We start from the raw sequence: 72,089 nt of genomic DNA, 5'->3' as shown, positions 1-72,089 counted from the left end.
GTTGTGTTGTGCAGGTTCCACGTTGGCGCCGGAATCCCTGGTGTTGCGCCGCACTACATCCCGCCGCCATCAACCTTCAACGTGCTTCTTGGCTCCTCCTGGTTCGATAAACCTTGGTTTCTTACTGAGGGAAAACTTGCCGCTGTACGCATCACACCTTCCTCTTGGGGTTCCCAACGGACGCGTGCTGTACGCGTATCAATTCATTGACAATTTGCTGTGGTGACATAGGTTGTAAGTTGATTTTCTTGCCCTTGAACTCCAAGTGATATGTATTGGAACGACCATTGTGTTGCACAGAACGGTCATAGAGCCATGGCCCACCCAATAATAGGTGACACACCGTCATAGGAACCACATCAAAATCAATGGAATCCTTATACGGTCCAATCGCAAACTCAACACGCACCATGTGGTTCACCTTCATCTCCCCATTATCGCTCAACCACTGAATATAGTATGGATGCGGATGCGGTAGATACTTCAACTTCAGCTTGGTACACAGCTCCTTGCTTGCTAAATTGCGGCAACTCCCGCCATCAATAATAACCTTGCAAGCCTTGTCAGGACCAACCAAAGCCTTTGTTTGAAACAAATTGCAGCGCTGAGTAGATGCACTTGGCAACACATTAAGAGCACGCTGAGACACAATAATAGTGCGAGCTTCAGACGGATAAGCATCTACACCATCACTGTCATAGTCATCATCTTCTGGAGCATATGGATCAACATCATCTCCAGTCTCATACTCATTGTCCTCATTAATAATCATGACTTTACGGTTAGGACAATCTCTCTTGAAGTGACCCTTGCCACCACATGTATGGCAATTCATATCGCGGTTGCGCGCAGTAGACATGCTAGAACCACTCGTACTTGCAGCAGATTTGGACTTCTTTGTGTTAGACACATTGGTGACCGGCTTGCTAGACGGAGTAGAATAAGGTGCGGAGCACGTAGATGGCGCCGGAGATGGGGGCTCCCTAGGCGTGAAGCGCCCAGCTCCCGTAGCACGATCTTTAACTTTTGATTCTTCAGCCAACTGTGATTCAGCTTCTCTTGCATGATGTAGCAACTCATTCATAGTGGTATAACTGTAATGACGAACAATGCCTTTGATATCATACTTCAAACCATTAAGAAAATGCTGCATTGTCATCTCAAGTGACTCACGGACATGGCCACGCTGCATTAGCATCTCCATCTCCATGTAATATTCATCAACAGTCTTCACACCTTGTCTCAATAGGGTCAACTTATCATATATAGTTCGCAAATAATTAGTGGGCACAAAATGATCGTGCATTGCCGCCTTCATAGCACGCCATGTGATAATAGGCGGCTCACCATCTTCTTCACGAGCACGCACAAGTCCATCCCACCAACGCAATGCATAACCATCAAATTCGGAACAAGCAAGCTTGATCTTCCTATCTTCAGTGTAATTATGTAAGCGCCATAACTTCTCAATCTTCAGCTCCCAAGAGAGGTATTCTTCAACATCAACACCTCCTTCAAACTTGGGTATGGAGAACTTGGGCTTACCCAATCCATCTTCTTCCTCAAACCCACGACCTTGACGTCGGAGTTCAACAATCCCACGAGCGTGGTTACCACGCCCAACACCACGATTAGCATTAGGTGCTTCATCAACAGCTAGTTGCAAAACTTGAAGACTGCGCTGAATATCCGTCATTTGATCTTTCATTGTAGTGACGGTCGCACTAGTAGCATCCAGCTTCTGGGAGATTCCCTGAAGAGTCCCCCTAAGTTCATCGTCTTGAGTGCGGAATTCACGTCGCATCTCATTACGAAGAGCTTCATACTCCCTCCATGTCATCACATCAGCGGCATCCTTTTTTGTCTGGTTAACAATTTTCTCATCACTAGAAGAAATGGTTAGTAGATTAGTGCACTAAAACAAATATATATAGTGGTACTCTGACAACTCACTCAAAACTGATAAGAAAAGGAAATCTTACCGCTCCAAAGTGAATTAGTATTGCTTACCACTTGTAGCGATGACTAGTGCACGGATGTAGCGAAGCGAATATCAAGGGTATAAGAACAATCACACGACAAAGCAGGGTATACGTGGGGTTGTAGGTGGCTACCTATTTGCACCAATAACAACCTCTAGCGCTGACCGTAGACAACCAATGATACTCACACAAGGCGATAAATGTGGCAATGCAACTATATGGATGAAAAGGTTGCAATACACTCGAGAGACGCTCGCAAAGCTCAACGGGACAGGCACAAGATTGCTCAACTACGGGTGCAGTTAAAGAAAACTTAAGGCCTTCACTTGATTCTACTAGCACTTCACTTTTCTTTTTGGAATTTTCTTTTTATCACACGCAGCTATGTAGCTCTTTTTGCTTCTTTTCAATTTTTTTTGATTTTATGACTCAACTCCTTGATAACACGGCCAACAGATAATGCAAAGCACTAAAACCCTAATGAGCAGCCTGTCGAGCGGTAAAACTAGTCTCTTCTGGGAAAGTTCCTAGTCACTTATATCGAAAGGCTGTGGCTATGGTTTGGACAAACACACTGTATGTTATGTGGACTCGGAGCAACAAAAACGGACTCTAGATGAAAGCGGAAACACAAACCCTAACAATACTAGATGGAAGAAAAGATACGCAAAAACAACTACGAAAAGCAACTAAAACTCGAAATTAGTGCAATCTAAGGCTATGGCAAACCCTAACCCTAATTTTTTTTTGGCTTTTTCTGGATAGGAAAACACTCACAACTCAACTATGAGGTGGATTGTGGATGGCTTACCGAGGAAACACTGAAATCTGATACCAAGATGATACGGGGTGGCCCGATCTTCTCAGTAAGCAACGGTGGTGATGATGGTCACGGGATGAACACAGTAGAGATAACTTGATGAAGTGGATGATAACTTGTATGATGGAACGAGATCTCTCGATTGGTCCCTGTCGCCAATGCAACAGCTCTCAACTCTGCAAGATATTCGCAACTCCACACACTTGCGCACATAGCCGCCGACCACGAAGCGGTAAGTTGCAACCTTCTAATTCCCAATGGAACAGCAGATCACACAAGACTTTCAGAATTACACCAAATCAATGCAATATGGTGTAGGGATTCAATAGAGTTGCAAAGCAATCAACTATGAACTAGGGTTTATCTTAAACGTGGTCTAAAGCTACTTTGGGGGTGTACTGGGCACTTATATAGGGGTTCAGGACAACCTCAGGTCGAAAAAGTACGAAAATAACCGACCCAGAATAGATCTGGTCGAGACAGACTCGGACTCGGCCGGCATGGGAGCCGGTCGACTGGGCCTGGGACCGGCCGGTCCGGTTTGGACCGGGCCAGGGACCGGGTGGCAACCGGGCGGGGCATCCAGGCTTACTGGATAGTGCCCGGTTGGCACAGGTGGAAAATCCGGTTTGGACCGGACGGATCCGGCGTGGAAGCCGGTCGGACCGGGCCTGGGCCGGGTGGCCCGGCGGCACGGCCGGTTGACCGGGCTTGGCACCGGCCTGAACATCTCCTCCTCTCGCGCATGCCTCCCGCTCCTCCCTCGCGCGTCCATGGGATGTCTTCATGTCCAGCTCCATGTCCACCTTCACGTCTAGCTTCTTGTCCAGCTGCTCCTCTCCTCCTCGTGCGATGCTTGCTCCCTCCTCATACCTGATCATACATAAGTAATAGGACTTAGGCAGTATAAAGTTCTCATCGATCAAAGTATCACTTAGGAACAAATTCACCTGTTGTTTAAGTAGCTTCGCACGAGCTCGTGTCATTGGTCCAATCCTGACTTCATTGGACTTGAGCTTCACAGCAGCATTGTCTTCATCTTGCAATGACGGAGGTAGTAGTGTGGTAGGGATGTCCTCATCATAGTCCCTTTAGTAACAAAATTATTTATCCATTGGCACCATTTAGGATGGAACCCTTTCATGCGCAACACTTGTTGTAAAAATGGCCACCTTACTTTATCATAAGCATTTTCAAAATCTAGTTTTAGAAGAACCCATCCATTTTCTTCCTATGAAGTTCATGGATAGTCTCATGAAGAACTAACACTCCTTCCAGAATATTTCTACCCGGCAAAAACGCCGTTTGCGTTGGTCGGATCACAATATGTGCCACCTTGGTGACCCTATTCGTGCCAACCTTGGTGAAAAGTTTAAAGGTCACATTCAATAAGCAAATCGGTCTACAATTGAGATGAAATAGCGGTAACTCACCCCGCTGAAAACTCACAAACAAAGCCATAAGGTTTTTTTTAATGATTTCCCAGATAGTTTGATAGAACTCCACGGGAAAGCTATCTGGTCCCGGGGCCTTATTCTTTTTCATTTGCATCACCGCCTCAAACACCTCCTTCTCCTCGAAGTCGGCAACCAGGATGTTATTTTCCTCAGCGGAAATATGGGGGATATCATTCACTTGCGACTCATCTAGAGAGAAGTGATTGTCATCCGGAGGCCCAAACAATCTTTTATAAAATTCATAAATAAAATGTTTGATGTTATCATGACCAATGATCGTTCCCTCGTCTTGTTCGAGTTGAAATATCTGTTTACGCCGATGTTTTCCATTAGCAACTAAATGGAAATACTTGGTGTTATTACCCCCCCCTCTTGGATATGCTTCACTTTAGCCCTTTGTGCCCATTTAGACTCTTTGTCACGGCGCAACCTGGCTATCTTTTCATTTACCTCTTTTAAAGTTTCCCTCTCTGAACTATTAAGAGGAATGTTTTCAGCTTTCAGGTCAAGGCCATCAATGATCTTGAGCAACCGCTGCTTTCATTTCTAGCCCAACCTCTAAGAAAATTACGGAGGTGATGGACCTTATTCTGCCACACTTCCATAGGGGTCTTTCCGCAATGAATGGCATTCTACTGATGGGCCACCATATCATAGAAGCCATCTCGCTTTAGCCAAGATAGTTTAAAATAAAATCCCTCCTTATTTCCATGGTGATCTTGTTCACCTGAATCCAATAAAAGTGGTGTGTGGTCCGACCTAGATCTTGTTAGGGCTCTCACACTGACAAGAGGGAATTTCTGTTCCCAAGACACACTAGCAAGCACTATGTCAAGCTTTTCGTATGTAGGAATATCCCTCCCACTGGCCCATGTGAATTGCCTACCCGAGAGCACTAACTCTCTTAAATCAAGACTCTCAATAATGGCATTAAAAATAAAAGGCCAGCGGGCATCAAAATTGCTATTGTTCTTCTCTTCCTATCTACGAATGATATTAAAATCGCCCCCACTAATTTAGGCCGAACATCATCATCACAAAACCGCACTAACTCAGCCAAGAATTCTCCCTTTTTAGCATCTTGAACTGCACCATAAACCACAACTAGATCCCACTCAAAATTGTCCGCCCTTGAAGAAATATGAAACTTAACACATCTTTCCCCGGCTTCAAACGAATTAACCTTAATAGACTGAGAATTAAACTCCACTAGAATACCCCCAGAATGACCAAAAGGTGGGAGACAGTACCAAACAAAGTCTAGATCACCAGATAAATGCTGCAAAAAAGGCACAACAAAACTATCTCTCCCTGTTTCTATAACAGCGAAGAAATCGAGCTTATGCTCCCTTATAGTATCCCGAACAACAGAATGTTTTGCCGGACCTCTAAAACCGTCACTATTCCAAAAACTACCCTTCATTAATTAATTTTTAGATCTCGGCCTAGCACTAGCACGTATTGCTACAGACACCTCAACTTTCTTTTTCTTATAAACACGCTTAGGCTTGGATAAGGGGAGTGCATGATCCTTATGATCTGCCGAGCCTTGTTGCTCCTCATCCCTAAGATCTTTAGAAAGGTGAAAAGCTCTATCCAGAACCAAATTAGGGCTCCTTTGATTCAAAGGATTTGCATAGGAATTGTGTAGGATTTAGTTCCTACGGGAAAATTTCCTATACATGTTGTTTGATTCATAGGAACATATCCTATAGGAAAAATTCCTATAGGAATCTTGTAGTGTAACTCCTATAGGAAAAAAGCATTAGCTCATACCTCATGAAAAAATTCCTTTGCTACAATCAAACAAACTTCAACTTCCTATAGGATTCAAGTAGACATGCCATTCCAATCCTATACCTTTCCTATTCCTATGTTTTTCCTATCCTTCAAATCATAGGAGCCCTTATTCACTACAGAAACGTCAGCCTTAACCTTTTCTTCATTTCTATGTAACATTACTAGCGTTCTTTGCAAGTCAACATCTTTTAGTTTCTTAATAGAAGTCAAAACCTGAGATGGAGAAACACCTAGTGAAACCCCTAACATAGACGCCCTAGTCTTAACCACATCATCAGGTATAGATGCAATAGAAAATTTAGCACATAAATTTGTACCTGAATCCAATGCGTGATCGCGCTGCTGTGCTAGAAGCTATGCTCTCTCAAGCTGAGTCGAATCAGCACTGGGTTGAGCCCCATTTTTGCAGATATGTGCAATTTTGCAAAGTAGAGATTGTTGGTTTGCCACACATAAATGTCTTATTTATTTTTATTAGTGGCCAAAGGGTCAAAATAGGTGTTTTTTTATTCGTTAATGTGTGCAATGTGCATACACACTGCGACAAATCTAAAATTCACGGGTAGGTCGCACGTGGTAGGATCGCCATTTCGAAGGTTTGTCAAATTTACTTAGCATGAAACCATATACTGGATTGTTTTTAATCCATTTAAGTTCAAATTTGAATGGTGATCGCCACAGGCAAACTAATTACAAATAAAAAAATGAGAAAAAATTGGGTGTGCCTTGAAGATGTTGAATCCCACAACAATGGTCAACAAAAATATGCGTTGCATCCAAGCCAAATGTGATTCGAACATATTCAAAAAATGGCAAAGAAAGCATGCATGAAGTCACCATTTTTGTTGTACTGCATCTGTCTAGACAAATAACAAACGTCATGGCATACCAATATTGTTGAGAGAAGAATCCTTCTTTATATATTTTGGAACAATGTATATTGGACATCGCCTTGCTTCGATCTTGCCACATGTGAGCTTGGTTACCACAAGAACTATGCATGACGAACTTTTGAATCATGGCCCATTTTTTAAGAGATGCACAACTTCTAATTGCCAGCCACTTTACCAACTAGAGTTTGTTTGGTTTGTCACACAAAAAAAGTGTTTCTATTGTTATTGGCCAAATTAAGGAGCCAAAATAGGTTGTTGTTTTCGTGAAGCGGCTACCACTTGTATTGTGCACACTCCCACTACTAGTACAAAACGGAGAGTTACAGACGCCCGCTAGAGCCGTTTTATCCAAAACAAAATAAAAACTGTCTCATGACACATACCTGTGCCATAATTTTTCTTTTGACTCTAATACTTTCAAAGTCGGTTTTATAACTGGCCCGTCTCGGCTTGTTGTTGTCTCAGTCGGACAATAAAATCAAACGTCTCCAAAAAGTGGATACAGCCGCCCATGCCCTTATCCCTTATACTGAATTATTTTTCATCATGGAGAATAACATAACTGTGATGGCATTTTTTACCAGGTCATAAATATCCTTAAGAATGGTGGATTGTCATAGTCACATAATCTGCAATGGTCATCGACCACGAGACTATCATATCCTTCGCCATGTCCTTTCTGCCGACCAAAATGAATAAAGTAGTTAATTTTGTGAAAAGGTCCAGATGTCATATAAGGTGATATATCTGGATTGTCTTCCCATCCTTCCCCGATAACAACTCTTCAAGTCCTCCCCTGCCACCCGCGGGCATAAAATCGACATGGTCAGGTCACCGTTTCTATAGCATAAGATGATGTAGCAGGGTTTCTCATCTCATGTAAGTTAAGGTCAAAACTTATTTTATTTATTTCGAGTTTCAAAATGTCATAAGTTAACCTTGCAAAAAATCTAATTACTAAAAAGGACATGTTGGCACAACAACCTTGTACAAACACAATGACAAAAGTATCATTGAATACTTTACCATAGAAACTTTGATATCAAATAGTCTGAACTTAGTATTGATAATTGTTGCAATTATACGACATAGCTCTAAATCTTTTGCGATGTTAATATCTAGAAATGGACCACAAGAGTGTAAAAATAACTCATCATTTGTAATATTACTTTAGTATTTCCTCTATAGTCTCGAGTAAATCATCTGTAGTATTATTTCAGCATTCTCTTTCTGCAAATCTATATCTATATCTAATAATCTATCTAATAATAAAGGAAAAAAATGTTTCTGTGGTTTGGTTTGGTACTTCCATCGTTCGTTGCTCCTGCGTGCAATGAAAACTATCTAAGCGAGGCGGTACTAAAGAAATTCCCACGTCCAACGTGCCATATGTTTCCTAGGTCTGTTGGTATACGTGTTGGACAGGGTATATGTATGACCTTCAAACACCCGGCTACATACGCCACATGAGCTGATCGATTTAGTTGGGTGCCTTGAAAGCTGAAAAACACAGTAATGCAGAAAAGCTTGAAAAGCTTTCTCTTACGGTTTTGTTAGGATGCACAAAGTGATACTACTTCTATATTCTATTGTGCCTTGCTACTTTCTCACTACAGGAACTCGTGAAGAAAGCCCTTCCACGAAGACACGTAAAAAGATATTTAGGCCTTCTAATTCATGGGATATAAAAAATATAGAAATAGAAAAAAAACAAAGGATTAAGATGCCTAACCTACTTAAATCTTATGGGAAGGTGAACTGTGCAATTGTAGCAAACGAAATTTTCGTAAGGTATGGCTTGATCTCATAAGATTTACACTATAAGATATTAAGATTTCTATAAGATTATTTCTATGGGATATCTTTCTTTGAGTCAAATAAGTTGTGTAGATTTTTTTTTTCATGAGATCCAAATTCTACACAAGTCCTATTAAAGTCCTATTAATAAACGGAGCCAACCTGTAGCAACGCAATGGAAGTCATTAATTGATGATTTGAGGAACAAATATTACTCTAATGATATAATTTTTATATTATATAAATGATATTATATTGGCTAAATTGACAACCTAGGCATACGCGCAAGCCTTGTGAACTGGGACGGAGGGAGTAAATAATAATCACTCGTAGCAACTCACAGACTTTTGTCAAATTAAATGGAAGTCATTAATTGATGATTTGAGTATAATTGCAACATAGGGCTTGCGCGTGTTCCTAGGTCGTAAATTTGATAATGATAATACAAGATATATATTATAAAATATATATCATTAGAAAGCTCACATGTTCTACTTTCTAGTGATATAATTTTTATGTTGTATAATTAATATTATGTTGACTAAATTGAGAACCTAGGAATACGCGTAAGCTATATGAACTGGGATGGAGGTAGTAAATTTTTTTTAAGTCAAACCAAAATTAAAGTTTGGCCAAATTTTTGTTGTTGTTGTGTGAATTAGAGGCTGAGTGACGATATATTTAACTCACGTGCCTACGAACAGAATCGGGGCGGCACAACATGCGCACCACCTCGACGGCGGCGCGAGCGTGACTCCGGCGCTCTTGGCGGCAACGGGGTCATGCTGGTCGCACGCGGGTTCCGGCGTGCCACGGTTCCCCGCCTCGAGCGCTGCGGCATGTGTGGCGCGGCAGCTCGACCTGCCGCGACCTCGGGTTTGGCGGTCCCGGGAGCCGACGCGAGGTTCCACGACTACGACGCCGCCGTCACGGCGTGCGTCGAGAGGCGGGCGCTCAGGGAGGGCAGGCAGGTGCACGCGCGCATGGTCGTGGCGAGGTACCGCCCGCCGGTGTACCTGGCGACGCGGCTGGTCATCATGTACGTGAGGTGCGGCGCGCTGGACGACGCGCGCAACGTGCTCGACGGGATGCCTGAGCGGAATGTGGTCTCGTGGACGGCCATGATCTCGGGGTATTCGCAGAGCGGCCGGCACGCCGAGGCCTTGGAGCTGTTCGTCCGAATGCTTAGAGCTGGTAAACCATTTCAATCTTTCCATGTTCCGATGTATCTTTGTTATCTCTGTTATCATTTGTCCTGCACCACAGTCCTTTAACAAAACTTAGCAATCTTTTTGCACCACGGTTACCAACAACCTGCTATGTAACTCTTGATTAACTCTTCATGATGACATTCACTCATTCCTCCAGTTTGTATGTTTGTTTCCAAGCACCCGAAAATCTGAACCGATAGGATATGTATTTGATTACCTGCAAGGAGCAACCTACACACATTATGTCAAACGTGTAATCCAACCCTTGTACTTTTAACTTGCAGGATGCAAGCCTAATGAGTTCACTTTGGCAACTGTTCTTAGATCATGTTCTGGCCCTCAAAGCATACACCAGGTCAAGCAAGTCCATTCTCTCGCTGCCAAGACAAATTTCGAGTCACACATCTTTGTTGGAAGCTCCCTTCTTGACATGTATGCCAAGTCAGGGAATATCCAAGAAGCTCGGAGGGTTTTCGACATGCTTCCGGAAAGAGACACTGTTTCCTGTACAGCCATTATATCTGGCTATGCTCAGCTGGGCCTTGATGATGAAGCCTTGGACTTGTTCAGGCAGTTATACAGTGCAGGGATGCAATGCAATTATGTTACTTTCACGACCCTTCTCACTTCATTGTCTGGTCTGGCCTCCCTGGATTATGGAAAGCAAGTTCATGGGCTAATACTTCGTAAAGAGTTACCATTTTTCGTTGTTCTGCAGAATTCTTTGATAGATATGTACTCCAAATGCGGAAAGCTGTTATACTCAAGGAGAGTATTTGACCATATGCCTCAGAGATCAGCCATCAGTTGGAATGCGATGCTTATGGGATATGGTAGACATGGCATAGGGCATGAAGTCGTTCAGCTCTTCAGAACTATGACGGAAGAAGTGAAGCCTGACAGTGTTACTCTATTGGCTGTGTTATCTGGTTGTAGTCATGGCGGGCTGGTTGATGAGGGCCTTGATATATTCGATCTCATAGTTAAAGAACAAAATGCAATGCTCACCATTGGACACTATGGGTGTGTTATTGACCTTCTTGGCCGTGCTGGACGACTACAGAAAGCTTTGGATTTGATAGAAAAAATGCCATTTGATCCAACTCCAGCAATTTGGGGTTCATTGCTTGGTGCTTGCAGAGTTCATGTTAACGTATCTGTTGGTGAGGTTGTTGCTCAGAAGCTTCTGGACATGGAGCCAGGAAATGCTGGCAACTATGTGATTCTTTCTAATATTTATGCTGCTGCTGGAATGTGGAAAGATGTTTTCAGAGTGAGGAAGTTAATGCTGGAGAAGGCAGTGTCCAAAGAACAAGGGCAGAGCTGGATAATTCTTGACAAGGTTATCCACACCTTCCGCTCAAGTGAACGTTTCCATCCCAGCAAGAAAGATATAGATGCTAAGATAAAAGAGCTATATATCGATCTTAAAGCAGCTGGCTTTGTTCCCGACCTGAGCTGTGTCCTGCATGATGTTGATGATGAGCAGAAAGAACGAATGCTTCTTGGTCACAGTGAGAAGCTGGCGATAACTTTTGGGCTGATGAACACTCCTCCAGGCTTGACTATCCGGATTATGAAGAATCTTCGCATCTGTGTCGACTGCCATAATTTTGCAAAGTTTGTTTCAAAAGTTTATGGAAGGGAGATATCTCTCCGGGACAAAAATCGGTTTCATCTACTTGCAGATGGAGCTTGCACCTGTGGAGATTACTGGTGAAAACCGTCGCCACATTCATATAGCTTTGCTGATAGGCGGAGCTGTTTTTATGCAGATAATACATCTAACAGAATAAGCAACGGGATGTTGAATATGAGAGGATTGAATATCTTATGCCCTGCTCATTCTGAGTTCAGATATCAAGCGAGATCAGTGAAGGTTTGCTGCAAAGAACCGCAATTAGTTATTCTTAATACTCCATACTTGTAAGTTTGTGGCTGCTAAACATGTCTTTTTTTTCAATCCGCTTTAGCTCATTCATATGTTAAGATGAAATAATGTGCTTGTCCAAAATTATATTGTAACTTATTGCTCTTGTAAGCAGCTTACGTGAAAAATGTATCCTCTAGTTCTCTAGGAATAACTTCACATGCTGCTACACTTGCAGACTTCCGGGTTATCTGGGGTGTTTTGGAGCTGTACATTTAAATTGCCATAGTGTCCTAAACAATGTGGTGCATCACCTATTACATGCTTGAGGTAAACACTTACGTTATTACAAACATTTCCCTTCATTTCATAAAAAGGAGAAGTGTAAAAATATTTCCGGCATTGACCGATTTAGCTGGACTGAGGAGCTAGTAGAAATCTGGAGACAGTACATATACACATACACCATCATTGCAGAATTGCAGCTGATGCTGTGATCCAGCTATTAATGATCTTTCCAAATTTTACTGTGCACACATAGTTTCAGGCTATCTCCAGTTGCTGCTTACTGTAGTTTCCACAGTGATTACCTTGTTGACAAATGACAAAAAAAGTGAGTCTTTTAGATTATGTTCTTTCTGTAGTGGAAAAGTAAACCAGAATTTCCCTCTTGGACATATTTACAATGTTTAGCGTAGACAGGGCAGTGAAAGATGTATGTGGCTAAGATCTAAATCAGACAGCTAAACCTAACCTGTTCTCTCCAGAGTTTCTATGTGTGTGAATAAACCTTGTTCTCTTGCTCACCATGATGGACATATTTTGTGTTGCCATTTTGGTTACAGGAAGCTTGTGCTCTCTGTCTCTCTCGATCACCATTTGTAGCTCGCCGCGCCAAGCGAGATTCAGGGCTTTAGTCTGTGTGATGTGCTCATGGAAGGCCCCATAAAACATACCAAAGTGAGCAGCTGCTACAACTGAAGCTATTATTCGTGCAACTGCATGGTTCCTCGAATTGTCAGGTATTCAGATCTGGCACTATCAATTGTGGAAACTTGTTTGCTTGTAGCTATAATTGATTCCTATTGTTTGTCCGATCATGAAACTATAATGCTGACAAGATCATGGTTGGCATTAGCTATTGTGGAAGCTTTTGTTGCATGTCTCTATAAAAATTATCATCCTTAGTCAGCTGTCATGGAAGCTTTTGTCCCTGTAGCTACAACTGTTTCCTTATCTTGTCTCAGTGTACTAAAACTGCCGAGGTTTTCAAAATAGGTACCTTAGTTACATAGTATAGAGGACCTTGGACAGTAGTGGGCATTGATTGTTGGTGTTTGTTCATGAACTAGCAAAAAGCCAAATTTTGAGAAAGGCTGACATTAGCTATCATGGTATGTATTGCACATGTACTACCTGAATGAGCAGGTTGGTTTCATCCCTGCAAATCTGGTAAGTTCAACAGCGCAAAAAAAGACAAGATCTGGAAGGTAAGTTGGGATTATCTTAACTTTGAGGACCTATTTTGGTATTTAGTATTGTAATAAGAAGAGATTGCATATTATTAGGATCCTCATTTTAATGTTTTTTTTGTCTAATTAGGAGCTTCATTGTAATGGTCATGTAAGTCGTCCAGTATTTACTAGTAGCCTACAAATAATTCCATGCAAGTCATTTTTTGCGCAAACAGACAAGATCTAGAAGATAACTTGGGAATGCCTTAACTTTGAGGAATTATTTTGGGATTCGGTCTTGTCCGGAGAGATTGTGTACTATTTGAAGCTTCAGTTTAATGGCCATGTAAGTGATCCAGCATACTAATTGTTTCATGATGCCCATTCCACCTAACAGTTTAACACCGAGACAAATGCCACAAATAATCATGTTATTACATTCTAATCAAATATATGTAATTTAGTCCATGATAGGAGATCCTAAACTGTCAAATAAAAAGTGGATTGTGCAGGGTTGAACTCAGGCTTTACGTGTGCTGAAAATTTTATTGCGAAGAATGGGCCGATTGACACTATGTCAGTCCTTGTCCTATTCATTCACTCAGTCGTTGGAGGCAGTGTGTTACAGTTACACAAACAGTCTAATTTTGTGGATGTTTCATTTGTCAATTTTTTCGGTTGTTCAAGCTAAAAAAAAAATCATTTCTTAACACCTCACTTTGCGATTACTTCTGTGTACTGTGTTTTCAGTTACCACACGTCAATGATATTCTGACTGAGAGCTCCCGAGCTCTTCTTGATCTCTGTATGCCTATATATACGCCTTTCCCTTTCCCTTGTGACCTGTGCAAGTGCAAATCACCTGTGGTCTGTGGAGTGTAGGCTCGTAGTAATCAATGGCATGAAGCATGATACCACTGCTGCTGCTGCGCATGGCGTTCTTGGAGGGCGCCACCGCGCTGCACCTGTGCGTGGACAGGCTGTTCAACGACACACAGGGCAGGCACAACGACGGTCTGCCCCACTTGAACCCGACGGAGGAGGCGACATGGATGACTCTCCTTCCACGCAAGCTCAGCTCCAAGGCGGAGTTCGACTGGCTGGTGCTCTACCGGAGCCTCACTCGTAGTGGCAATGACCATGCCCCCGAGGAGTTCCTGTCCCAGGCGTCCCTGCACGATGTTCGCCTCGACCCAGGCTCCATGTACTGGCAGGGCCAGCAGACCAACCTTGAGTACCTTCTGTACCTCGACGCCGACCGCCTCACCTGGAGCTTCCGGCAGCAGGCAGGCCTACCCACCACTGGCGAGCACTACGGCGGCTGGGAGGCGCCAGACGGCCAACTCCGTGGGCATTTCGTAGGTCAGTTCTTGTCCCTTCTGGTCGTCTCATCTCTCCCCTTCAATGAATTTTCTCCAATTGAGCGAGGGAAAAACACTGTTTGTATGTGTTCGGTCGCAGGGCACTACTTGAGCGCGAGCGCGCACATGTGGGCAAGCACGCACAACGACACCCTCAGGGAGAAGATGACCAGGGTGGTAGACATCCTCGACCACTGCCAGAAGAAGATGAACACAGGGTACCTCTCAGCTTATCCCGAGAAGATGTTCGACATGTACGAGGAGCTTTTCGAGGCCTGGTCACCATATTACACCATTCACAAGGTTTGCACAAGAACAGAATTCCATCCAACTTGTTGTGTTGATTTGGAACGTTCACCTGGTGAAGTCACGTCGTGTACGATATCTTTGTTGTTGTAAGCTATACATGTCACTCTACTGTTTTGACAGATTATGCAAGGCCTTCTGGATCAGTACACATTAGCTGGAAATCCAAAAGGTCTTAAGATGGTGGTGTGGATGACCGATTACTTCAGTGAACGTGTGAAGAATTTGATTCTGAAGTATTCTATTCAGAGGCACTGGGAAGCAATGAACGAGGAGACCGGTGGATTAAACGATGTGATGTATCAGCTGTATACTATAACGGTAATATCAGTGCTGTACTGCTGTTACATTTAGTACTGTTTAGTAATCTTGGCTTCAGATTGTGGTATATATATGGTATTCTTAGAATTGTTTCTGAACTCTTTGCAGAAAGACCAGAAGCACCTAACTATGGCCCATCTTTTCGACAAACCATGCTTCCTCGGACCACTCAGCCTTCATGTTGGAACTCTGGGTTTCATCTTGATTCATTATGTTTGAGATTTCAGACTTTTTAAGAAACATTCGGTGATGTGAACCTTCTCTTTTCAGGATGATGATATAGCAGGGTTGCATGTTAATACTCATGTTCCTGTCCTAATCGGTGCACAAAAGAGATATGAAGTTGTCAGTGACCATCTTTACAAGGTAAACGGAAAGTTGTTTTAGATTGTTATAACAAAGACATCTACCTTGATGGGCAATGTTATAAGTTTGAACTTGTAAGTGTGCACTATTATGTCGGATTGTTTTTCAGGCAGCAAATAGAAATTACGCGAGTTTTCTTCATCCATTTTTCATAACATGACTGAAATGAATACTAAACTAACCCATGGCACAGGAGATTGCAACATTCTTCTTTGACGTTGTAAACTCTTCTCACACATTTGCAACAGGAGCCACATCTACCATGGAACACTGGTGAGTGATAATAATTATCGATCACTATATTCTTGTCTTAGGACTTCTCCCTACTGAACTTCTTTTTACATGCCAGGCATGGCCCGAAGCGACTAGTTGATGAGATCAAAATCAGTTCGAACGAGGAAACTTGTGCCACCTACAACTTGCTTAAGGTGAACTATTGTTTTCTATGCCTCTCATCACAAGCATTATATTCTTCAGAATGTAATTTCTGAACTGCGTTGCAGGTCTCCCGAAACCTGTTCAGGTGGACAAAGGAAGTCAAGTATGCTGACTACTATGAGAGATTGCTCATCAATGGGATCATGGGCAACCAGAGGGGAACGGAGCCTGGCGTCATGATCTATTTTCTTCCCATGGGTCCTGGGAGATCCAAGAGCATCAGTGGCGCGCCCCCTTCTGGCTTTCCCCCAAGATGCCGGGGGGATGGGGAGGTCCCAATGACACATTCTGGTGCTGCTACGGGACAGGTATGTGTTGAGTACCTGAGGAAGTGATCGTGTTGCTGATGCTACTTTTGTTTCTGAAATCGAGATTACATTGACAATTTGACAGGGATAGAGTCATTCTCCAAGTTAGGAGATACCATATACTTCCTGGAGGAGGGCGAAATACCAGGGCTGTACATTGTTCAGCACATACCGAGCACCTTCGACTGGAAGGCGGCAGGCCTTACTGTGTTGCAGCAGGCCAAGCCACTGTTCTCAACCGATTCTCACTTTGAAGTTACAATCTCCATTTCTCCAAAGGCAACTTCTGAATAACGACCTTCTGCCATTGTGCCCTGGCCAGCTTGTTTGATACTTGGATCAAAGAATCAGAAAAAAAGAAATCATTTATTTTGCATCCTCATAAATGCAGGGAGATCCCCAAGCAGCAAAGGTTAGCGTGAGGGTCCCATCATGGACATCTACAGACGGTGCCACGGCAACTTAGAATGGCCAAATACTCAACTTGACATCATCAGGTAACTTCACTAATGAGATGATACTGATATTTCAGATGAGAGTTCCCCTGCTTCATGCTTGTCGTCCTCTTACAGGTGATTTCCTCACGTTGACCAAACTCTGGGGTGATGATACCTTGCTGCTCCGATTTCCCATTAACTTAAGAACCGAGGCAATTAAAGGTATGAAATCTCAGACAATGTCTAAATCGTTCTGCGCAGAACATAAGGTGTCTGTACACTCTGGATTTGAAGATTCTGAAAGAGTCTGAATTTTCTTTTTCAGATGACCGGCCAGAGTACTCATCCATCCAAGCAGTTCTGTTCGGGGCACACCTCCTGGCTGGCCTGACACACGGCAACAAGATCGTGAACGCCAGCGAGCACTCCAATGACGGCCTGACTCCAGGGATGTGGGAAGTCGACGCCAGGAACGCCACCTCCATCAACCACTGGATTGTCCCAGTCCCTCAGTCGCTCAACTTGTATCTCATCAGTCTGACGCAGCGTTCAGGCAAACAGACCTTCGTCCTGTCGGTGTCCGCTACCGATGGCACGCTGACAATGGATGAGATGCCCGTGGCTGGCAGCGACGCCTGCGTGCACGCCACCTTCTTCGTCAACAGAATCCTGGCCCTCGATGCTGGCGGCTTTCTGCTGCTGCAAGAGCCGAACGTGACGATCGCTCCATTCGACAAGCTGGGCATGGGGATCACCAACAGCCTTAATCTCACCATGCTGCAAGTGCAGGGACTGGACGCCGCCCTCTTCAACGCCCTGCCCGGGCTGGATGGGCTCCCTGGCTCGGTGTCCTTGGAGCTCGGCACCAGGCCAGGGTGCTTCGTGATGGGCCCCCGGGGGCGGCGCGGTCGGCTTCAGCCCTGGCGACAAGGCCCAGGTCAGCTGCCTGACGAGCGGCGATGACACCGTGTTCCAGAAGGCGGCCAGCTTCACGCTGGCGCCGCCTCTGCGCACCTACCACCCGCTGAGCTTCGTGGCGGGCGGCACAGAGAGGAACTTCCTGCTGGAGCCGCTGCAGAGCCTCCAGGAAGAGTTCTACACGGTGTACTTCAACCTAGTTACTGCTACCGCTGACAGCTGAAATGTGCCGTTACAGTCTTGCTTGATCCATGTCAGACTGAGAGGACGACAGAGTAGAGTTTCAGAAGAAGAAGACAGACACATGTGCTGCACAATTACTATGTGTGCTGCTGCAGTATCCCCCATGACCAATAATGCTCTGAATCTTGCTTCAGAAAAACAATGCCCTTGCATCTTGTGGATGTAAAATAAAAGCAGCATGTGTGAGTGTGTTGAGATTTCTGGAGGTTGGTTAAGATCTTGATCCGTGCACCTCGCATACATGCGCCGCGTGAACATAAATGTCGTCCAGTTAGGCGCATGTTTATGCTATTATTGTCATCATGGTACAGTCCTTGCGAGTATGGTGTAATGTTCGCAATGTGGTCAAAGCCTAGCCTTGGGTCGCCACGGTTGCTCTTACCCAAGAATCTTTAATTCGTAACCGCAGAGAACATATGCAAGGGCAAGGCTGTGAAGATATATGCCACCTCATGTTTACGTGTAAACGTGCAAAGGAGGTTAGTGTTGAAAGATTTGGCTCCGTCATCCTCGAAGAAATTCTGAGAAACCTGAGAAGAAACTCGCATGTTCTTGGTCAGTTGGGGCTCCAAGAAACAATCGTGGTGGCTTCTTGGTATATTTTGGTGGCAGCTGAGAGAATTTGTAAAGTGGGAACGAGTGTCTAATCCAGAAAGTTCGGCCTTCTCTATCAATGCACTGAGCCTGAGCTATAAGAACATGCGGACGATCCCAAAAACATCATCATGGAGTAAGGCTCGCCACAATAAACTGAATGTTGATGCGACTTATTTCTCGAGTGGAGCAGGTGCAGCACGAGCTACTATTCAAAATGATCGGGAAGAGGCCATTGCGGGTGGTGCAGAGCCTATGTCGAATTTGCTCGATTCACAAACAATGCAGAAGCAGTGGCGCTGAAGTATGGCCTGCAGATCCTGGAGAATAGTGGTTGTTCTCTGGCTTGGTGGAGTCAGGCTGCGTGGAGCTGATTAATGCATGTACTGGAGTAATCAAATTTTGGAGTCCATATACTGCTATTCTTGTTAAGCAGGATAGAAAATATATCTTTCTTCATTGTCCTAGGGAGGCAAATAAGGCGACGCGTAATCTTGCTAGAATTAGTTTTGAATCAAATAGTGTGTTTATTTGGGATGGTGATCCACCACCATCTGTTCTGAAAGATGTACCAAATGATGTATTTATTTTGGGAGGTTAAATAAAGTGCGCCCTTTGTGTTCAAAAAAATTAAGAGATCTAGGTAGATATTGATATTGATTGTAGAAAAAGAAAGCTAAGCTAGCTAGTGCCTGCGGGTCTGCTACTTCTCTCACGGGAACGCACCGGGACAAAGAAGACGCAACGTGACAAGCAGTGGACGCCGTGTCGCGAGCGCGGCACGTGATCGAGCATTGCCGATAAGCCAAGCTCGTGTTTACTACTCTCTTCTCGACCGTGCCGCGCGCGCCTGTCGTTCCTTCCTGCGCTCGCTCTCTCGCTCGTAGACAGTCAATAAAATTTCTCGAGACTTGTTAATTAGACGCTGTCTTTTTGCTGTGCTCACGTAGTACTCCTACAGCACAGCCATTGAGGCGTTAAAAGCTTTTGGGATTACTTGAGATTCTTGCCCATAAAAGCTCGGGTGGTAGTTGCACTAGAGAAGACTAGTGGCCGCCACACTGAGCTAGTGAGCAGTGTGTCCCATCTTGGAGAGCAATGGCGTCGGGGCCGTCTTTGGTGGTGGTGGTGGCGCTGGCAATGGTGGCGGCGGCGGTGGTGACGGCGAAGGAGTGCACGAACGTGCCGACGCAGCTGTCGTCCCACACGGTGCGGGCGCGGCTGCAGGCGACGCCGGGGGCGGAAGAGTGGCGGCTGCGTGAGCTCTTCCACGAGCACGTCAACCCCACCGAGGAGTCGACGTGGATGGACCTACGCCCCCTCGCCACAGCCGGCGCCGCGGCGACGGAGGAGCTCGACTGGGCGATGCTGTACCGTGCGCTCAAGGGCGGCGCCGTGGGCTCGTCGTCGGCGGAGGGGCTGCAGCAGCAGAGGCCGCCGGTGCTAGTGGAGGCGTCGCTGCACGACGTGCGGCTGGACGCCGGCGACGAGGTGTACGGGCGCGCGCAGCAGACGAACCTGGAGTACCTGCTGCTCCTGGACGTGGACAGGCTGGTGTGGAGCTTCCGGAAGCAGGCCGGGCTGCCGACGCCGGGGGCGCCCTACGGCGGCTGGGAGGCCGCCGACGGCGAGCTCCGGGGCCACTTCGTCGGTACGTACGCCATCTTAGTTGTCAGTTTGTCACTTACTCTCGTGCCAGTTACCACTCGTACGTGGTCGCTCTCGACTATGGAGCATCCAAATATCCAATCACTTTCCTATAACCGTGGAGATAGCCATCATTACATTACGCTATTTTTTTTTTTTGACCTGGACATTACGCTATATGCAGAGTTAGACTGACATGGCGGTAGATTACTGTGAAATTCAGATGAGATTCCTGCGCTCTCGTTCTCGTTAAGCAGATGGGAATTCCCGTAAGATGCTCCCTCTACCCACCGTACATGGGCCCTCCTCCCTGGCGCCCGCACGCCCTGGTGCCTCCGTTTCGCTGAAGGATCCCTTGTGGCGAGAGGCCCATTTAGCAGACCGAGGCCCAACTTCAAGTTAACGCATTGATGCAAGGCTGCGGGAGTGCGCGGCGATCGATCAACCACCGGATGATGTTGTACGAGAGGCTGGGGTATATAAGTTGGTTCTCCTCTCTCTCGGGAAGCGAGGTGGGACTAAAAAAACGTCCAGACATGCATCAGTTGTTGAAGGGAACGCTGCTGCTGTGCGCGTGGTAGGAACGTACATGCATCTACCGCGGACAGCTGTGCGCACTTGCCCCGGTGTGGCACGCATGTATTTAATTCCTTCTCTACAAGGTCTGCATGCATGTATTTACTTCCATGCTTGGCAAAGCAGTTCGCCGACGTTTGTCTGCTATACGTTTCCTTTCAATCCCTACGCGTCTGAATTCTCAAAAAAAAAAAAAAAACTCCACACATCTGCTACATAAATATTAAATGAGCAGGAACTTAATCAAGATGAAAAAACAGGTATTTACGTAACAGATCATATTGGAAAAATTATTTACACTAGGAGCTCATAGAGATTTAGCCTACAGAAAGAAAATAGGCGGAACCAAATTTTAACTTGAAGTGAACAAAATTAGTGTGCTTAGGAAAATACAATTTAAACAAGAAGGGACAAAATTCAAGTAACCGTGGGAAAAAATAGCGGCCGGGAAACAAAAATCATCTGCACATGGAACACAAAATCTGGTGGGAATAAAACATAGGGTCTAAGAGCATCTCCAACATGCGCGTCAAAATGCGCGCGCTTAAAAAAACCAGCCGAAGTACAGAGCGGGAGCGGGCGCGTGAAGCTCCAGAAGGCGCGCCGCTAAATTTTTTTCCGCGCGCGGGCTTCTACGCCATCCTGCGCGCCAAAGATGACGCGCCGCTTCCAGCGCGCGCTAAAAAAGAGGCGCACGCGCCCAACATCCAAGAAGTTTCAGCCGCGTGTCGCTTCGCCACCGCTCCATCTCACCTCGCGCGTCGCTCCACCTCCGTCGTGAAGCCTCCCCGCAGCCGCTCGAGCTCCGGCTACCGCGGGTGCGCACACGTCCGAACGAGACATTCTACACCGAGATCCAGAGCGGCGAGGAGCGCATTGGGCTCGGCACGTTCGAGACGGCGCACGAGGCGGCGCGCGCGTACGACGCGGTCGCCTGGTGCCTCGGCCACTCTCGTAGGTCCATGAACTTCTCCCAAGTCTGGACGCGGCAGCAGGGGGAAGCCCTCACGCCGCCGCCACCGACCGTCATGCGGGAGGCAAGGCAGCAGCAGCGTGAGCTCGAACAGCGCCTCGTCAGCAAACCATAATACAGGCTGGAGGGTTGGACGGGGTGTTGATGGTTCCAGCGCAATTCGGCCCGGAAAGAAGAATTTCGAGAGCAAGCTTTGGGCTGTGATTTCAGCCCATAAACAAGTTAGATGGACTGGCTTATCTATATCTATATCTATACTCCTATATAGTGTGCAAGTTTTGAATTGAACTTGGAGCATCAATCCTAACCGTTGGAGTGGTAAATCGAATGGCTGACTGCAGCCGGATTCGTCATGAACAGTGTTGCTACATCACAGCTGGCAGCTGCCTCCACACTACTCTAGAACAATCGTGCCACCCTTCTGTTAAACCAAAGCTCATCAATGTGTGCTGCCCCGTGGGCCATGTTGCAGAATGAGCGAAAATATGTGTTGAGCTCAAGAGATGGCATGGGGGAGAGAATTAGAATGAAAGTATACCCTCAAAAACAATTAGAGAATGTACAGTAGGAGTAGACAACTAAATATGTGGGTCTCACTGATAAAAAAGTTATTGTATTTTTTCTGAGTTTGTCGAAGTGTGAACAATGAATATGTACATAAATTCTGCAGTGTGCATTAAAAAGTACTCCCTCGGTTCCTAAAAAAGGTTCGCAACTTTCTCTACATACATACTGATGAATTTATAGTTAAAACATATCTATATACCTTCGTATCTAGACAAAGTTAAACCTTTGTATGAACGGAGAGAGTACTGCTTTGACTTGCGTCTACCGTGGTCTGTGTTTTTTTCCTTTTACTAAAATTAGTCAGCGATTTTAAGACGTGCATTGCACGTGTCTACATACTAGTCTTAGTCGATACTCAGTCTATTGGGCTATAAGTCCAGGTTTCAAATTTGAAACTGAACATGAGTTCAAAAATGTGTTTGAAACTGAACAGATAAAGTTTAAAACTGAAAAGACGATGGAACCAAAATGGAGCAGCACCTCACCTCGCACATGGCAAACTGGCAATGCAGGGCACTACATGAGCGCGGCGGCCAAGATGTGGGCGAGCACGCACAACGGCACGCTCGCCGGCAAGATGTCGGCCGTGGTGGACGCCCTCCACGCGTGCCAGCAGGCGGCGCCCAACGGCGGCAAGGGCTACCTCTCCGCCTTCCCCGCCGAGTTCTTCGACCGCTTCGAGGCCATCCAGCCAGTCTGGGCGCCCTACTACACCATCCACAAGGTACCCTCCTGGCCGGCGCCGGCCTCCTCTTCCAAACTATACTATCTGAACAACTCTGTTGTGCTGCAACACTGAACTTTTCTTTGCGGTGGAATGACAGATCATGCAGGGGCTACTCGACCAGTACACGGTGGCCGGCAACAGCAAGGCTCTGGAGATGGTGGTCGCCATGGCCGGCTACTTCGGCGACCGCGTCAGGAGCGTGATCCAGCGGCACACCATCGAGCGGCACTGGACCTCCCTCAACGAGGAGACCGGGGGGATGAACGACGTCCTCTACCAGCTCTACGCCATCACGGTAAACCAATCACTAATTCGTTTCCTAGCATTGCTATGCGTGTTCATGCCGTGTCTGATGCTGATTCTGAACTAAGCTGATATGCTTCGTTTCTTTCACCAGAATGATCAGAGGCACTTGGTGCTCGCCCATCTCTTCGACAAGCCGTGCTTCCTGGGATTGCTTGCAGCTCAGGTCTGAAGAGAGCTTCTTCCTACGCTGCCCTGTGTTTCTTCCATTTTATCTTTCTTCCATTTTATGAACAACGATGTGCGACGATGTCTTTCTTCCGTTTTATCTTTCAGGCTGACAGTCTTTCTGGCTTCCACACCAATACGCATATTCCTATTGTAGTCGGCGGGCAAATGAGATATGAAGTTACTGGTGATCCTCTCTACAAGGTGAAAGTTTCTTTCAGTTATTCATTCCTGGAGTTTTAAGTTGTGATCGAGGTGAGACTGACGATAACATACATGGAACAGGACATTGCAACATTCTTTCTGGACGTTGTAAATTCTTCCCACACCTATGCAACCGGTGGCACATCTGTCAGTGAATTCTGGTAAGGAATTCTAGAATGATGGCACAAGTTTTTGCAACTGCAATGTGTCAAAATTTTCATGTTTGAAATGATGTTGTCAGGTACAACCCAAAACGTTTGGCAGAGACTCTGACCACTGAGAATGAGGAGTCCTGCACTACCTACAACATGCTCAAGGTGATTGATTTAGCTCTTCATGACCGTCAAACTGAACTTTTATTTCAAGAACCGTTGTGCTAAAGAATGTATGCAGGTTTCTCGCCACCTGTTTAGGTGGACAAAGGAAATCACATACATCGACTACTACGAGCGTGCCCTCATAAACGGTGTCCTGAGCATTCAGAGAGGGAGGGATCCTGGTGTCATGATCTACATGCTGCCCCAGGGCCCCGGAAAATCAAAGGCAGAGAGCTACCATGGTTGGGGGACGAAGTATGATTCATTTTGGTGCTGCTACGGGACAGGTAAGTAGACGGTTGTGAAGATTCAGAACCTGCAAATGGAAATGTAAAGGTTCTCAACTGTTTCATCTATTATCCGCAGGGATAGAATCCTTCTCAAAGCTTGGGGACTCGATCTATTTTGAGGAGAAAGGCAGCAAGCCGGCGCTATACATTGTACAGTACATACCGAACACGTTCAACTGGAAATCTGCAGGTCTTACTGTTACTCAGCAAGTGAAACCCCTCAGCTCGTCTGATCAGAATCTTCAAGTTTCACTCTCCATATCTGCAAAGGTAAACCAAAAACTTCTTCAACGATGAAATGTTTGTGAAAGATCGGTATTTAGTCAGCTTGCTTTATGGTGCGCAGACGAACGGTCAGTACGCGACGGTGAATGTGAGAATACCTTCCTGGACATCTGTGAATGGGGCAAAAGCAACTTTGAATGGCAAAGATTTGCAACTAGCATCTCCAGGTAGGCTCACAAGAATGCAAGAAAGACTGGATTTTCCATGTACTGAATGTTTGATGAACCCCAGAGATGATTGTTCTCACTCAATCTTGATTTTTACCAGGGTCTTTCCTCTCGGTCACCAAGCACTGGGTTAGCGGCGATGATCTGGAAATCCAGTTACCTATTAACCTGAGAACAGAAGCAATAAAAGGTTTGAGTTTTTCATTTTTTTTATTATGCGTTGATAAACTTCACCTTGAATTAACCTAAGAATATAAGTAAAGGTCTGAAATTTACAGATTTTTTTTTCTGTGCATCAAACTTCAGCTTGACTTGATATACTGCTAACCTAGTCCACTGAAATAAAAACTTCATGTAACATCCTCACGTTAAGTGATATATGTGTCCAGATGACCGGCCAGCGTACGCAGCTCTGCAAGCAGTTCTGTTCGGCCCCTTCCTCCTCGCCGGCCTCACCACCGGAGACTGGGACGCGAAGACCGGAGCCGCCATCTCAGACTGGATCACCCCTGTCCCTTCGTCGTACAACTCCCAGCTGGTGACGCTCACGCAAGAATCCGGCGGCAGCACATTCGTCCTCTCGACCACCATCGCCACCTCCCTGACGATGCAGCCGCGGCCCGAAGGAGGCGGCACCGACGACGCCGTTCACGCCACGTTCCGGTTGGTTCCCGCAACGACGAAGGAGCCTAGCTCGGCGATGATCGAGCCGTTCGGCCTGCCGGGAATGGTGATCACCAATGGCCTGACGGTGTCGTCAGAGAAGGGCCCGGGATCTTTGTTCAACGCCGTACTGGGGATCGACGGGCAGCCGGGGTCGGTGTCTCTGGAGCTCGGGACCAGGCCGGGGTGCTTCGTGTTGACCGCAGGCGCCAAGGTTCAGGTCGGCTGCCGCAGCGGCAGCGGTGGCGGTGAAGCGGGGTTCCTGAAGGCGGCGAGCTTCAAGCGGGCCGAGCCGCTGCGGCGGTACCACCCGATCAGCTTCGCCGCCAGGGGGACGAGGAGGGGGTTCCTCCTGGAGCCGTTGTTCACGTTGAGAGATGAATTTTACACCGTCTACTTCAACCTTGGAGCCTGACAGTCTTCTCTCCGAGGCTAGACTAGAAGTAGAAAAAGAAAATAATTCTTGTGGAATGTTTGGAGGTGGAAGAGAATTACATTGTGGGTTGATTCTTCCGTTCTTTTGTCTGAATGAAGTTTTGGCAGACGGGAAATAGTGAGGATCGTGCCGAATTATTGCAGGGAAGCGTCACTGTCACTGGACACTGGAACATGCACAAAAACAGAGGGTCGGGAACTCGAAGATACACATATGAACTTAGGAAATTTGTTTATTTGGAGTGTACATCGACACAAGATCCAAGATCCAAGTGTTGCTGGTGACAGCGAGGGAGGAGCCCGTCGAAACATTCAATGGCAGATCCATCCAGGGGAGCGTGCCGCCAACGGAGAATCAAAAAACAATGGGATACAAGAGTGAACACATTCGTAGATAACCAAGGAAGGCATGATCGTCAAAGCCAAGCACAAGGGACGATCGCGCCTAGAAAGTAGAAAGAAACCCATCCCATCAGCCAAACATAGAGAGTAATTCCACACTGCCTGACGTTTCGATCATCTTCCAACCTAGTCGGACCAAGCTTCTACATAAGACGAGCACAACGTGCCATAGTTCTCTAGATATCAGGCCACCTCACAACATGCCATAAGGTAGGGGAAGACTGCACCAACCAACCTCCCAGCAGCATTCCACCAACATCTCACCTGACACTGAACTTTTATCTTCTGGTGGAGATAGCAAAGATACCTGATGATGCCAATTTTATCAGCAATTTTGCGGTCTCAAGATCAGAAAGCACCAGATGCGAAGATGATCATGGCGGCCACCATTACAACAGACATCGACGATTACTGGTTTTACTATTACCGGTTACAACCGTAAGACAGCAGGACACGATACAGTACATTACAGGATGCTAGCTAAATGCAAAGCCACGATACAGTCCGCCGCCTCGCAAAGACGACCATAGAATAAAAGCTTACACAACATAGCCAACATGGAGACCGTTCGTACTGGCCAGAGAGTGAGAGAACCCTTGAAGCTTGCCGAGGCGTGCCATGCATCAGGATGCCCAACAACTAGATTGTAACATGAAAGGATAATGCAGCAAAGACGCACGTACGATGATGAGGTAGCACAGATTGGGACCTTCGTTTCGTGGAGCTTTTCAGACACACCTAGATCTTGTCGAGCTTCTCGGCCTTCACCACCGGGTTGGCCTTTGCGATGGCGTCCATGGCCGCCGCCCGGTAGTCGAACTTGCACTCGTGCTTGTCGGAGTAGCGGTGCATCGCGCAGTACAGGTTCCCGCATCGGCAGTTGAATCCGGTGAGGCCGACCCTCTTTCTACAGGTGCTGCAACGGCTTGGGCCTTTGGGGGCTGGCTCGCTGGGACCAGCAACAACGGCAGGCTGCGCAATGACTGTCGTCTTCAGATCGACATGAGCAACGGCTACCGCCGACGTGTTGGCAGCAAGAAGATGTTCTTTCGTGGCATCGGCTCCGTTGACGATGCTGTCGAAAGAGGAGGCGGCCAGCTTGGCCTGCTCCTCCTTGAGCGTCATCTCCTTGTGGCACTTGGAGCACATGTTCATGGTCGCGGCGCTGCCGAAGAAGCCGCAGTTATTGACGCAGAGGATGGGGCCCTCCCGGGACTGGCAGCCGGTCTCCTTGTGCTCCATGGCTTGGTTTACTGGAAATCAGATATAGCATCACTGTTAACAGAAGAAGTCTGCAAGCGTAAACAGCACAGGCGCACATGTGTATCAAGCAATCACCGCACAGTTCATAATTAGCCATTTCAAGGCAAAAATGTTTGACAGGTAATCTTCAGACATGTAGAAGCAAAATGAATCCTACCCCAGAAAAGTAAACTTACTCTACCAAGCATCTTTTAAAAAAAAAGGTAACAGCTTGATGGTCAAATAGCAAACTGAAGGTAGTACTAAAAGATGCAACCTGCCTGCCTTACAATTAGCCAACAGCAGCCTAACAATCACCTAACACTAGCATCAGACGAGAACAGAGCAGGGGGGGAATTAATTGTAAAGAAAGGCCCCAACTTTACGCCGCTTTACGCAACGGGGCAGCAAATCCGTAAAGTAGCAAGCCATATCTGCGCACTAACTTTGGCGAAAGAAAGAAAGAAAGCACCCGCCGCCCGCATCAACTACGCTAGCTGCAACAAACGCACACCGAACGGGATACGTGTAAAGGAGGGCGCGCGGCGCCTGTGCATCCGAGCACCGAATTCGCTCTCGGTTCGTCGCAGTGATACAGAATTGAACAAATCGGGGCTGGTCTGCGGGTTCTACGCAACCAGGGCAATCACCGCCAAGAAAAATTGGAACTTTTGACCATGGAAGGCACGGAGACTACCGACAGAGCATACCAAGACAGACAGATAATTATCACCGGAGACAGAAGAATTGGCGAGGGACGAACCTGGTACAAGAAAGCCCTCGTCGCGATTCCTCTCCGGCGATCCCTGCACAGAGACAACAGAACAAGAATCAGCACAGAAAAATTCCGGCCCGGATCGACCGAGCGCGGCCGAGCCGGGGGGCTGAAATCTGGAGATCGATCCGGTACGAACCCTAGGATGGGGAGGAGTCGGAGGCGAGGGGAGAGGAATCGCGAGCGAGCGAGCAATTCGGTGGGCTTGGAAATGGGGGCGAAACGTGGGGAGGTGGGGAGAGAGATAAAAGGGAGGAGGAAGAGGCGCTGGGAATGGAAATGACGGGAATGCCCCTCCAGGGGCCCCGCGCCGATTTTTTTTTTTGCTGTGGCGGTCCCTGCCGTTGGATTGGATTGCCGCCTAGCGCTTTTCTAATCGTACTTGGTTTCTGAGAAGAAAAAATTCTCTTCGAGACAGGTAGTAGCACACTGATTTCTGCATTGTTTTCTTCAGACCTGTTTTTTTAAGAGCTTCACTGGGATTTGACCATGAACTTGTCACTAGGTAAGGAAGAAACGAGTGATGGATGTAGGATCATATACACTTTCAACAGAAGAATATGTGGTGAAGGACTCAACACTATTAAGAACAAAATTGTCAGAGTCGCGATTTTGAATTACGGAGTAGATACGAACGTATGGTAGGATCACAAACCGTGGAATCATAAATGTCAAGATCAAGAAAATTAGATTCTACTTATTAAAATCGTATAGTATAAGTCTACTCAATTTTGGTTGTTTGTAGTATCGCATAACAAAATTGTGGTAATAATAACATATGATATGAATCTTCGTTTCCCTCTGATTTGATACGTTGGATTCGTATTAAATTAAATTCTCATTCTATTATGGAGTAAAATTAAAATCCACACAAAAATATGTACATGGATTTTTTTGAGGGAAAAATATGTACATGACTTACTTGTTTTTTCTCTTTTTTGCACGGGGAACGGTTCCGAAAGGCATGGAAACTTCATTAGTAATGCAGTGCCTACAGATTTACATCAAGAATCATAGAGAAAAGGGAAATAACAAGCCAGTCCTTAGACTTATCAAAATGAACGATAAACATAAAACACGATTGGGTCTTTCGTCTTCATCGCGGGTAGTCGTACACATCAAGGCCCGGACACCAGCACCACCGGCAGGGCCTAAACCACTTGGGGTGGCACCGGCGTTGACTTCCACGCCGAGATCTATGATCATCCACATCTAGGGGATGAGGGAGTTCGGCAACAACTGAGCGTGTAATGCATGTAAAATGCATATATTAACTTTGCACTTTATTTTCACATATTTGCAACATATATGATGTTATTTTCATGTCTTATATTGATTTATGTGGATTTACCAATTGTCGTTGCCTACTCGACGGTACCCCGGAGGAGGGATCCTCACGGAGGGGGAAGAAGTAGGGGCCATAGGGCGGAGAGTACTCGGGATGGTGGTACGCCATTTACCTAGCTTCGGAACACCTGCTCGAGGACAGGGCCTACTGCTGCTTGTCTAAAATTATCTGGGCGCTTTCGCATTGTTACAATGAGTTGTGGTTGTGCCTCTAGGGCTTCCAGGATCCGGCTTATTTAAGCGCCAGGATCTAGGGTTTACACGGAGAATCCTAGCCGAAATACAAGATGCCTAACTATGGAATATATATTGTCGTGCACGTCAAGGATCCACCTAGATCTAATCTTGCCGTCATGGATCCGGATACTTCATGGGCCTCCATGGATCCGCCTACTTGCATAGGTCGGTTGGGATCCGGCTCCTTTTCCTGGGCTGGACTTCATCTATCTTCTATCAACAACAACTGGGCCGCCCGGTAGGCCATATGCCACAACACCATATGTGGGTTACCCGGGCTTGCCGGATCTTGACCATGTCATTGGCATACCCATAAAGTATACCCACAACACCAATGAGCCTCTTTATTTGGCTTATAACTCTGTAGAACAGGAAAACTCTATTTTGCGTATTTTTCACTTTTAAGGACCTATATGGAGTCAAATTGAGCTATAATTTTGGGGACGTCAATATTTTATCACGATAAGCAGCTGGAGCACCTGGACCTCACGAGGAAGGGCATGAGGCTCAAAATAGACCTGGTGGCGCGCCCAGCAAGGGGGACGCGCCACCACCAATCTTTTCGCCATCGACCGTCCGATTCACTTCTTGCGCCAACCGACTTCGTTTGACCTAAAACACCTCTATATATATGATCCCCCCAGGGTTTCCTCGAGGGAGCGCCGCAGAAATAGCAAACACGAAAATGGAGGTTGCAACAGAGAAGATTGGATGGGAAAACTCCGTCGGAGCAACCGCCGGAGGGATCTCCACCTTCTCCAATGTCTTCCACATCAACACCACGATGAAGGCGGAGTAGTCCACCTTTGGACTATGAGTTTGTGGCAGTAGCTTGATCTATTTTTATTATGTTCTTCATAGATCTTAGTACCATATGAGCTGTCCAACATGATTATGGTCATATATGTAATTCATATTTGGTGGATCTTTATTCTATGATATTGTTATATGAGATTGGAACCTATTATGTGCAAGATGTATTGATACATGCATATTATGTACTTCATTCTTAAGTATTGGTTATGATCCCACTTGTATGCAAAACATGTGTTAGGAGATGTGTGTATTAGATGGAGTAGCATGGTTTTAGTGATTGAATAATGACAACAAATTCTTGATCTATTATGTTTTTGCCTTTTCCTTTGCTACCTCACTAGGCATATTTGATATTCAAACATCATGTCAAAGTACTTTTAACTATGCTCTGTTAATTCTTAATCCAAGATTGTTGAGAATTTTCTCTTTATCGTGGAGTGTAAGAGAAATGTGTTGCATAATCTCTATGTTAGGATGTGATGCTCATATGAATGCTTATCAACCACGAACTGAAGTTCCACCAATATTATCTCATTGATGAATTGTTATTATGCACTACAACTTTAAAAAAAAGGAGTAGACAAGTGAACCCATGAACCCTGGTCCGATTTTAATCATAAGAAACATCTTTCCATTGCATTTATCTTAATTTTTACTTGCAGCAATATTTTAATCCGAAAATACAAAAATACTTAGTTTACTTAATCACACACAAAACTCAAAAACAACTATATCTCTAGTGCATTTACTTTGTTTACTTTGTTTATTTATTTTGATTTACTTTTACTATATATTTTATTTACAATTTCTAATACGAAATCTTGTGCTTGACAACCACACGGTGGAGTTGGGGACACATGGAAAATTTCTTTACTTTGCAGGGTTGCTAGAAAAAGAGGAAAAAAGATAACTCTGCTCCAATTTCTCGAGAGTTCGATATAAACCATTGAGTCACCTTCGTGGGAAAAATTCTTTGCTGACTACAACACTCTACTTTGGAGTCCCAACGTCATCAAGGCAATCCATTGTGAATTTCCATCAACGTGGAGTGGTGTCGCATGCAATGGATGGCGTCGGTGACTATGCATGCCTTCGCTTGGGAATTCCACAACACGCAACTTCCAAAGGGCGCCGTCACCCTTGCCTTCTCGCAGAGCTCTAGATGAAGCATAAGAAGCAACCCTTGGTCCAGCCTCACACCGCCAAAATGGCAGCTTGGAAGAAGAGAAAAACTTGAACCTGCAAGATATGAAGCTCTGCACCGACAGCCCTCACCATAGGAGGGCAGAACCAACACCTTATCGATGTAGAGGTTACCATGTCGTTTCTCGACTACCCCTTGCCACCATGGTCGGCAGGAGTAACTTCACTTCACATCACAGCTCATCGCAAAGCCTCTAAACCATGCCTCCATGGCTGGCCATGAGTGGCTTCACCACATTCATCACAAGGTCGCCAACAAGCAGAAATTCATTCAAGGGGACGGTGGCCCTTCTCTCCACCCCCAGCTCTGACTAGAGGAGCACCAAGGCGAGTAGGAGGAACCCTAGAACGCTGCAAGTTTGGGTTCCAAGATCCAAAACTCCTCTCCATCTATTGGGAAAAAGCCCTCTACTGGCAAACCGTCGAACCTACTCGACGTATCTACTTTGGCGCCTACCCTACTCCATCTCCGGTTGGCTATTCCTGTAGAGAGGACATTGATCGATCAGGTATTCCTAGGTGGCCTCTCAAGTTACTATAGCGCTAGGAGAGGGGTCGAGGAGGGAAATGAACTTCATTACTTGTGGTGGTGCATTGAATCCCCTTTCATGCTAATTCATTTAGGTTTCCAACCAAATAGGGTAGATATTTATAATTCTATTATGTAATTTTCCACTCATTAATTCCAGACATCTTTTGAATTAAGCGTATGATAAGAATCAAACCGGAGCGAATACTATCAACACCTCTCTTGGCCGAGATGAGATATGTTCTCTTATATGATGTATTGGCTATAAAATAGAGAATCCTTAAAATTTCATAATTTCATGAATATATAGATAAAATACTCACTTTGAACTACAAGGGTGGTTTTTGTCTGTTGCTAGCTCTAATCAAATGCAGACTTTTTTTTTATGTTCTGCTCCCTCCGTTGTGCAACAAGTAAATCGGGGAAGTGCTTAGAACAAAGGCAGCCTACTTTTATATCTTATAATCGAGAGAAAGTTGTCTATTATAAAACAACCAATGTTACATATCTGAATATCAAGTTTACCAAGATTTTGTTTGTCGTCGCCAGAACATAGCTTAGCTCGTTCCTTGACGGCTTGATTCTATAGCTAGTGATTGTTGCCTTGCTGGCATGTTGGTCATATAGAAAAGGGGACGTTCTTTCTTATATCTCTCAATCTTGGGCAGCAATTAACCGGAAAGATTGACATCACGCGCGACTACCCAAAGTTAGCTGTTGGGTATACCAATCCACTCTTTACACGAAAGAAGAAACGGCGGAGATAGATCAATCAAGTGTTACGCCGAAATTCCATCAATTTGGCAAATTTGTTCCTCTGGCAAAACTAATGTCTCATCAGATCCTTGGTGAAACCATTTCAAAATCTAACCCCTGCTTTTGACGTCAAACATCTTCAAGATGGGCGCCACAGGATTTTGGCACCAAAAGGAGGTGGACAACGTGCTCTTTGGCGCCGAACTAGAGAAACCATCTCATATCAAATTTCTTTGGCGCCTTCATGCACAACTTCGGCTCCATCATCTATGACGCCGAACTCAGAGGTTAGATTCTAAAATAGTTTCAGATCAGATGATACGGAGTACATTAGTTTTGCACAATCTCAGATTTGTCAAAATAAATTTTGCCCGGAATTCATCGCTGGCCAGTGTCCCTGTTGCGCCGTCCGATGTCTGGCAGGTAAAACGAGGCACGGGCGACGCGCTGCTTTTGGCCGTGGCCGCAGGTCGGCACATACGCGCTGGTGCGTTCCTGCTATGCTAGCTCGCTCATTCGGCAGGTGGTCAGCGTCTCAGTTGGGTCCGGCCCCGCCGTTCGCCGCAGCGAGCCGAGCCGTACGTGGTTCCCACGCGGCAGTGTTTATCCTACTTGCGTGGCTGGATCGCAGTTTCGTCCGTACGGATGGAGCTCTGGTGTTGTCCACGTGGTCATGATCAGGAAGGCTAGGTGTGTTCCGCCGATGCTTTTCCTTTCGGCTGTGCAACACGACCACGCGCGCAAGCCTGATTGCACCTTGAGTAAGTGCGAATTTTTTTTCTTCTGAAGCTGAATCATGCGATTGCGAGCGACGATCCGCTGTCCGTGTGTACAAGTTTTGGAGGGCATCACATCATTTCAACAATCCGGTACCAATTTGCCTCACCTCATCGTTTCTTACGAAGTATGTTTCTTTCCTGGCTTCCGGCGCTCGGAGTCGATCTCAGTCAAGATAGAGCCTACCCGCAAAAATGAAAAAATGAAGACCGAGCTAAGTTGCTTGTTTTACTACCTGACAAATTCGGGTTCCTAATGATTCGCGTTCAGATTCGATCATGACCAAATAGTTTGGTCGATGTTGTCAACACTCAACACAAAGCTCATGCATTTTCCGTAAAATCAGGAGCACTCGAGTGGCATTTCAAGCATTTTTTCAACGCATATATTCTTATCAATTGGCAAGAATAAACATTCAACAGTACTAAACAAAAGCCAAACCATGCTATAGCAGTTTGATCGATATACAAGTACAACGATACCAAACGAAAGCAAAACCATGCTATACCAGTTTGATCGACATACAACAATAACACAATTGATGCACGCCACACGGTTCTAGAGATTGGAGCGGTCTCACATAACGATCGGTCTATTCGGTCACTGGGAACTAAATGATCGAATTGACTAAACTAAATTTGGTCCATAAAATTTTCCACCAGTATTTTGATTTCTCTTTTTGGTTTCGATCTCGGTCTTTTCGGTTTCGGTTTTTGGTCATTGGTTTTTTGTGCCCACCTCTAGCCGGCACTATTTCCTTTTCGCAAAATAAAACTTAACGGATTTACCAATCATCAACAGTAGTACACTTAAAAAAACCAACACACTAGAGTGGCAACCATCATCAATAACGAGAAAACGTAGCTCGAAAGAGACAAATATGAAACTAGACTAGCGAACACGAAAATCTACCAGATTTCATGAGATTCGCTGGACACAAAACTCCATGCCCCTCCCTTGGTACTAGCTCCATCAATGGAGCGAGGACCTTATTCATTGAATTACATATAGATCTTTGGACCATCTAGCGACTACTATAGACAGTAGATAGAACCAAATGCATGCCTCCGACCTTGCCCCTCCATCACCGGAGCAGTGCAAATCTTGTTTGTAGCAAAGCTTGTTGTACCAGATTGATGGGAAAGTTGTCCGACTATTGCACCAGAGAATCAACCACAACCAATAATGAGAATAATAGATCAACCACAACCAATAATGACAATCATAGATCAGAAGAGCAAAAACCAAAACTACACCAACACGAACAAAAATCAACTAGATTCCAGGATATCCGCCGAACAAACAAATCCAATCGGCCCCTGTTACTGTAAGGCGCATCACCAGGATGAGGATATGGCGTGGGAACCTTATTCTAACTCCGAGATGTGACAGGAACTGAAGCCGGAGACGGCTTGACCTTCTTCTTCAGGACTCTTGGAGCTTTTGGGGGCTGGCTTTCGGAACTTCAGTAAAAGGAAAAAGCATAGCAACTAAGTAAGGTTTACTTGTGAAAACAGAAGAATTTGTATTCCGGAAACGAAGCGCTTACCCGGAAGGCTTGAAGAACTGCTGGATGTCGGGCTGGCCTTTGTTGCTGGTGTCAATAAGCTTGAGCCGCTTTTTCTCCGCCTCCGCTTTCCGAGTTGCCGCGGTGCTGAGCACTTCGCGGGCGCGTTTTGCGGTGGGGCTGGAGGGAGCATGCCTCTTCCTCTTAGAAGGGCGCGGAGCATTGATACGTCCAAAACGTATCTACTTTCGCGAACACTTTTGCTATTGTTTTGCCTCTAATTTGTGTATTTTGGATGCAACTAACACGGACTAACGCTGTTTTCAGCAGAACTGCTCTGGTGTCTCGTTTTTGTGCAGAAATCCAACTTTCGGGAAAATCCTCGGAATTTATGCGAAGGCCCTATTTTCCCGGAATAATGACGGAGCCGGAAGGTCAAGTAAGGTGGAGGCCCGAGGGCCCCACACCATAGGGCGGCGCGGCCCGGGGGGCCGCGCGGCCCCGTGGTGTGGCCCCCTCGGCCGGCCTCCGACGCCCTCCTTCGGACTACTTATCGGCCTCGACCTAAAAACGCACGGGGAGAAGTCGAAGTCGCCAGAAACCCTCCAGAACGCCGCCACATCGCGAAACTCCGTCGCGGGAGCCAGAAGTCTCCGTTCTGGCACTCCGCCGGGACGGGAAATTGGAGGAGATCATCGCCGCCATCACCGCCAACGCCTCTACATCAACCAGCCATGTTTCCCCCATCCATGTGTGAGTAATTCCCCCGCTGTAGGCCGAAGGGGATGGTACGGATTGGATGAGATTGGTCATGTAATAGCATAAGATTGTTAGGGCATAGTGCCTAGTGTCCGTAATTGGTACTTTGATGATATTGTTGCAACTTGTTATGCTTAATGCTTGTCACTAGGGCCCGAGTGCCATGATCTCAGATCTGAACATGTTATTGTTTCATCAAGATATTCATTGTTTATGGTCTTACCTATAAGTTGTATACACATGTCGTCGTCCGGAACCAATGGCCCCGAAGTGACAAGAATTGGGACAACCGGAGGGGATGGTAGCGATGTGAGGATCACATGTGTTCACGGAGTGTTAATGCTTTGCTCCGGTACTCTATTAAAAGGAGTACCTTAATATCCGAGTAGTTTCCCTTGAGGCCCAGTCCGCCACCGGCTGGTAGGACAAAAGATGTTGTGCAAGTTTCTCATTGCGAGCACGCACGACTATATATGGAACACATGCCTATTGATTGCTTTGTACTTGGACACCGTTTTATTATTATCCGCAAATGCCCCGCTATGATTGTTACATGAGTTTCTCTCATCCATGCAACGCCCGTCATCCGTCCCCGTGCCTACGGTATTTTAATCCTGCTCGTTTACTATAATCACTACTGCTTGTCTCTCGTTACTCCGATGCTCGTTATTTCACTACTCGCTCATCGCTATAAAGCTGTTACTACTCGATAAACTCTTGCGAGCAAGTCCGTTTCCAGTGTGCAGCTGAATTGACAACTCCGTCGTTAAGGCTTCCAAGTGTTCTTTATCTCCCCTTGTGTCGAATCAATAAATTGGGTTTTACTTCCCTCGAAGACTCGTTGCGATCCCCTATACTTGTGGGTCATCAAGACTATTTTCTGGCGCCGTTGCCGGGGAGCATAGCTTTATTTGGAAGTTCACTTGGATTAATATTGTTCGCTGCAAATTCTCCATCATGGGTAAACCTCGCGATACTAAGATTGCCATATTACCATCCACTACAAGAAAAGGTACAATTCTGAATACCTCTGCTGCTCTTGATTCACCATCTGTGATTGATAAACTTGTTTCACCGCCGCATGCTTGAAATGCGGGTATTTCTGCTGAATCTGAAAACTCTCATAATATTGATAATGTTTCTGCTGTGCTTGATGATAGTGGTTCATTGGGATCCTTTCTAGATGCTACAATTGCTAGGTCTAGACAAATTGAAAATACTTGAAACTCCTAATGCTACTACACCTGTTAGTTCACTCGAACTTGATTATTTTAGTGATGATCCTGAGGAAGATTATGTGGAGCTTAATGATGATTTTATTGAAAAATGCAATGCTACTACTGATGCAAGAAAAATTAAAAAGTTGCTTGCGGAACATGCTTCGTTAGATATAAACTATCTCCCGATCCTAAATTTGCCACATCTCCTATAAACATTAGGGATAAAGATTATGATTTTTCTCTTGATCTATCTCATATAGCTATTGTTGAGAAAACACCCTTTTGTGGTACTCGAAAAAGAAAGTGCTTCGTTGAACACATGACTCGAGTTATCTACTCTAAGTAGCTTGTTTTCTGATGATGTCAAGATGCGTACTTACTTTGTTGCTAAAATCTTTCCATTCTCATTAAAGGATGACGCTAAAACTTGGTATAATAATTTGCCACCTAATTCTATTAAAAGTCCAAAAGAACTGCTTGATGTTTTCTTCCGCAAATACTTTCCTGCTAGTGCTCAACATATTGCTTTGCAGAGAATTTATAATTTTGACCAGGGAGATGAAGAGAAATTGCTCGAGGCTTGGGCGAGATTTTGCTCTCTTATTAGAGCTCGGCCTGATCATGATTTGGAAAAGCATGATTTACTTGATATATTTTATAGTGGACTAACCATTGAGTCTAGGGCATACCTGGATAGTTGTGCTGGTTGTGTTTTCAGGAAAAGAACTCCAGACGACGCTGAAGAATTATTGGCTAAAATAAGCCGGAATCATGATGATTGGACTACGCCCGAACCAACTCCAACGCCAATATTGAAGAAGAGGGGTTTAATTAAATTGAATGATGAAGATATGAGGGAAGCCAAGAAGTCTCTCAAGGAGAAAGGTATTAAATCTGAAGATGTGAAGAATCTTCCCCCCATAGAAGATATATGTGAGATAATTCCCCCTTCATCCATGATTGAGGTAAACTCCCTTCAACGCTTTACTAGGGAAGATATTCCGTATTCGAAGCCTCCTGCACAATGCTTAGATGAGTTTGATAATTATATTGTTAAGCAAGAAAATTTTAATATGAGAGTAGAGAATCATTTAATGGAAAATTCTCGAGCTATTAGTGAATTGCATGATATTGTGGAGAGAACCTCCAATGATGTTAAGATGCTTGTTAAACATTTTCATATGATTCAAACTCAAATTGATCAACTCACTAAAGTGCAAAATGACTTGTTAGGGAATAATTCTAAAGAGAAACATGCTTATAAAGTAACAACTAGAGGTGGTGTCTCTGCCCAGGATCCTCTATATCCTGAAGGGCATCCCAAAAGAATTGAACAAGATTCTCAACACATTGAACCTAGTGCTCATTCTAGGAAGAAAAAGAAGAAGAAACATAAAAATGTTGTAGAATCCTCTGAACCTGCTAATGATCCTAATAGTATTTCTATTTCTGATGCTGAAACTGAAAGTGGTAATGAACATGATAATGATAATGATAATGATAAGAATGATACTCCTGATAAAGAAGAGGTTGAAGAAGAACCTGAAAAGCATGCTAAAAATAAAAAGTATACTAAAGAAGATTTTATTGCTGAGAAACATGGTAATGAAAGAGAACCTTGGGTGCAAAAGCAAATGCCTTTTCCTGCTAAGAAACTAAAATCAAAGGAAGAAGAACACTATAATAAATTTTGCGATTGGATGAAACCTTTATTCTTGCAAATCCCTTTGACTGATGCTATTAAATTGCCTCCTTATTCAAAGTATATGAAAGATATTGTTACTAACAAAAGGAAAATCCCCAATGAGGAAATTTCCACTATGCTTGCTAATTACTCTTTCAATGGCAAAATACTAAAGAAGTTGGGCGACCCAGGATACCTACTATTCCTTGTTCTATCAAGAATAATTATGTTAAAACTGCTCTATGTGACTTGGGAGCCGGTGTTAGTGTTATGCCTTTTTCTCTTTATAAGAGACTTTACTTAGATAAGTTGATACCTACTGATATATCTTTGCAAATAGCTGATAAATCTACTGCTATTCCTGTTGGTATATGTGAGAATGTTCCTGTTCAAGTTACTACTAACTCGCTTGATATTAACTGATTTTGTTGTGTTGGAAATGCCTGAAGATGATAATATGTCTATTATTCTTGGGAGACCTTTTCTTAACACCGCAGGGGCTGTTATTGATTGCAATAAAGGAAAGGTTACTTTCAATGTTGATGATAGGGAGCATACCGTTTATTTTCCCAAGAGGATTGAGAAAGCGTGTGGAGTTAATACTATTTCTAATGTGAGAACTATCAAAGTGGGAACTATTGATTGTCCTATATATGAGCCTAAAGAAGAATATCAAACTCTCGTGATTGGATCCATATCAATACAATTCAAGGTAACATGATTGATTTGAGGTTTATTTCTTCTTATGCTATGAAAAAGTTATTTGGTGACAAGACTTGATCAACCTTGTTAACGAATACTTTTTATATGCATAGAGGAGGTAAACAACATATCTTTCTTCCTCCACTTGCTCTAGTTGTTGTAGCACTTTTAATTTGCAAAGTTCCTTAGTTATTTGGAGATTTCAAAATTTTTCCTGGCCGATAATAATAAACTAAATACCCGGAAATGTGCATTTTTCAAAGTTTTCAAAAATTCACAAAAATTATACCGTTGGTCCTATTTTTCGACGAGGCACTGGGAGCACCGGAGGATGACCTGTGGGGCACCAGAGGGCGCCAAACCACAGGCCGGCGCGGCCAAGGAGGTGGCCGCGCCACCATGTGGTGTGGGCCCCCCTTTGCCCCACTTTGTCATCTCTTTCTCCCAGCACCTTCTCTCTCCCGAAAAAAACTCGTACCAAGTTCCTCTCTCTCGCGTTTTTGCTCCAGAGCTCCAGATTTCTCGATCTCTTTGCTCAGCCCAGATTTCCTGCTGAAATTTGGCACATTTGCTCCTTGAGAAGCTATGAAGAAGTTCAACTTTGGAGAGTTGTTCAAGAAAGGGACAACCAGCACCGGGAGGCCTTCTAGGGCCGCCACCCGGATTAGGCGATCATACAATGAAGACATCATCGCGCCTAGCTTCGCGCCCGAAGAGGACAACGGGGCTCCTAATGCTTCATCTTTTCCATGCTATGATTTTCTTAGGAATGCAGGGATATTGGAGGATTTCTTCACCCTTGTCAACAGGGCAGGGTTAACCACCTATGTGGGCGATGAAAGGGAGCAATATTACATGCTCACCAAAATCTTCGTCGAGAGTTTCCAGTTCAACAACAAACAATATGAGCCGACGGTTGCATTCAGGATCTATGGTAATCCTGTTACTATGCAATTGGAGGATTTTTGTCGTGCATTGGATATTATCCCTGTAGGTACAGCAAGTAGGATCGATGACAACCCCCGGGACTTGTTGGAGCTCTATCGAGGGATTACCGATGATGATTGTCGCACCATTCAGCGTGGCAAGATAAGGAACATTCAACTCCCCGCCATTAAGTATTTTGCATATTACATTGCTACTAGCATTCTTGGTAGGGAGAACACTAGCAACATTTCTAGTTACCATCTTGCTTTCTTGAATATTGCACTTACTGGTCAGACATCTTATCACCTTGGTGCTCTTATTGCTCGCCGCCTAACTACCAGGGGGCCTATTTTTGGAGGAACTATCGCACTGCGCGTTTTAACATATCTAAATCTTCCTATTGATCCTAATGATGTGCCATTGGCCCCTAGGAAACTTGATATTGCTGCTATGAAGAGTCATCATTTTGTTACCGCTGATTCTACTTTAGATAATATGGTCTATAGAATGTTGTTTTCTGACGGGGATGAGAAGGAAATTCCTTTTCCCCAACCAGGTTTGTTCAGTATTGACAGGCAATCATGGTCGTGCACTAAGGAGGAAGTGGATGAGCATTTGAAGATAAAAGACTTCCACCAGCAACATGACTCCGAGGACGCCAGGGCCTCCTACGACCACACCGTCACGTATCCGGGTGCTTCTTCTAGCACATACCCGGAATACGATCCATCTTCGTCATACTACGGAGACACTACCTCATGGGATCGATGGGATTGAACTCCACTTAGGCCAAAAGCCTAAGCTTGGGGGGAGGTATACCGGCATCACTCATTCTTTGCATATTATGGTTGCTGGATACTTGCACATACTTGTTTTGTTCGTTTGAGTGGTTTTCTAATGAGAGGAAGATGATATTTGGGGAAGTGCTGCCTGAAAACAGATTCTGGAACGTTACCGTAAAAATTCTCAAAAATAGCCAGAGCGTCATTTTGAGCTGCCAATTTTTGTGCAGGTTCCCCAGGTTGTTATCTAACTTTCATTAGTTGAACACTTTTCGATCTGAGAAACGTAAGATTTTTGTAAAAATCGATTTCTGTACTGCTGTTAGGTTTTGGCAGATTTCTGCCATCCTGCTGTTATGTGTTTCTTTTAGTTTGCTATTTCTTGTTTTCGCTTTGTTTCTTTCCCAAAACACAAAAAGACCAAAAATATTTCTGTTGTTTCTCTTCACCATTTGTTTGCTTTGGTTTCTTGCATTTGTTTCACTTTATTTGCTATTGCTAGTTTGCTATAAGAAAACCCAAAAAGATTTTGCTTTGTTTGTTTGTTTCCTTTTGTTCTTGTTTCTAATTCGAAAACACCAAAAATATTTGCTGTTCTTCTTTGGTTTGTAAAGTTCTTTATGAGTTCAATGGTCTTCGGTGGCTGGAGCGTGGTTTTCATTTCATATTATCCAAGCTACACAAGTGAAAAGGCAATAATGACGATCTACGACAATCTGATTGTGGTGAGAGGCTGGTATGAACTCTATTTGTTTTCATTTTTGTACATATACTCATCCATGTGAGCATGCTTAGTTGGTTCATGTGAGGTATATGTTATTTGAGAAAGTCTAGTAGTTTATGGTCTCTCATGTTTAGCTCCAATTTATTAATATGAGTAGCATGTCATGGATGTTTGCTTGCATTGTTTTATTCATAAGTAAGTATGGCATTGTGGTATCCTCCTCTGAATAATTCATTTATATCGACTTGGCACATGCTCACGCATGCATATGACTGAACAAAAAGTCAATTAAGCCTCGATGATCTATATTGCTTCGAGTTCTTGTATCACTTTTATGCCTCCGTTAATTTATTTTGCCGCAAGCATGATTATGACAGTTACTGCTCTCTTGATTTGTCGCTCCCTAGTCTATTACTAGCCTTCACTTGTACTGAGCGGGAACGCTGCTCGTGCTTCCAAACACATGAAAACCAAGTTATTCCGAGTGTCCACCATAAATACCTATGCATGGCATTTCAAACCATTCCAAGTAAATTCTCATGCGCTACCTTTAAAACCTTCAAAATGCTTCTCAATTTGTGTTTATGTTTCATAGCTCATGAGGAAGTATGTGGTGTTTAGCTTTCAACCTTGTCATTTACTTTTGACGGACTCTCACATGGACTAGTGGCACATCCGATTATCCAATAATTTTGCAAAAAGAGCTGGCAATGGGATTCCCAGTCCCGAATTAATTAACTTAATAGACACTCCTCCATGGTTTGTGATTGTTGGACGGCACCCGAAGGATTCGGTTAGCCATGGCTTGTGTAAGCAAAGGTTGGGGGGAGTGTCATCATCATAATAAAACTAAAGGCACTCCTTCATGGCATGTGATTGTTGGTAGGCACCCGAGGATTCGGTTAGCCATGGTTTGTGTAAGAAAGGTTGGAAGGAGTGCCAAATAAATATGCAATAATTCATGGGAGCCGCTCTTGAAAGTCCGGTTGGCGAGGTAGTTAGTGTACCCATTACCATTCGTTGACAACAACAAACACCTCTCAAAATGATTTTACTCCTGTCTTTATAAAAATGAAAAGCTCTAGCGCATGTTAATCCCTGCTTCCCTCTGCGAAGGGTCAATCTTTTACTTTTATGTTGTGTCTCCATTATTTCTTTGAGCACTATCTTGAGAGCACAACCTGTCATTCTTAGTATAATATGCTTGTCTCAAAATATGATTGATTGTGGTATAACTTTGATGCATTTATCTTTTGACAATCACTACTTCTAGTCTTTCTATGAACTCCGAGAGGTGCCCGGGCATTTATGTTTTGCCAACCAAATACGAGCAAGCGAGATACCACTTTATCATACTCTCTTATGAACATTGCAATCCTGCTTATATACATGATTCATGATGCTTATTATTAGTTGTTGGTACCTCTCCGTGATTGACATAGTTGTTAGATGATCTTATTTGCATGTATCTCATTATGAACTGCTTGAGTATTAGCCATTGCATGAGAATATATACATCATATGAGCAAATGTGTTCGTGAAAGTTCTTTTATCGCTCAGTTGTTAACTGAATTGCTTGAGGACAAGCAATAAGCTAAGCTTGGGGGGAGTTGATACGTCTAAAACGTATCTACTTTCCCGAACACTTTTGCTATTGTTTTGCCTCTAATTTGTGTATTTTGGATGCAACTAACACGGACTAACGCTGTTTTCAGCAGAACTGCTCCAGTGTCTCGTTTTTGTGCATAAATCCAACTTTCAGGAAAATCCTCGGAATTTATGCAGAAGGCCCTATTTTCCCAGAATAATGACGGAGCCAGAAGGTCAAGTAAGGTGGAGGCCCGAGGGCCCCACACCATAGGGCGGCGCGGCCCAGGGGGGGCCCGCGCGGCCCTGTGGTGTGGCCCCCTCGGCCGGCCTCCGACGCCCTCCTTCGGACTACTTATCGGCCTCGACCTAAAAACGCACGGGGAGAAGTCGAAGTCGCCAGAAACCCTCCAGAACGCCGCCACATCGCGAAACTCCGTCGCGGGAGCCAGAAGTCTCCGTTCTGGCACTCCGCCGGGACGGGGAACTCGGAGGAGATCATCGCCGCCATCACCGCCAACGCCTCTACATCAACCAACCATGTTTCCCCCATCCATGTGTGAGTAATTCCCCCGCTGTAGGCCGAAGGGGATGGTAGGGATTGGATGAGATTGGTCATGTAATAGCATAAGATTGTTAGGGCATAGTGCCTAGTGTCCGTAATTGGTACTTTGATGATATTGTTGCAACTTGTTATGCTTAATGCTTGTCACTAGGGCCCGAGTGCCATGATCTCAGATCTGAACATGTTATTATTTCATCAAGATATTCATTGTTTATGGTCTTACCTATAAGTTGTATACACATGTCGCTGTCCGGAACCAATGGCCCCGAAGTGACAAGAATTGGGACAACCGGAGGGGATGGTAGCGATGTGAGGATCACATGTGTTCACGGAGTGTTAATGCTTTGCTCCGGTACTCTATTAAAAGGAGTACCTTAATATCCGAGTAGTTTCCCTTGAGGCCCGGCTGCCACCGGCTGGTAGGACAAAAGATGTTGTGCAAGTTTCTCATTGCGAGCACGCACGACTATATATGGAACACATGCCTATTGATTGCTTTGTACTTGGACACCGTTTTATTATTATCTCGCAAATGCCCTGCTATGATTGTTACATGAGTTTCTCTCATCCATGCAACGCCCGTCATCCGTCCCCGTGCCTACAGTATTTTAATCCTGCTGTTTACTATAATCACTACTCGCTGTCTCGTTACTCTGTCTGCTGTTATTTCACTACTGCTACTTGCTATAAAGCTGTTACTATCGATAAACTCTTGCGAGCAAGTCTGTTTCCAGTGCAGCTGAATTGACAACTCCGCTGTTAAGGCTTCCAAGTGTTCTTTGTCTCCCCTTGTGTCGAATCAATAAATTGGGTTTTACTTCCCTCGAAGACTGTTGCGATCCCCTATACTTGTGGGTCATCAAGCATCGTGAGCTTCCGCCTCCGATGCGGCCTCCGGATCCGTGGTGCCTGTGGTGGGGACTCGGACGAGAGTTCCGAGTTCGCCTTCCTCGAGGGCTTCGAGCTAAGGCACAAAGCTAACACTTAGACAAAAAGTTTGAATGCAAAAGAAACAGTAGACTAAGTCAAGATGACGTACCGCGGTTCCGGAACCATTCATGTGAATGTCTTTGTTGCACACGTGAACGTGAAGTTCACGCGGAATCTTGATGAGGAGCCGGATCCTCTTGTCGATGGCATCGGCGGAGAGATTATCCTTTGTTGCGCGCATCGGGTCGTCGCGCCCTGTGTACTGGAACATCAGGCGATCCCTGTGTTGGAGCGGCTGGATCCGCTTGGTGAACCAGGACAGGGTCAGGTCCTTCCCTGTCAGCCCCTCTTCCGTGAGCTTGCAAATCCGCCTTACGGCGCGTGTGAGTTGGGGCGACTCGGAGAGGTGGGGGCAGTGCGACCATGCCGGAAGCTCGGTGGCGGGGTAGTTCTTGAACGGCGGCAATCTCCTTGTGCTCGCCGGGTCGGAGACGTCCTTCAAGTAGAAGAAGCCCCCAGACCAGTACCGCGCGGATTCGTGGCGGTCGGTATGAGGGTAGACGCGGCCAGGGCGGATCATAAAAGTGATGGATCCGCACGTCGCCAGCTCGGTGGACTGGCGGATCCTCTCCTTCTTGACGGTAAAGTAATATTGGAACAGGGAGAGCTCGGGAGTTACCCGGAGATGGCCCTCGCAGAGGGTGACGTGATTGCTGATCGCAAGCACGCTATTCGGAGAAATGTTATGGGGCTGGAGCCCATAAACCTTCAGGATCTCCAGGAAGAAGTCCGAAGGCGGAAATGAGAAGCCCCGCTCCACTAGTGCTTTTGTCAGCACCATCTCGTTGTCTTGGGGGGCTGGAGCTAAGGCGTTTGGAACTGACCTCCAGCTTCCGGGTTGCAGGAAGCCTTCCGCCTCGAGGTTCTTCAGCTCCATCTCAGTGGTGTTACAAGGCCACCATTTCCCCTTGGCTTCAGAATCTCGCTGACGAGCCTTCGACTTTTTGGCGGCGATCTCTTCCGCCTTGTGCTCCTCCTGATCCTTCCCAGAGGCTTTCTCCGGGTTAGCAGAGGTCCCTTCGGCATCCTTGTCGGAATCCTTTGAAGGATCCAGCTGGACTGGGACGAAGGGTGGAGGGGCGGAGGAGATTGGGGTTGCCAAGATTGGCTCAGCGGTTGGAGGCGGAGTCGCGGAAGACATCTGAAGATAAAAAAGATCGCGGAAATGCAAAGTTTAGTCGGATCCAACGTCGTCATCCTAAAGTTCATCCCTACCAACTACGGCGCGAGGACGAAGCGCGAGGACTCACTGTGATGGATTCCGCGGTGGTCGGAGTCGCCGGCGACGAGGTTTTTGCGCGGTGGCTCGCTGAAGTTAAGAACAGGACGAACTCTGTGCGGTGGCGAAGCAGCTCCGGCGAAACTCCGGTGAGGTTCGGCAGATTCCGGCACGGCGGAGAGAAAGCTCGAGGGCGGCGCTTCGCAGAGAGGTAGAAAGGGGGGTGAATGAGGATTAGGGGTCGACGGCGGATATTTATAGGCCGGAGGGACGAGATTCGTGCTCCGCATCCCGTGGTCGGAACGCAAGCGTCGCACCGTTGGATGCGTGACACGTGTCCAAAACCCTAAACGGTAAAAATGGCTAGAGATAAGTTACCGCGCAAATCGCGCGAAAATGGCGCCAGAATTGGCGGAACCGTTTGAGTCTTTTAAGATTCCGCGTAGTCGCGTGAAGATCAACAGCTCTCATTCGCAAAGCAGGGGAGTAACCCGGAGACGTATTTTGAACCGTCGATGGATGAAGTCCCGCAGGATGGGAGTATTTTCCGACTAAAGGTTGGGAAGAGAAGAAAATGTGAAGTTGGAGTTCTTTAAGTTTCTCCGCGTTACCAACATTGCCGGAGACCATAATGGACTAGCAAGGCGGAAACAGCAGGCGAAACTCGGAGAACTCTGGGGGCTACTGTTGTGGGTATACTTCATGGGTGTACCATCGACAGTGCCTAGATCCGGCAAGCCCGGGTGACCCACAGATGGTGATGAGGCATGTGGCTCATCGGGCGGCCCAGTTTCTTCGTTGATCCTGACGGAAGAAGTCCGGCCCAGGAGCAGGGAGCCGGATCCGACCGACCTCGAGGAGGAACCCGGATCCACGAAGGCCCATTAAGGGACCCGGATTCGGTACGACATAGATGGAAGGGCGGATCCTTGACGTACACGGCAAGACATTGTATCGTAGTTAGGCAACCTGTATCCGGGTAGGACTCTCCATGTAAATCCTAGATCCGTGCGCCTTTATAAGCCGGATCCCGGGAGCCCTAAAGGCACAATCACAACTCATTGTAACATCGCGAAAGCGCCCAGATAATTCCAGACAAGCAGCAGTAGGCCCTGTCATCGTGCAGGTATTCCGAAGCTGTGTAAATCGCGTACCACCGTCCCGTGTGCACTCCGCCCTATGGCCCCTACTTCTTCTCCCCCTCGTGAGGATCCCTCCTCCGAGGTACCGTCGATTAGACAACGACACTACCACTTCACCATATCGAAGAAGACGATGAAAAAAAAACTAAAGTAACAAACGAGAACTCTCAATCACACTTATCGCCAGCTTTTGCCACACTTTGTGGCTTCTAAATTCTCAATCACACTCTTGTGGCTTCTAAATTCTCAATCACACTTTCGTGCCCGTCAAACTTGACAAACTTAGCTTTGGCGAATTGTTACAAGTACGATTTCTTAGTGGAAGTACGTACTGACTCATAGATCGATCATCGGTAGTCTTTCTATTGAGTAGAAAAAGTATATCAGGGTCTTTTACTAGCTTTTCTTATTAATTATGTGGGTAGATGTGCCAACACGGACAAAGTTAGGATATTTTTTTCCATGAACAGAGTTAGTATAGTACTAGGACAAATGCCCGTGCGTTGCCACGGGATAGGAAATTTTAGTAGATAATAAACTGAAGCATGTGTCCTAATTTATGTGTGTTCAAATGATTGCTTAACTGTGTTAAACTTGCTTCCATTTTCCTATAATCCCTTTAGTATATGCCTCAAGTTTATATCATCATCGTACTTGGAAACATAATTTTAAAATGTAATATTTGTATACTTGGTACGATCTGTATTAGTCAACTCTACTTTGTGTCAATCACATCGAGAAAAAGTTCAGGCAATATGAAAAAGCCGGAAAATAAATTATATTGTTCCAAGTTTACACAAAGATGTAGTGATATGCATAGATCATTCATAGACATTTAGATTTAAAAAATTACAATAAATTATTATTCAGATACATGAAAAGACAACTCACACATATACCAAATCGTGGATCATTGGTTAATGACCATCCAAAGACACATAAAGATCAAGGTGATGGAATAGTTTCTTATCACAACACACACCACACACAAAAAATTAACCTATCAAAAACATGTAGACATCATTTCGAGTGCGGCGGTTCCCAAGTTAGGACCGAGTGGAAGACAAGCTGGACCGAATAATAGGGTGCATTGAGATAGAGCGAAGTCAAATTGTCCATAGGGTGATCTCCAACGGAACCACCAAATACGCCCAAGCAAACGGAGGCAAAGGGATATTTTTCTGTGTCAAAGAGGGAGTAAGATCTACAATAGAAATTATGAAGTTACCAGTAAATGAACGGTATATAATAAATAATACATTGAATTCATTGGTGAATAATAAATGAACACAAGAACAACTTGGGGGATAAATAAATAATCAACCCATGTAATATTTGGAAACAAATAAGTATTTAAATTATTTTTAAATAATGTTTCTAATTGGTTCACAGAACCATTTTTACAGTTTTATTGCCCAAAGAGTGATAGTAAAACTCTTTGTTACAGTATATTAAAGAAACAACATATTGCTTAATTATGTGATGGATTGAAACGTGTTTGAAAATATGATTTATAAATGAATAATGTGAGAGGGGAATAAATAATATTAATGATCGATCTATTACCTAACATTTGGTACAGATTGCCAAAGTTGCATTTCCAAATTATCTAACATGTGAACTGAATAGACAAAATGTACAAAATCGCACAACAAAGATGAAGTAAACTATCAACAAACTACCATGGCCCTTGAGTTAGTTCCTACAATATTTCATGGTTCTGGAATAATATACGAACATAACAATACTTTTTTGTTCATCAAAAAAGTGTCGGTGAATTAATTTTCTAGAACATCCATATCCAAAGAAGAACCGGTAAAGTACGTATGTTGAGCAAGCATTGTCTCCAATATAAGCCTCTTCCCCAAACAGGAATATGCCTCAGGTCCTCCTGAAGTTCTTCTTTAGAAAAGATACAGAAGTCGTATATGCTCTGAATGAACCTGCACCCCACAAAATAATTTATTTTAGCACCAGCATGTGCACCTTATGAATCCAAAAGGGCAAACAATGATACCAACAATTATCTCAGATATGGTTAGTCTAGCACCTACAGGCATTTTAAAATTCAGCTCAAGACACATTTGATAACTAAACCATAAATCATTGGCTCATGGACAGAACCTGCCTAGCCAACGTACTGATAATTTGGCTCCTTTCATTTCCTTTCTCCAAAATATGCTACAAAAGAGCTACATTATAACAGAGGATGTTGCACTTTTGCTGAAACCAATATCAGTGGTTTAAGTTGGATGGTAGACACTGGAAGGTTGGGAGTGCAGACCATGTTTGTCAACTATTTCAGCTGCATTCATGACATTAGGAATATCTTGTTTGTTTGCAAATACAAGCAACACATCATCACGCAGCTCATCCTATATCACAGAAAGTTACCCTGATAATTACGAATTGGGTAATATAGAATGGAAACAAAATCTAAATGTTCTATCTCTACTACTTAAAAAGACTAAAGTGGTTCCTTATTCTGCCCCAATACGTTTGGTCGTCCTTGGTCGTTCGTCGTCCCGCAAACCGTGCCTCGCGAAAAAACCGCTTCGTCAAAACCATCGCTTCTCTCAACCCACCCACAACCGCACATCGGCCGCCGTCCATCTCCCTGTCTCCCATCTGCACGCCACGCCCGACCCAACCGCCAACGTTGCCACACCGCCGCTCGAGCCCTATGACGCCGCCACACCGTCTACCATGAGTGGCTGGGTTGTTCCCGCTCGGCGACCTGCCGCCTGAGGACCACTCCGTCGCCTCGACGCCGGCGCCCGCCGCCCGCCCGCAGCCTCTCCGATTGGATTCCTCCGCAGAATCACCCCCACACCCGAGGTGAGAACTCGCGGCCCTCCTCCGGCCCCCTGGTTTTCTTCGTCATCGTTAGCCTCGATTCGATTTGTTCGGAGCCGATCGCTTTGGTAGGTAGGAGGATCCGATCTGGATGTGCTCGCGCTCCTGGGCGTCGATTTGGTTAGCTCGCCGCTCGTTTTTGTGGACGCGGCGTGAACTAGGGTTTGGGTTAATCTGTGCTCGACATTAGGGCTCGGTTCTCGATTAGGATTCCGTGGTGTTGTTGACTTGTTGTTTCAGTTCGGTCAAAAAATCGTGGCACTGTGCGTATCGGTTGAATTAGACTACCTCTCCTTAGTGATGGAATGTTTGATTAGATTTGATGATCTCGTCGGATGGTAGTTCCGAGTATAATTCAGTGCTGTCCGTTTTGATTAGTAGCGTGTGGCCAGATTAGATGAAGGGGCGGCCCTTGCATGAATGTCTTGTGTCATTATTTCGTTTATTTTGTTGCCGGCTAATAAGCCGGTTGCGTCGGCACTCCCGGAGATTGCCCTCGTCACATGCTCATTATTTTGTTGGTGAGCTTAGTCGTAGAGCCAACCGAGTAAAGTAGATTGTTCCGGCCATGATACACCATGTGTACTGATTTCTTCAATATAAATCGAATGAAATGTAATGATGGGGATGCTTTTGGTTGAGCCATTTGTGTATGAACATAGATGGGAGGTGCGTGCATAGCTGCATAGAACCCCCCATCTGCTGCCATGAGTCATCTTCGGCAAGCGGAAGACCCAATTTTGTTTGCATCTCTCCTCCTCCTCCTCTTAATTAGATTGCAATATCTATACAAGAACAGTCCCGTTAGAGGATTTCTGGCAAGATATGTGTATTTATGTTTGGAATTTTGGTCGATTTGGTCTGAAATTTTGATGCGCGCTACTCGAATTGAGGATTCCAGCTCTGTGATTCTAGCACGGTTTTGTTTGTTTGTGTTTAGGTGATGCTGAAACAAAGATTGCCTTGCTCGTAGCGAGATGGCGAGGACCCGGGGAGGAAGGAAACCATGTTGTTCCCGCATGGCGCCGGTAATTTGGGTGGCGTGCGGGATGCAGCTTCCCCGACGCTACTAGGTATTGTTGGAACAAGCTAGCTTTCCTAGGCAAACATCGATGGTCCAAGTACAATTTATGCCAATCGGTGGTTCATGTGACATTAGCTAAACTCTATTTTGATGTTACTTTTGGTACCACTCCGATTGCTCATGTTGTCAAGGCTATTTAGTATTTAATGTTCTGAATTTGTCTCTTCTCTCATTTGTCCTTACACCTACATAATTCAGTTTTCTTGTTCAGTGTTCGCCTCATTTGAAAACGTATGCTTGCAATATCTGGCCAATAGATGGTTCTCTATGCAATTTGATTTGATATGATATGATATATGATGCTGCAGGTGCGCCTCATACGCTCGTCATCAAGAATATCCCCATTTGGTATAGGTTGGTTCAGATGTTGCCCAATATTCCTTTATAAATCTATGTTGTCTTGTGTCTTATTTTTTATGTATACCAACACCGGTATTTAGTTATCTAATTTGTGTCCTTATGGGTGCAGTAATTTGGTGTTGTTCAAACAAGAAAGTTTAAGACGCCCAAGACCGAAGGTGATGGTTTTTGCGAGATCAAGTGGTGGCCACTTTGTGGAGGGATGTGGTTCAGTCCATGGAAGACGTGAGGATGTGAGTCTTGTCTGTGACTACATGCACCTGCATCGGTATGCTTACGTAACTAAAGCTGCCGCTATATTTTTTAGTCTTTTCACCGGTCATTTTGGGCTTGTGTTTTTAGTGGGACACAAATGATGATTTCAATGGGGTGATGTATTGCAATTGATTCTCCTTTCCATAGAAAATTTTCCGAGGTAGATCGGGACAGAATTTTTCATGCCGTATTTCTCCTCGAGTCGGCATTTTGCGTGCTATTGGCAACTATTGCGGGCGTGCATCCTACCCAGTAGTTTTCATGTGGTATGGGAATACAAAATCTAGAAAGACATTATTTTTTTGGTACAATTGTTTCGTGAAGAAATATGTCCTTTATATACTCACCCAATTTTGGCTGGCGATGGTAAGCTTGTATTCCAGGAAGCGGCAAAGCGAAGCTAATCATGTTGGTTCACTGACCTTGAATTTTGGTACTAATGTGAATTGATCACTCCCAATGCATCAGATCTCTTGTTTTACAGCCAGATTGTGCTGCATTTTTTCATTCCCTTTGAAGAACTCTCATTTATATCTTTACTTAATTGCTAGAAAAATACCATATTGATCTTCAACCACTTATTTCCCTTTTCCTAACATTTTTAAGTCTACAACTTTGTTCTGGCAGTTTGCTTGGTTAAAAATTGACAAGGTTTTGTCTCTGCATTTATATCTTTACTTATTTTTGCAGTTTTCACTCTGGCATTTTTAGAAGTTACTTTTTATTTAGCTTATATGCATGAATTTATATGACCTCGCTTCATTTCATATTCTAGCTATAGTATAATCCATAGACTAAATATGAGAACGTGCTTTAGAATAGGTTAGTACTTTATTTGGAACGTATGGAGTACTTATTATTGAATGCTGATGCTGAATTCTAAATATGGTTGACCTATAGGATTATCTGATCCATATATCTTGCCTGCACCTTTTGTTACGTATGAGAATGAGATGCAAATTATCCCTTAGAACTATTGTATTGTGTCATCTTTCTTCAGAATTATCTAAACATATGTATCCATTTGATTCTATAAGGTTTCCTCTAAATCATCGCTTATGCATTCATATCAAAGGAATTATGTATGATGAAGTTATTTTGCTTTGCAAGATCAACCACCTATTTATTCACAACTTGAAGTGTCAACTATACATATAGAGTTAGTGTTCGCTGCTGGTAGTTAAATTTCAAGTTGTTTCTTGATACAGACCTACAAATATAAAACATAACATCTTTCGAGTCATAGAGGCTACATTTGGCCTCATTACTTCTAATTATACTCATTGATACCAACTTGAACATGAGATAGAATTCCACGATTAGTATTCTGTGGCATTGTTCTTTTGTTAGGGCATATGCTGCATTGATCTCTCGCTTGTACTTCGTGCCACAAGATATTTCCGGGATCCAACTATACTTGATATTGGTACACATCCAACTGGTAATGGTTATCATTAGGACGAGAAAAAGCATAGCCCAGACTTCCCTTGATTTTTTTCAGCATAAGGTACTTCTTTATAGATGAAAGGACAAATCCACATCCCTAGGATAATTTTATAAATTAAACTTGAGTTAAAAGAATTACTTTGGACAGGAAAATATATCAAAAAACCAACTTTGTACTGAAGAATGTTCAATACACTGTCTACCCAAGCAATTATATGAATACTCATGTGTACATTTTTGTCAGCCCCATTTCTTTATTTTCCTAGGCATATGTTACGCATTTACTTGCATTATCCTATTACTGCGGTCTTAGGATCACATTTATATCTTGTAAGCTCTGTCTGAAGAGTATGAAATATCAAATATTCATGTGACAATTAATTAGATTAGAGAATTACACCATTTCATACAAAACAAAAAGGAGAAGGATATTGTCTCTATGTTTATGTATCCTAGGGATCTTATTTTTTTCACAAGTTCAATGTTGTAAATCCAGGGAGTGAATAATCAAGAAAAAATGTCTGTATGTACAATCCAATCAATGGTTATTTGTTCCTATAGTTTACTGTTAAAAAGCATTGGACTACAAATATCCATTGTATAAAAGTCTTAAATTAGCATGGAAAGATGGCTAACAAATTTCACTCAAACTTTAGTTTAACCGGAAAGCCCGCATTGATACCGCCAAAGCTGTAAATGTCTGCAGATCGTCCTTCCGATCATAATTGGGCTCTTGGCATTTCAATTTAACAATTTATGAGCTAATAAAGAGGATTAGTATCCTTTAGGATCTTCTTTGGAGGGTTGTCTGTTTGTAGCTTGCTAGACATACAATATCTTTCCTATCGATTTGTACAAGATGTAGAATCATATAGCTATATTGAAAATGTGCTATGCCACCGACTTGGTATTTACGAGGAGTATATGGACTGAAGTTGTCGTAAAACAACCCTTGCTCATCCTCCATCTTTGCCCTGGATTCATCTATTTGATTTGTGACCTTGCCATCTTCTTCCTGCAGGCTCTCATGTAGTACCAAGGGGCAGCTGCACGACAAAGAGTTGGGAGCGAGGGATGCGAGCTGGTGCATGAGAGGCGGAAGTTCGGACGGTGAGCCTTCTCCATCTCAGCATTTGGTTTCCCTTCTATTTTCTACTTTGTAGATAATAGAACATTTAGATTTTGTTTCCATTCTATATTACCCAATTCGTAATTATCGGGGTAACTTTCTCGTGATATAGGATGAGCTGCGTGATGATGTGTTGCTTGTATTTGCAAACAAACAAGATATTCCTAATGTCATGAATGCAGCTGAAATAGTTGACAAACATGGTCCGCACTCCCAACCTTCCGAGTGTCTACCATCCAACTTAAACCACCGATATTGGTTTCAGCAAAAGTGCAACATCCTCTCGTTATAATGTAGCTCTTTTGTAGCATATTTTGGAGAAAGGAAATGAAAGGAGCCAAATTATCGATACGTTGGCTAGGCAGGTTCTGTCCATGAGCCAATGATTTATGGTTTAGTTATCAAATGTGTCTTGAGCTGAATTTTAAAATGCCTGTAGGTGCTAGACTAACCATATCTGAGATAATTGTTGGTATCATTGTTTGCCCTTTTGGATTCATAAGGTGCACATGCTGGTGCTAAAATAAATTATTTTGTGGGGTGCAGGTTCATTCAGAGCATATACGACTTCGTATCTTTTCTAAAGAAGAACTTCAGGAGGACTCGAGGCATATTCCTGTTTGGGGAAGAGGCTTATATTGGAGACAATGCTTGCTCAACATACGTACTTTACCGGTTCTTCTTTGGATATGGATGTTCTAGAAAATTAATTCACCGACACTTTTTTGATGAACAAAAAAGTATTGTTATGTTCGTATATTATTCCAGAACCATGAAATATTGTAGGAACTAACTCAAGGGCCATGGTAGTTTGTTGATAGTTTACTTCATCTTTGTTGTGCGATTTTGTACATTTTGTCTATTCAGTTCACATGTTAGATAATTTGGAAATGCAACTTTGGCAATCTGTACCAAATGTTAGGTAATAGATCGATCATTAATATTATTTATTCCCCTCTCACATTATTCATTTATAAATCATATTTTCAAACACGTTTCAATCCATCACATAATTAAGCAATATGTTGTTTCTTTAATATATCGTAACAAAGAGTTTTACTATCACTCTTTGGGCAATAAAACTGTAAAAATGGTTACGTGAACCAATTAGAAACATTATTTAAAAATAATTTAAATACTTATTTGTTTCCAAATATTACATGGGTTGATTATTTATTTATCCCCCAAGTTGTTCTTGTGTTCATTTATTATTCACCAATGAATTCAATGTATTATTTATTATATACCGTTCATTTACTGGTAACTTCATAATTTCTATTGTAGATCTTACTCCCTCTTTGACACGAGAAAAATATCCCTTTGCCTCCGTTTGCTTGGGCGTATTTGGTGGTTCCGTTGGAGATCACCCTATGGACAATTTGACTTCGCTCTATCTCAATGCACCCTATTATTCGGTCCAGCTTGTCTTCCACTTGGTCCTAACTTGGGAACCGCCGCACCTGAAATGATGTCTACATGTTTTTGATAGGTTAATTTTTTGTGTGTGGTGTGTGTTGTGATAAGAAACTATTCCATCACCTTGATCTTTATGTGTCTTTGGATGGTCATTAACCAATGATCCACGATTTGGTATATGTGTGAGTTGTCTTTTCATGTATCTGAATAATAATTTATTGTAATTTTTTAAATCTAAATGTCTATGAATGATCTATGCATATCACTACATCTTTGTGTAAACTTGGAACAATATAATTTATTTTCTGGCTTTTTCATATTGCCTGAACTTTTTCTGATGTGATTGACACAAAGTAGAGTTGACTAATACAGATCGGACCAAGTATACAAATATTACATTTTAAAATTATGTTTCCAAGTACGATGATGATATAAACTTGAGGCATATACTAAAGGGATTATAGGAAAATGGAAGCAAGTTTAACACAGTTAAGCAATCATTTGAACACACATAAATTAGGACACATGCTTCAGTTTATTATCTACTAAAATTTCCTATCCCGTGGCAACGCACGGGCATTTGTCCTAGTTATCTACAAAGTAGAAAATAGAAGGGAAACCAAATGCTGAGATGGAGAAGGCTCACCGTCTGAACTTCCGCCTCTCATGCACCAGCTCGCATCCCTGCTCCCAACTCTTTGTCGTGCAGCTGCCCCTTGGTACTACATGAGAGCCTGCAGGAAGAAGATGGCAAGGTCACAAATCAAATAGACGAATCCAGGGCAAAGATGGAGGATGAGCAAGGGTTGTTTTACGACAACTTCAGTCCATATACTCCTGTAAATACCAAGTCAGTGGCATAGCACATTTTCAATATAGCTATATGATTCTACATCTTGTACAAATCGATAGGAAAGATATTGTATGTCTAGCAAGCTACAAACGAGACAACCCTCCAAAGAAGATCCTAAAGGATACTAATCCTCTTTATTAGCTCATAAATTGTTAAATTGAAATGCCAAGAGCCCAATTATGACTCGGAAGGACAGTCTGCGAGACATTTACAGTTTTGGCGAGTATCAATGCAGGCTTTACGGTTAAACTAAAGTTTGAGTGAAATTTGTTAGCCATCTTTCCATGCTAATTTAAGACTTTTATACAATGGATATTTGTAGTCCAATGCTTTTTAACAAGTAAACTATAGGAACAAATAACCATTGATTGGATTGTACATACGAGACATTTTTCTTGATTATTCACTCCCTGGATTTACAACATTGAACTTGTGAAAAAAATAAGATCCCTAGGATACATAAACATAGAGACAATATCCTTCTCCTTTTTGTTTTGTATGAAATGGTGTAATTCTCTAATCTAATTAATTGTCACATGAATATTTGATATTTCATACTCTTCAGACAGAGCTTACAAGATATAAATGTGATCCTAAGACCGCAGTAGTAGGATAATGCAAGTAAATGCGTAACATATGCCTAGGAAAATAAAGAAATGGGGCTGACAAAAATGTACACATGAGTATTCATATAATTGCTTGGGTAGACAGTGTATTGAACATTCTTCAGTACAAAGTTGGTTTTTTGATATATTTTCCTGTCCAAAGTAATTCTTTTAACTCAAGTTTAATTTATAAAATTATCCTAGGGATGTGGATTTGTCCTTTCATCTATAAAGAAGTACCTTATGCTGAAAAAAATCAAGGGAAGCTGGGCTATGCTTTTTTCTGTCCTAATGATAACCATTACCAGTTGGATGTGTACCAATATCAAGTATAGTTGGATCCCAGAAATATCTTGTGGCACAGAAGTACAAGCAGAGATCAATGCAGCATATGCCCTAACAAAAGAACAATGCCACAGAATACTAATCGTGGAATTCTATCTCATGTTCAAGTTGGTATCAATGAGTATAATTAGAAGTAATGAGGCCAAATGTAGCCTCTATGACTCGAAAGATGTTATGTTTTATATTTGTAGGCTGTATCAAGAAACAACTTGAAATTTAACTACCAGCAGCGAACACTAACTCTATATGTATAGTTGACACTTCAAGTTGTGAATAAATAGGTGGTTGATCTTGCAAAGCAAAATAACTTCATCATACATAATTCCTTTGATATGAATGCATAAGCGATGATTTAGAGGAAACCTTATAGAATCAAATGGATACATATGTTTAGATAATTCTGAAGAAAGATGACACAATACAATAGTTCTAAGGGATAATTTGCATCTCATTCTCATACGTAACAAAAGGTGCGAGGCAAGATATATGGATCAGATAATCCTATAGGTCAACCATATTTAGAATTCAGCATCAGCATTCAATAATAAGTACTCCATACGTTCCAAATAAAGTACTAACCTATTCTAAAGCACGTTCTCATATTTAGTCTATGGATTATACTATAGCTAGAATATGAAATGAAGCGAGGTCATATAAATTCATGCATATAAGCTAAATAAAAAGTAACTTCTAAAAATGCCGAGTGAAAACTGCAAAAATAAGTAAAGATATAAATGCAGAGACAAAACCTTGTCAATTTTTAACCAAGCAAACTGCCAGAACAAAGTTGTAGACTTAAAAATGTTAGGAAAAGGGAAATAAGTGGTTGAAGATCAATATGGTATTTTTCTAGCAATTAAGTAAAGATATAAATGAGAGTTCTTCAAAGGGAATGAAAAAATGCAGCACAATCTGGCTGTAAAACAAGAGATCTGATGCATTGGGAGTGATCAATTCACATTAGTACCAAAATTCAAGGTCAGTGAACCAACATGATTAGCTTCGCTTTGCCGCTTCTGGAATACAAGCTTACCATCGCCGACCAAAATTGGGTGAGTATATAAAGGACATATTTCTTCACGAAACAATTGTACCAAAAAAATAATGTCTTTCTAGATTTTGTATTCCCATACCACATGAAAACTACTGGGTAGGATGCACGCCCGCAATAGTTGCCAATAGCACGCAAAATGCCGACTCGAGGAGAAATACGGCATGAAAAATTCTGTCCCGATCTACCTCGGAAAATTTTCTATGGAAAGGAGAATCAATTGCAATACATCACCCCATTGAAATCATCATTTGTGTCCCACTAAAAACACAAGCCCAAAATGACCAGTGAAAAGACTAAAAAATATAGCGGCAGCTTTAGTTACAGAAGCATACTGATGCAGTGCATGTAGTCACAGCAAGACTCACATCCTCACGTCTTCCATGGACTGAACCACATCCCTCCACAAAGTGGCCACCACTTGATCTGCAAAAACCATCACCTTCAGTCTTGGGCGTCTTAAACTTTCTTGTTTGAACAACACCAAATTACTGCACCCATAAGGACACAAATTAGATAACTAAATACCGGTGTTGGTATACATAAAAAATAAGACACAAGACAACATAGATTTATAAAGGAATATTGGGCAACATCTGAACCAACCTATACCAAATGGGGATATTCTTGATGACGAGCGTATGAGGCGCACTGCAGCATCATATATCATATCATATCAAATCAAATTGCATAGAGAACCATCTATTGGCCAGATATTGCAAGCATACGTTTTCAAATGAGGCGAACACTGAACAAGAAAACTGAATTATGTAGGTGTAAGGACAAATGAGAGAAGAGACAAATTCAGAACATTAAATACTAAATAGCCTTGACAACATGAGCAATCGGAGTGGTACCAAAAGTAACATCAAAATAGAGTTTAGCTAATGTCACATGAACCACTGATTGGCATAAATTGTACTTGGACCATCGATGTTTGCCTAGGAAAGCTAGCTTGTTCCAACAATACCTAGTAGCGTCGGGGAAGCTGCATCCCGCACGCCACCCAAATTACCGGCGCCATGCGGGAACAACATGGTTTCCTTCCTCCCTGGGTCCTCGCCATCTGCTACGAGCAAGGCAATCTTTGTTTCAGCATCACCTAAACACAAACAAACAAAACCGTGCTAGAATCACAGAGCTGGAATCCTCAATTCGAGTAGCGCGCATCAAAATTTCAGACCAAATCGACCAAAATTCCAAACATAAATACACATATCTTGCCAGAAATCCTCTAACGGGACTGTTCTTGTATAGATATTGCAATCTAATTAAGAGGAGGAGGAGGAGAGATGCAAACAAAATTGGGTCTTCCGCTTGCCGAAGATGACTCATGGCAGCAGATGGGGGGTTCTATGCAGCTATGCACGCACCTCCCATCTATGTTCATACACAAATGGCTCAACCAAAAGCATCCCCATCATTACATTTCATTCGATTTATATTGAAGAAATCGGTACACATGGTGTATCATGGCCAGAACAATCTACTTTACTTGGTTGGCTCTACAGCTAAGCTCACCAACAAAATAATGAGCATGTGACGAGGGCAATCTCCGGGAGTGCCGACGCAACCGGCTTATTAGGCGGCAACAAAATAAACGAAATAATGACACAAGACATTCATGCAAGGGCCGCCCCTTCATCTAATCTGGCCACACGCTACTAATCAAAACGGACAGCACTGAATTATACTCAGAACTACCATCCGACGAGATCATCAAATCTAATCAAACATTCCATCACTAAGGAGAGGTAGTCTAATTCAACCGATACGCACGAGTGCCACGATTTTTTGACCGAACCGAAACAACAAGTCAACAACACCACGGAATCCTAATCGAGAACCGAGCCCTAATGTCGAGCACAGATTAACCCAAACCCTAGTTCACGCCGCGTCCACAAAAACGAGCGGCGAGCTAACCAAATCGACGCCCGAGGAGCGCGAGCACATCCGGATCGGATCCTCCTACCTACCAAAGCGATCGGCTCCGAACAAATCGAATCGAGGCTAACGATGACGAAGAAAACCAGGGGGCCGGAGGAGGGCCGCGAGTTCTCACCTCGGGTGTGGGGGTGATTCTGCGGAGGAATCCAATCGGAGAGGCTGCGGGCGGGCGGCGGGCGCCGGCGTCGAGGCGACGGAGTGGTCCTCGGGCGGCGAGGTCGCCGAGCGGGAACAACCCGGCCACTCATGGTAGACGGTGTGGCGGCGTCATAGGGCTCGAGCGGCGGTGTGGCAACGTTGGCGGTTGGGTCGGGCGTGGCGTGCAGATGGGAGACAGGGAGATGGACGACGGCCGATGTGCGGTTGTGGGTGGGTTGAGAGAAGCGATGGTTTTGACGAAGCGGTTTTTTCGCGAGGCACGGTTTGCGGGACGACGAACGACCAAGGACGACCAAACGTATTGGGGCAGAATAAGGAACCACTTTAGTCTTTTTAAGTAGTAGAGATTATAATTGATGAAGCGCAGTGGAAAGGAAAAGAGGGTTAACGCCTCCAAAGTCCAAATACTGCCCCAGGTGGCCGGGTCACTTTCGGGATTTCGATCTGGCATACGCCGATACGCGTAGCCTGTGGACTGTGGTTATTCCAGCGATGGGTTATTTTTGCACTAACTTTCTTAAATCCTGACACGCTGAATTTTGCTCACAGACTGACACGCGATTCTTTGATAAGACGGCTGATCATCGCTCCAGGGAATCACCAATCACGTGGCGTAGCAGCTCGGCGATGCAGAGTGAGTATCCAATCCGACGTGTCTTGGTGACGGCGATGGTGGGCCACCCGCGCTGCCCGTAAAACCTACGCGAACCCCACAGGCCACTGCGACGCGACGGCGCCAGCCTGCGGCGGTCTCAAAGGTGGGCCCGCTGCCGCTACGGACGCTCAAGTTTTTTCTTCAGAGGTGAGTGAAGGTGTACAACCTACATGGGCCTCTAGCCGTCTCGTTCAGGCCCATCCTGGGAAACTAGCGCTCCGGCCTGGTATTCGGGTTAGACTGATGCATGGACCGTGATGGGCCACTGCCTATTTCCATAGGCACCACGTCACCCACGGATCGCCAGTGGAACATTCACTACCATGTTGTACCGTTTTCACTGAAGAACGTACTTCCTCTTTTCACTAATGTGAGATTTTTTTTAGATATATTTTTAAAACGGATTAGAGGTATCGACCAAAACGAGGGAACGCACAGACTAAAGCGTATGCATTTGCCAGAAAAGCTACTAAGGTTTAACTCTAGTGAAATGGAGGGAATGCTTTAGATTTTCAGCTCACCTACCTGGACAGCTCACCTTGCCCGTGTAGTGCATTGTACATTTCGCTCTTGGTAGCCCATATTCTTGCCCGTGCAGTGCATTGTACACAGGGGCGGATCCAGCATCCCTGTTGCCTGGGCACTTGCCCAGGCTTCAGTCTTGAATTCCTTGGTTAAAATTGCATCTTCCCTTGATATTTTCTTTTAATTAGACTCCAACTTTGTTGTATGCCCAGGCTTCACAAAAATCCTAGGTCCGCCTTTGATTGTACATTCCGCTCTTGGCAGCCCATATAGTACATGCAACTTGATACTTTTTTTTAGTGTTAAATTATGTTTTTCTCAAAAAAAAAGGTGTTAAATTATGTCTGTTACTTTATGTGAAACCTTCTGCAGTTGCGAACCAATGTGTTGTTTTGCTAGTGTGTCCTGACATGTTTTATCCTTTTCTATCAGAATCTGTTCATTTACTGACTCCTGCAATTTCCGCTCTCGTGTTTGTTTCTAGTCTCACATTTCTCCTTATAAAAGGCGCATATTTCCATTCAACATGTCCGTATTCATGTAGAGCTAAGCAGAGTGCTCTTACTTTCGATTTTTTTGTGAAACACAATACATTCGTGGTGTTCATCTGTATATTCTATGTCAACACACAAAGTTTTTAACTGCTTTTTATATAGCCCATAAAAACTGTCTTTCCCCGCTACAAAATGTTCGGATGTAAACTTTGTTTTTTTTTTCAGAGTGTTTTGACATTTTAAAATACATTTAATATTTATATATATATAATAGATGCATTTGGACCTTTTGGTATGAGCGAAAAGGTCATATCCGAGAATACATTCTATCCGAATCCAAAATTTGCCTCTGCGAGGTGGTAGAAAACATGTCCCGTCTCCTGCATTTCCAGACAGACACTGATAATCACTTCTTGCTGGTTCATCGTACTGACGTCCCAACCGATCCAGCGAATCCGCCGCAAACTTCTCTCCAAAAGGCACCAAATTAAGGCACCACCAGCCGTGTCCAGCGGCGCGCTAACCTCGCACAATCCCCAGCCACAATTCGCTGCATTTCCACCCCAAATTAAGCAAGCACTAATCCTAGCAAATCTTCTGCTAACCACTCGTCCCCAACTGCACCATACTATAAATCCCCAGCTCCACGCATCGGCAACGCCTAAGCTACTCACGAGCCCACCAAATAAACTCGGTCTGCTCGATCGGAGACGAATAAACTCCGTCGCTCGCCCGCCGTACGTACCCGATGGAGATGAAGAAGATGGTCTTCGTCGCGCTCGTCGTCGCCGCCGCCTCGGCCTCCGCGGTGCTGGCCACCACCGACGCGCCCTCCGAGGCGCCCGCCGCCGGCGCCGCCGCCGGCGCGGCTGCCGGCCCGGCCACCAGCGGCGCCTCCACCGCCGCGGCCGCCCCCGTCGCGCTCCTCGTCTCCTTCCTCGCCTACTACCTCCACTGATTCAATGCCGGCGTCGACTCGTTCGCGCGCGCTCGTTCGTTCGTTCTAGGCTGCTGCTGCTGCTATATGATGGAGGTGGGGAGAGGAGGAGGGAGCAGCGTCGCATCAAACAATGCCGTGCTGCTTTTATCATATTTTTTTCAAAAATCCGATTCGCTTTATTTCTACTCATTGCTGTAATATGTAGTTTCTGTTTTGTTTAAAACATATCATGCAATAATAATATTATATATAAATCGACTTGTTTGTTCGATGCTGCGCTGTTTTCTTTCTTCGTACCATTTGCATTGTTTCTTGCAGTGCAGTGTATGCCTGTATGGTTTTTTGATAATGCCCCTGGATTATGGGCCTTTGCCAACTACATTAAGCCCAGCTGCACATGGCTGGCAGGAACTACAGCCGAACGTTAGCGGCCCGTGTACATAGAAGAACACCGAGAAATTGTATTGTCGCCCCAGAGAGCCCGCAAACCCCTTTTCCACTGCTCCTACTACTACTAAATTTTGCTTCCCTGATCTTAGTACCCTTTCTGTTGTTGGCTCGATCTGGATTTTTTTTTTGAGAAACACAGTTAAAACATAGACGCTCACATACACGTGCATACACTCACTTATATGAACACACACACGTACACCCACCTCTATGAGCACCTTCGAAAACCTGAGCCGACGGATTGGATCTTGAAATTGACGAAGTCACCATAGACGCCTCACTGTCGACAAAAACGTCGCCTCCCACTGAATGAATATTCCGCCGAGACACATAGATGTTCCACAGGGTGGCGGCCGCCGCAGAGGATGACTTCTCCGACATCTCATGCTCTTCTGATGATCCTGAAGGCGGCGGAGAATCCTTCAAGACGCTCAAGAAGACCGAGGATGCCGCGAATGAGACGCTGCGGCGGTGCCTGCTAGAGGACGCGGCGGCACCGAGCTCTAGCGGCCGCACGGCAGGCGGCGGAGAAGTAGACGAGGGAGGAACGAAACGACGGGACCAGACCGTCGGGCAGCAAGTAGTCTAGGCTTCTACCAACTGTAATTTGTATAGTTTATAGTACATTATGTTTTTTAAATATTTCGGAAAACAAAAAAATGGGTCGCCCTGCTGGGAGCATACCCAGACGTAAACAGATGCGTGATCAAAATATGTCCGCGGGGTGACGCAAACGAACGCGTGTGATCGCTTTTGGGCATTTGATATACGTCGCCCCGTTGGAGATGGCCTCAGTGCAGGGAAAAGCACGGACCAACGAAGCTTTGTCCGTAGCTCATATGCAATGACCACGATACAACATGTCAACAATCAAGGTCCTCCTCGTGGTTGTCCCCTAGCGTAAAAAGCTAGGGTTTCTGTCCTCCGACGACTTCTTGCCGTAGTTCCACCAAGCCGGCGGCTCTCTCCCCTCGGGGTCGCGATGGAAGAGAAGGCGGAATCGAGTAGATCGACAACGGGAGGGAAAGAGGATGTGGATGATCTCCTCGGTAGATTGAATCTGCATGAAGAGGATGAAGAGGGTTTTGTGTGGGAAGACGAAGCGCCCGATCCACATGTGAAGACGAAGTGGCTTGCTGTTGCGAAGGTTCACACGACGAGGGGCTTCAGCCCTAGCGCCCTATACGCCGACATGAGGTCTTCATGGAATCCAGCAAAAGAGGTAATCTAGAGAAAACTCGAGGAGAATCTGTTCTCTGTCCAATTCGGTTGCCTAGAAGACTGGGATAAAGCGATGAATATGGGGCCTTGGCGCTTTTTTAACAATTTTGCTTTGCTGATGGAAGAGTATGATGGATTCCAAAACCCTAGGACCATTGTTCTTAATAAGATTGTCGTCTGGGTGCGAGTGCTCCAACTCCCGGATAACTATATATCTTAAGGAACCGGTGATTCGAGGTATGTGTAGTGGTGAAGTAAAAGATGTCCAGATTACTCTCCCCGTAGGTTTCGTCGGTGAGTTTGCTAGAGTAAGGGTAAAGATTGATGTTACAAAGAAGCTGTCCAGATTTGTTTCAATAACAAAAGACAAAAAGAAGAAGGATTGGTACCAGCTGAAATATGAGAAACTACCATTGTTTTGTGGTGCATGTGGTATTCTAGGGCATTGGTACAAAGAATGTGGGACATGTGAACATGATGAATCTAAATTAGAGTGGGGTGATTTTATGTTGGCAGATGGTGGCCGTGGTCGTGGTAGAGGTTGGAGTAGAGGACGGGATTCACAAGGAGGTAGAGGATGGGGCAGTGGCCTGGATCAGACAAGCGGAAGAATGCCATCAGGCAGAGGAAGGGGCGATCAACCCAAGATACATATGATAATCTCCATATTGCATGGGGCTCTGGTGCCCAACGTGATGATGAAGAAATGGCCGATGTGTTTAATGCGAGGAAGAGGAGTACTGTCGGATCGGGTAATAGTGAAGGATTGGGTGACCTCGGAAAAACCAGCGTGGTGGTAGGGATTATAAATCAATTGGAGCCGGGGAAAGGGGCTGCTATTGCTGCTTTGGCATCGCCAGAGAAGATTCAGCTTCCCAAACGGACACGAACATGAGAAGATACAAACAACCAAAATTTATCGGCGACCTCTGGATCGGAGGTTGTCCGGGAGCAATGAAACTCTTAAGTTACAATGGCCGTGGTTTTCTGAAAACTACGGCTGTCACGATGCTTGTGAAAATTCAGAAGCGTCAAAATGCGGATATTATTTTTCTTATGGAGACACATCTAGAGGAGTGGCCGGCAGAATGTCTGAAAACAAGATTAAATATGGATCAAAAGGAAATTGTGGGGAGTGATGGACGGAAGGGTGGCCTATTGCTTATGTGGAAGAAGGAGGTGGTGATGTCCATGAGGCATAAAACCGATCACTACATCGATGTTTATATTGGGGTGGGGCAGGATAATATTTGGAGATTCACATGATTTTATGGTGAACCTAGCTAGGCAAATAAACACTTATCTTGGGAGCGTCTTAGAGAGATGAAAAGAGTTACATCAATGCCCTGGGTGGTGATGGAAGATTTTAATGAGATCCTCTACTCTTTTGAGAAGGAGGGAGGGAAAATAAGGCCTAACAAATTTTTGCTTGCTTTTCAGGATGCTTTAATTGATTCTGGGCTTTCTGATCCGGGGTATACAGGGGATAAGTTCACCTGGCATAGAGGAGGCATAAGGGAGCGGCTGGATAGAGCAGTGGCATGTGATGCTTGGAGATCAATATTCCCTGACGCTACGGTTGAGAATCTTGATTATAGCAGGTCGGATCATCGGCCTATCTTGTTGAAATTTGGTGAAGTGCAAGACCATGAGCTGCAGGGGTCGTTGTTGCTTGGGTTTGAGGCTAGATGGCTAAAAGAAAAGAATTTCCAAGAAATAGTCAAGGATGCATGGGAGGCGTCAGCCCATCAAGTGGACAATGGCCTGGTAGGGGGGTTGGCTTTGGTACATGATAATTTACACAGATGGGATCGTATGATTCTAAAGAAACCTCAAAGGAAGATTAACTCAATTAGAAAAGAGATGGAAGATATTACCCGAAGTGAGATGACAGAGGAGAATATTGCCCGTGACAGAGATTTGGTTGCGGAGTTGGAAAAGCTGCTAAAGCAGGAAGAAATATACTGGGCACAGCGTAGTAGAGTAAACTGGTTGCAATGGGGTGATAAAAATACAAATTTCTTCCATAATTCTGCCACTAGTAGACGGGCTAGAAATAGAATTAGAAGTCTCAGTTATTTGAACGGTAATATGGTTGAGGGGACGGAGCAACTGAATCCGATGATATCTGAATACTTTGCGGGTTTATTTGCTATAGAAGTGGCCGAACCAGATCCGGCTCTCTTGGAGAAAGTGATGCCCAGGGTTACCAATGAGATGAATGAAAATTTACAAAAGCCATATACTGCAGAGGAGGTGAAGAAGGCTTTATTCTCTATTGGAGATATGAAGGCACCAGGAAGGGACGGTCTACATGCGCTTTTCTTCAAGAAATGTTGGCACCTGCTAGGGGAGAGTCTGACAATGTAGGTTTTGGATGCTATCAATCATAAAACTATACCACAAGGTTGGAATGACACGGTTATTGTTCTAATACCAAAGGAGTTGTCTCCAGAGAACATATCCCAGTACAGGCCCATCAATCTCTGTAGTGTCCTCTATAAGGTTATCTCCAAAATGATAGCAGCTCGACTGAAACTGATCTTGGATGAAGTTATCTCTCAAGTTCAGAGCGCCTTTGTGCCGGGATGTCTTATAACTGATAATGTTCTCTTGGCCTAAGAATGCATGCATAAAATAAAGAACAAGAAGTTGGGAAAAGAGGGTCTGTGCGCTGTGAAATTGGATATGCACAAGGCTTATGATCGTGTTGAATGGGGCTTTCTTGACCGAATGCTTACAAGACTTGGTTTTGACAGGGGTTTTGTGGATCTGTTATTGGCTTGTGTGAGTTCGGTAAAGTATAGAGTGAGGTACAATGACCAGGAGACGGAAGAATTTATTCCGACTAGGGGTCTCCGCCAAGGGGATCCTCTTTCATCTTACTTATTCCTTATTTGTGCAGAGATTTCTAGTGCTTTGACTCATAGAGAGGATGTTCGTGGCATTGAAGGTATTTGGGTCTGCAGAAATGCACCATCAGTTTCCCACTTATTATTTGCTGATGATTCCCTAATACTGTTGAAGGCGAATTTAACAAATGCAACCTCCTTGAGACAAGTTTTGGATCAATACTGTGCAAGTTCAAGTGGATGTACAACCCAGCCACCCAGGTTCAAGTCTCCGGAGATGCGAATTTGGGTTCTTATAATTTTAAAATAAAATCACTGTAGGGGCTTCCCCTACCGTATTCCTTTCAAAAAAATACTGTGCAAGTTCAGGTCAATTGGTGAGTGAAGCAAAATGTAGTATTTTCTTTAGTCCTAATGTGGAGGTGGATGTGAAAGCTCATATCTGCCAGGAGTTGAATATTATGACAGAAGCTATATCTGAGAAGTATCTTGGTTTGCCGGCCATGGTGGGGTTAGATCGTATTGATAGCTTTATCTACTTAATGGAAAGAATTATTGAAAGACTGAAAGGATGGAAGGAGCGCTTTCTGTCCATGGGAGGCAAGAAAATTCTGTTGAAAGCAATTATTCAGGCCATTCCAGTATTTGCAATGGGGATGTTCAAAATTCCAAAAAAAACTTTGCAAAGACATCAATGATGCAATGGCTGGTTTCTGGTGGGGTGATACAGAGGCAAAGGAGGATGCACTGGTTTGCTTGGTGAAAAATGTGTATCCCAAAAATATGGGAGGGATGGGGTTCCGAGACCTACACTCCTTCAATCTAGCCATGTTAGCGAAACAAAGTTGGTAGCTAATATCAAAGCCAGATTCTTTGTGTGCAAGGGTGATCAAGGCCAAATATTACCCAAATACTAGCCTCTTATATGCGGGTCTAAAGAGTGGTTCGTCGTTTACTGGGAAAAGTATTGTGGAGGGTTTACACACATTTAAAAGGGGCCATATATGGAGAATCGGTATTGGTGAAAATGTGAATATCTGGGAGGATCACTGGATCCCATCAAGCCCGATAAGAAAAGTGTACACGAGAAGGGGAAATATTCTGTTAAGGACAGTCAATGATCTTATTGATCCGGCTAAAAATAGTTGGGATGAGGAGCTTGTGAGATCAGTTTTTTTGCAGGTAGATGTAGAAAGAATTCTGAGGATCCCTCTGAGTCATCAGCTGTCAGATGACTTCGTGGCTTGGCATTATACGAAGAATTTCTGTTTCTGTTTGATCTGCTTATCATATTTAGTGGGAGCATTTGTTTGGACATATGACAAGAAGAAGAGATGGATAGGGATCAGCTCAAATTAATCCAGTATGGGACATTATATGTGGAAGTTAAATATTACAAGTAAGGTGAAAAAAATTCTATGGAAGGCGCTGCATGGTGTACTTCCTGGTATGGCCATCTTGGCAGGACGTCATATAAAGGTGTTTCCACAATGTCCAATTTGTAAGAGTGGCCCGGAGGACATATGCCATATTCTGTTTGGCTGTTTAAGAGCAAAAGAAATCTGGAGTGAATTGCGGTTAATGGATGAGATACAACATGCACTTCTAGCTGATCGTTCAGGCTCTGTTATTCTTGAGTACATCCTCCGATCACCTAATAAAGATGTTCCTAACCTTGAGCAGGTCACATTACATGAATTAATAGCGGTGGGAGGATGGTATATTTGGTGGCACAGGAGGGAAGCAGTGAAAGGAGATAGGGTTAGCCCTCCAAAGAGTTCAGCTTTTGCTATTAAGGCACCCACTGCAAATTTTGGAGCCAGCCAGGGGAAGTCGAAGGAAAAGGAGTTCAAGTGGTTGAAACCGACAAAGGGAAAGCTAAAACTTAATACTGATGCATCCTATTTTGCAGATGGTTCTGGTGAGACGAGCGGAATTCTGAGAAATGATAAAGGGGAGGTAATGGCGGGGTACTATTGTACACTTGATAATATGCGTGCTCAGCCCGGCGACCGCGGAGGCAACATCGATGCTTAGGGGTTTTGAACTTCTGGAGAAGCTGGGTTGTACTTCCTGTCAAGTAGAAACGGACTCCCTGGAAATTATCAAAACATGCAATGGTGAAGTGGAGATTAATAGCCCTTATGCTGCTATTCTAGTTGAATGCTTCCAGAAGGATAGTGACATGACGGAGATCTCGTTTACTCACTTCCATAGGGAAGCTAATCAAGTGGCTCATGATTTGGCAAATTATGCTTATAGATCAAATGAGAATCAGTTTTGGGAGGGTGATACCCCAAGTTTTATTTTGTCTTCTGTAATGAATGATATGACATTGTTCACAACAATGTAACAATACTATGTTTAGTAGGCAGCATGTTTCAGACGCACTCTTTTCCTTCCAGGGTACCGAAGGGGGCTGGAAGGTTTTTAATGAGGCGGCTTGCTGAACTTAATATATGGGTTTAAGTTTCAAAAAAAAAACAATCAAGGTCCTCAACTACAGTTCCGTCCAAAGGGTTAGGCAAAACAATGTAATTATCTTTTTGATTGGTTTTTCATTGTCCATTATAAACTGCTAGGTAAACTGGTAAAGCCAATGCACATTTTTTCAAATCTGCATGTTCTTACCATCATGCATAGATTTTGAAATTTACCAACATGCACCGAGCTGTCACCGTTCACAGTTTTTGATCCACCTCTTGGGCCTTCGACTGAAGCCTAGAGTGTTTAGACGTGTAGTTCCTCTATTTGTCACCAATTAAAATTATATTTTCGACCCAATCGCAATGTAGAAAAAAGAAAGGCGGGAAACCCTAACATACTAGGTTGTACCTCTAACATCTTTGTAACATGATAGTAAGGGACACCAACATGTGCCTAAACCCAGGGAATATCCATAAACTAGGAGGGTAACGATGTGAATCCTTGTTTCATCCAATTCATTGCCCCCTCTCTCTCTCTCTCTCCAAAATCGATAACGATAACGGCCTGCTCGACGGCGACCATACTGCACGGGTGGTGGCAAGAGATTGGTTCTCCAGGTTTGCTCCTTCCTCTGTGGACGCCGCCTCCCTCACGTCACTCTCACGCCGCGTCATTCTGTCACGCCGCTCCGCCGCCTCCTTCACGCATTCCTCCGTCACCGCCACCACATTCGTGCCTCCCAAGGCTCCGTCTGCCCGCACCTCTGGCCTCCATCGCGAGATCTCGGCTCCTCTCCTCCGCATCTTTTCCATTTGTGAGCCTGAGCTCCATCTCTGATTCACGGAGAGGACACAACACGCGGTCCGCCTCTCAGGGCTCCGATGACCCATAGGCCCTCTTCTTAGGTCCACGCCATCTCCCTCCTCTGAATTTATGAGCTCATGCACTAGGACGGCAATCAGTTCTTTGTTTCATTCTTTCGTTCCTACCCAAATACTCAATGGATATGGTAAATCTGATTTTAAATGTGCAATGGATAAATGGGGAGGGTAGGAATGGGTAGGGTGCTTCGTGTGCATGGGTGTGGGCAAAAGCACGTATGTACCCATACCCTCCCCAACGGCAGGGTTACATGCGCACAATCCTTGTTGGACATGTCTCGATTATCCCCATGACGATTCTTTCATGCACACAACCATGCATTATAGAGCAGTGAAAACAAATACTTA

General features: G+C 44.3%; 3 protein-coding genes, 1 long non-coding RNA gene and 1 pseudogene across 4 annotated transcripts; 3 read left to right on the top strand and 2 right to left on the bottom strand.

The window, feature by feature from the left end:
* Positions 1-9,531: 9,531 nt before the first annotated feature.
* Positions 9,532-14,180, top strand: LOC124660226 (putative pentatricopeptide repeat-containing protein At3g13770, mitochondrial). The gene is made up of 5 exons (XM_047198022.1): positions 9,532-9,943; positions 10,245-11,886; positions 12,069-12,160; positions 12,676-12,852; positions 13,521-14,180. Exons 1-2 carry the CDS (start codon positions 9,532-9,534, stop codon positions 11,678-11,680), a joined length of 1,848 nt encoding a protein of 615 aa, XP_047053978.1. The 3' UTR covers positions 11,681-11,886; positions 12,069-12,160; positions 12,676-12,852; positions 13,521-14,180.
* A 12-nt stretch (positions 14,181-14,192) lies between these two features.
* On the top strand, positions 14,193-18,423 carry LOC124696072 (annotated as a pseudogene).
* A 1,608-nt stretch (positions 18,424-20,031) lies between these two features.
* Positions 20,032-25,878, top strand: LOC124683933. The gene is made up of 12 exons (XM_047218348.1): positions 20,032-20,227; positions 22,852-23,063; positions 23,164-23,361; positions 23,464-23,535; positions 23,646-23,741; positions 23,823-23,902; positions 23,983-24,058; positions 24,135-24,345; positions 24,425-24,618; positions 24,695-24,800; positions 24,901-24,990; positions 25,190-25,878. Exons 2-12 carry the CDS (start codon positions 22,860-22,862, stop codon positions 25,876-25,878), a joined length of 2,016 nt encoding a protein of 671 aa, XP_047074304.1. The 5' UTR covers positions 20,032-20,227; positions 22,852-22,859.
* An 823-nt stretch (positions 25,879-26,701) lies between these two features.
* LOC124696061 (zinc finger A20 and AN1 domain-containing stress-associated protein 8-like) lies at positions 26,702-28,575 on the bottom strand. Its single transcript, XM_047228847.1, has 3 exons — positions 28,457-28,575; positions 28,306-28,348; positions 26,702-27,553 (listed from the first exon to the last, which is right to left on the bottom strand). The coding sequence occupies exon 3, from the start codon at positions 27,540-27,542 to the stop codon at positions 27,039-27,041; it is 504 nt and encodes a 167-aa protein (XP_047084803.1). The 5' UTR covers positions 27,543-27,553; positions 28,306-28,348; positions 28,457-28,575; the 3' UTR covers positions 26,702-27,038.
* A 20,757-nt stretch (positions 28,576-49,332) lies between these two features.
* LOC124696054 lies at positions 49,333-57,014 on the bottom strand. The gene is made up of 2 exons (XR_007000628.1): positions 56,983-57,014; positions 49,333-49,733 (listed from the first exon to the last, which is right to left on the bottom strand). It is a non-coding gene; the product is annotated as an uncharacterized LOC124696054 (long non-coding RNA).
* Between the last annotated feature and the right edge of the window lie 15,075 nt (positions 57,015-72,089).

The sequence above is a fragment of the Lolium rigidum genome, chromosome 1 (assembly GCF_022539505.1).
Source record: "Lolium rigidum isolate FL_2022 chromosome 1, APGP_CSIRO_Lrig_0.1, whole genome shotgun sequence".
NCBI classification, from domain to species: Eukaryota; Viridiplantae; Streptophyta; class Magnoliopsida; order Poales; family Poaceae; genus Lolium; species Lolium rigidum.
Note: the sequence above shows the minus strand (reverse complement) of the source record. Positions and strands in the feature narration are given on the sequence as shown.

Excerpts from the sequence above, each read along its gene's own strand:
- LOC124660226 (XM_047198022.1), top strand. The coding sequence starts at position 9,532 with ATGCTGGTCGCACGCGGGTTCCGGCGTGCCACGGTTCCCCGCCTCGAG. Across the intron at positions 9,944-10,244 it reads CGTCCGAATGCTTAGAGCTG|GATGCAAGCCTAATGAGTTC; the intron begins GTAAACCATTTC and ends TTTAACTTGCAG.
- LOC124683933 (XM_047218348.1), top strand. The coding sequence starts at position 22,860 with ATGAGCGCGGCGGCCAAGATGTGGGCGAGCACGCACAACGGCACGCTC. Across the intron at positions 23,362-23,463 it reads ACCAGCTCTACGCCATCACG|AATGATCAGAGGCACTTGGT; the intron begins GTAAACCAATCA and ends TTCTTTCACCAG. Across the intron at positions 24,801-24,900 it reads TTTGCAACTAGCATCTCCAG|GGTCTTTCCTCTCGGTCACC; the intron begins GTAGGCTCACAA and ends GATTTTTACCAG.
- LOC124696061 (XM_047228847.1), bottom strand. The coding sequence starts at position 27,542 with ATGGAGCACAAGGAGACCGGCTGCCAGTCCCGGGAGGGCCCCATCCTC.